General features: G+C 36.1%; 6 protein-coding genes and 1 pseudogene across 12 annotated transcripts; 3 read left to right on the forward strand and 4 right to left on the reverse strand.

Moving 5' to 3' along the window:
• Nucleotides 1-1,263: 1,263 nt before the first annotated feature.
• LOC127120943 (pentatricopeptide repeat-containing protein At3g22670, mitochondrial) lies at nt 1,264-3,247 on the reverse strand. Its single transcript, XM_051051564.1, has one exon. It carries the CDS (start codon nt 3,161-3,163, stop codon nt 1,394-1,396), a length of 1,770 nt encoding a protein of 589 aa, XP_050907521.1. The 5' UTR covers nt 3,164-3,247; the 3' UTR covers nt 1,264-1,393.
• A 9,780-nt stretch (nt 3,248-13,027) lies between these two features.
• LOC127123936 (uncharacterized) lies at nt 13,028-14,122 on the forward strand. The gene is made up of 3 exons (XM_051054112.1): nt 13,028-13,328; nt 13,600-13,616; nt 13,724-14,122. Exons 1-3 carry the CDS (start codon nt 13,028-13,030, stop codon nt 14,120-14,122), a joined length of 717 nt encoding a protein of 238 aa, XP_050910069.1.
• A 16,028-nt stretch (nt 14,123-30,150) lies between these two features.
• LOC127120944 (protein RDM1) lies at nt 30,151-32,761 on the forward strand. The gene is made up of 3 exons (XM_051051565.1): nt 30,151-30,403; nt 30,520-30,664; nt 32,166-32,761. The coding sequence occupies exons 2-3, from the start codon at nt 30,538-30,540 to the stop codon at nt 32,543-32,545; spliced, it is 507 nt and encodes a 168-aa protein (XP_050907522.1). The 5' UTR covers nt 30,151-30,403; nt 30,520-30,537; the 3' UTR covers nt 32,546-32,761.
• A 5,419-nt stretch (nt 32,762-38,180) lies between these two features.
• On the forward strand, nt 38,181-41,101 carry LOC127120946 (uncharacterized). 2 transcript variants are annotated; one of them, XM_051051568.1, is made up of 6 exons: nt 38,181-38,398; nt 39,339-39,370; nt 39,566-39,700; nt 39,799-39,990; nt 40,131-40,271; nt 40,531-41,101. In XM_051051568.1, the coding sequence occupies exons 3-6, from the start codon at nt 39,568-39,570 to the stop codon at nt 40,908-40,910; spliced, it is 846 nt and encodes a 281-aa protein (XP_050907525.1). In that variant the 5' UTR covers nt 38,181-38,398; nt 39,339-39,370; nt 39,566-39,567; the 3' UTR covers nt 40,911-41,101. The 2 variants fall into 2 exon arrangements, with proteins under 2 accessions (XP_050907525.1, XP_050907524.1); XM_051051567.1 differs by lacking the exon at nt 39,339-39,370 and having other exon boundaries at nt 38,183-38,398.
• Nucleotides 41,102-41,484: 383 nt separating this feature from the next.
• On the reverse strand, nt 41,485-43,088 carry LOC127120947 (pentatricopeptide repeat-containing protein At3g22690-like). Its single transcript, XM_051051569.1, has one exon. It carries the CDS (start codon nt 43,031-43,033, stop codon nt 42,548-42,550), a length of 486 nt encoding a protein of 161 aa, XP_050907526.1. The 5' UTR covers nt 43,034-43,088; the 3' UTR covers nt 41,485-42,547.
• Nucleotides 41,487-42,428, reverse strand: LOC127120945 (pentatricopeptide repeat-containing protein At3g22690-like; annotated as a pseudogene).
• Nucleotides 43,089-45,271: 2,183 nt separating the features above from the next.
• On the reverse strand, nt 45,272-49,237 carry LOC127120948 (serine/threonine-protein kinase STY13). 6 transcript variants are annotated; one of them, XM_051051573.1, is made up of 7 exons: nt 49,160-49,237; nt 47,986-48,330; nt 46,800-46,921; nt 46,462-46,670; nt 46,197-46,371; nt 45,735-45,869; nt 45,272-45,660 (listed from the first exon to the last, which is right to left on the reverse strand). In XM_051051573.1, the coding sequence occupies exons 2-7, from the start codon at nt 48,299-48,301 to the stop codon at nt 45,454-45,456; spliced, it is 1,164 nt and encodes a 387-aa protein (XP_050907530.1). In that variant the 5' UTR covers nt 48,302-48,330; nt 49,160-49,237; the 3' UTR covers nt 45,272-45,453. The 6 variants fall into 6 exon arrangements, with proteins under 6 accessions (XP_050907530.1, XP_050907532.1, XP_050907529.1 ...); XM_051051575.1 differs by lacking the exon at nt 49,160-49,237 and adding an exon at nt 49,120-49,147 and having other exon boundaries at nt 47,986-48,301; XM_051051572.1 differs by lacking the exon at nt 49,160-49,237 and adding an exon at nt 49,120-49,147.
• Between the last annotated feature and the right edge of the window lie 22,852 nt (nt 49,238-72,089).

Here is a 72,089-nt window from a genome sequence, read left to right on the forward strand (position 1 = left end):
CTTCTCTTATTAATGTTTAATGCAGGTAGGTGTTGGTATGTGCGTGACAGGGATATAGCCTAATTCTATGATTTTTGAGGTAGGTATTGATATGTGCATGACAGAGATATAGCCTAATTCTATGATTTTTGAGAATAAAAGAAACAAAATTCACTAGATGTGATAGACATCAAAAACTAGAGTAAAAGTATTAGTTTTTTTTAAAACATTAGTTTTTATCATCTTACTTTTGTGTCATCTACTTGCTTGAATGTTTATATGATTTCACTTTCCAAATAATTTATTTTAGTAAAGAATGATGTGAACACCAATAAGTTTCGTGCCTTTCGGTTTCTGAATATATGCAGATCAAGTTCTTCCTCCTCTGAATATATGCAGATCAAGTTCTTCCTCCACTTTACTTAGGTCTTCCTCCACGTTTCAGTATATGAGGTCATTTACATTGTGTATTGTGTATATCAAAAGTAAAGAAATTATAGGCAACGATGAAAATTGAGTTATTGTGTATATCAAAAGTAAAGAAATTATAGGCAATGATGAAAATTGAATTTTCTAGTGTTATCGTATAATTAATTTAAAAACTTAATAGTCTTTTACAATAATGATATCTTGATTAGCAACAACCTTTTGTAAATTTCATCATAAGTCAGAACATCTTAAAGTATAAAATAATCGACATCGAAGGAATTGTTACATGTTGTCGATCACCGTCTTTGTACATGCTAACAAACCAATAGTAGAGTGAGATTCTCAAATTTGTATTCAATTATGAAAGCTAGAAAAATTAGATTGTCGTCAAAATCAAAAGAAATAAAAATTAAACCAATCATAGAACCTCAAAAGCCAAATTTGATGTTATACCTCATGGTCACCGAACTAAAAACATCAATATTATAGCATGCACATTTTCGTTACCAGTGTCAAATCTCATTGATTAGGTGTGAAAGAAATTTTTAGAGTGTGAGGTGAGCTAATGAATGTGCACCACTTGTCAAGAAAAGATAGATTTGAAAGAGTTTTAATTACAACATTGATTATCAATCTGTCCAGCATGTAGTGTAAATAAATTCAGAGTGGAAGGGCAAAATAGTAAGAACATATAATAATATTATTATGGGTTGATACTTGATAGTAGATATCTAAAAAAATCAGTGGATCGTGCAATGCAAATTCCCACTTTTGAATAACATCTTGGTGGAAGGTTAATAAAAAGTTCCTCTATAGACTAAATTTTTAAACAATCCTTTCAAAAAAAACATAATGGAGTCAAAAGTCCAATGATCCATGATTTTCAAGTGCAACAATTACAGGCACACTTTGCATACTTTGAAATAAGGGTGTATCTAGTGACTAGTGTAAACTTAGTCTAGCCTTTCAACTATGGCTTCCAACACTAAATCTTTTGTTCCCCTGGAACACGTGCCATCAATTCCTCAATGTGTTCTTTCTCCTTCAACATGCTCTTGAACTCTAGCTTTCCAACCAATACCTTCACTGTGCTCTGCATTGGAGTTAATCCCTTCAATACCATCTCCTCAAAGAATCCACAAGCTTCCACAAGTTTTCCACTCTTACACAAACTAAGCACCAAAAGCGTGTAAGTCCCCAAATCAGGGCTTAAATCATTCTTAAACATGTGATCCAACAAAAACTTAAGCACCTTCATCCTCTTCTTCTTGCAACACATCTTCAGCAATGGATGATAAGTCTGAATATCCGGCTTGCACGATGATTCCTCCATTTCCTTAAGCAACCTAAGAGCAGTCTCTTCCTTTGAGTGCACACAAGCAGTAGTAATCATAGTATTGAATGTAACAACATCTCTTACAATACCTTGTTTAGGCATATCCTCAAACACATCACAAGCATCTTTTAACCTACCAGCTTTACCAAGAATGAAGATCAATGAGCTATAAAATGGCGTGTCGGCCACAATGCCATCGTTCTTCATTCTTTCATATGCCTCCAAAGCTTTGCTCAATTGGCCCGCCTTACCATAACCGAGCAACATAATAGTATAAGTCACAGCATTAGGAGAACAACCATTTTCCCTCATCTCCTCCAAAACTTGATCAACTTTGCGAAAATCCTTGTTGTGACAATAAGCTTCAATGAAATTATTATATGAGAAAACATCAGGTTCAAACCCATGTTCCTTTCTCTCCTCCATAACTTTCCGAGCATTCTCATATTTTCGAACTCTGCACCACCCATTTATCAAAATATTGAAAGAAGCAGAGCTCAATGGAATGGAATCCTTAAACTCAATAAGAACATTGTGAGCAAGTTCAACATTCTGTCCTTTCACCAAAGCATCCAAGAGCTTATTAAGTGCAATTCTATCCTTTTCGACGCCAAACTCGTTCATTCTGCGAAATGTTTCAACGGCATCTTCATGGTTTCGACTCTTGGAATACCTCCTCATTACCTTAGTCATTGTATCCAATGTCACATACCCTTCAATTTGTGACATTTCCTTCACTAACTCCCACATGAGATCAAACTCCTTGAATTTACCCAATATGTCAACCATGAAATTGTAGTGTTCAGGAGAATGCACATAAGGTGTTTGTGTTTTTGCCCATTTGAAAAACCCAAAAGCTGGAACCCAATCATTGTTAAACCTCTTCAAAATATGCGTAACTAAACTATTAGAAACCCGAAAACCATGAACATCGAGTGCCTGAGAAACTAACTCAGGGGAAGAGTAATGTTCTTTTAGAACATTGCTGATTGCTTCAACATATTCAAGGTCCGCGCTTTCCTCCAATGTTGGCTTCTCAAAGAGCTTGGGTTTGGTTTCAAGCATGCTGGAATCAACCCAATTAGCGAGAGAAGGGATGACGAAATCGTCGTCGGAATTTGAAGGAGTTGGGTTGTCGGAGAACATGACCCATGGTGGGAGTTCAGGTGATTGGGGCGAAAGTTGTGAGTTAACAATGGTGCAGAGAGGGTTGGTGGGAACGAAGAAACGCGATGGATTGGCACTGCGTGTGGTGGTGATTGTTGGAGAAAGGCGTTGAGTGAAGCGGTGGAGGATTCGGAACTTGGAGAGCATTTTGAGGGTACTATTGAGGACTGATACAGGTTTGATTTGTGGCCCAAACCTAAATTTCAAAATATATAAAGAGAAAATGGGATATACATTGGCCTTAGTATACATTGTCGATCAATAACCATGATATATTCCATCACATTACATTGTAATTTTTTAATTAACGATAAGATGTGGTAGATTGATGAATTCTTAGGAGACGACATTGTAAAATTGTTTTACACCCACGCTATATATCAATTAAATGGAATTAGATCATCTTTTGTTTTATATATTCTATCATCTCTCATGTAATTAATCTAATGGTTCAGAAATCATAAGAAATAATTAATTTAAAAAATACATTTAAAAAGAGAGAGAATATAGCAAGACTTTTAACTCAACAATTTTTTGTTTACCTCTTATGCTTCCATCATGATATAAATAGAATAACTACCGTGTATATATAAACCATACAAAATAAAAGAAGTATTGTGTATATATAAATATTAAATGTCAAATATAAGATGTAATCATGTCATAATCAATCCAAATGCAAATTATAATACAAAAATGTCAAAATATACAAAATAAAATCCCACTATTATATATATAACATGTCATGCCTTTGCTAATATGGATTATAGAGTTGACATTTGAGGGACACCTTCCAGAAACTCGCGCTAGTTATGACTCATATCTCAATAATCGCAATGTGGTGACATGCATGTAACACATCAACAACATGGTCTACCCTTGTTTGTTCCTCCTCTAAGATCTCTCGATGAGCTAACCTCGGGGATGTCTCTCTACAACTGTTGTCATGAAAGGATGTGACATTCTATAAAACTATTGGATATAGTCGTATACCATACTCCATGGGCGATGAGCTCACACACGTCGTACATCCTCTACCACCAGATGATCAAATTATGTAGCAATTATCTCATCAACATCTGTGTGGTGGACAGAGGTAGGAGCAACAACGATAGGGTCTATGAGTATACCTTTGATATAACTAACACATGACTCGCTTAAGTAATTGAGAGTACATAAGTCGAGACCCACAAGCCAACTATCTAGAGTATAATGTCATTACCTCTAAGGGTTGTGTCTAACGATGACAGTCGTACAACATCCAATTAATATCAAATGCCACGATGCGATCCAAACCTAACAAGCATTATAGTAATGACTATGATGTTGAGTAAGATGTTGAGACTTATATTTTGACATGATGAACTTAGTCTTCTTGGTAAGAGGAACAAACTTTGTTTTAGAGCTTAATGAACCATAGTTGAATTTAACTCTTTTCATGTCTCTGGTTGTCTTTCCTACCCCTAGAATTGCATTAAGGGTTTTAGAACATGAATTTAGCATGCGAGCAGATTTAGTCATACCTTCTACTTTGGAGTTTAAATTATCAACTTCTTTTAAGTCAGAGATTGTAGTTATGAGGTGCACTTTGTCTTGAAGCAAATCATTAATCTTCTCTTTTTGTTTTTCACTGGCTTTACATTCTCCATTTCATTTGAGATATAACATCTTGTAGGCTTCAACGAGTGCATCATCAAACATATCTTCATCACTTGTGTCACCATCATTGTGCATATTATATTTGGATATTATGTGGGTTGTAAAGGAAACCACACCGTTAGCTTGCTCACTTTCACTTTCTTCATCATACCCATCATCCGAAAAAGTGGTAGCATATCCTTTCTTTAGTTTCCTAAGAAAGATGGTGCATTTGGTCTGAATGTGCCTAAAACCTTCACATTCATGACATTGGATTCCATTGCCATTGTTTTGTTTGTCCCCATTTTTTTATTTGCAGTGAGGATTGAACCCTTTGGAGTTCTAAGGCAGATTGTCTTTGACATTGTTTATGACTTATTCCTAGATCTCATGTCAAGTCTCCTTTTGACCTTGCCAAACCTTTTGGCTAGAAGGGAAATAGATTAAGCTAGGATATCATTAGTGTCACCTTCTACTTAATCCTCATCTTCTTCAACATTAGCTTTGAATGCCGCACTTTTATTTTAGAACATCTTGTTACCATTAGTTATCATTAGTGTCACCTTTTACATAATCCTCATCTTCTTCAACATTAACATGATGTATCATAAATTAATAGAACATCTTGTTTCACATGTTACCTATAAAATATTGTCAATCACGTATAATAATACTATAAATCAAGTATTCTTAATCATCTGCTCATAATCATAGTCAACGATCCAAGCTACCTCAAATCTAAAGGGACTGATCTCTCTAGAAATAGGAAGGCATTCATACCTCAACAAAATTGGGTTAATGATCATAATAATTTATGTAGAGAATTTCAAGTTTCCACCCCTCAATCAAGCTTTTTAGCAATACTTCTTTGACATCTACAACTTATTTGCTAAATAAATTTTCCTCCCCTGACATCTAATTAATGTAGTTATAAACATCCATAACATATAATAACTTATCAATTTTTGTTTGCAAAAACATCTCACTCTTTGATTATTAGGGGAAATAGTTTCATTAAAAGCACCAACTAACATCCAAGAATGATGTTATTCAAAGTATAAAGATAGGCCTAAATATCAAACCTCATACTTGGATTAGAGATAACATAGATACCCGTGTAGGATCACTTACTTTGGCCCCAAAAAGTGATTATAGCGATATCATTATGATGCATACCTTACACTTGGACGATCAAATTATGACCATCTTGCATAAAGAACCAAATTCCACCAACATGACCCCGAACATCAACCACAACTACTTTAGAGTAACTCTGTTAAGTCCAAAACAACTTCGTCTTATAAAAATAAAACGAGCCTCCAAAAGAACAATGAAAGTGGGATGATTAATACTGATAATCTCTTTCAACCATCTTTAAGTCTTATAACTATTACCTCTCCTTACATTCTAAGAGATAAATGTAACTTCTTTAAAATGTATCGTAAGAACACACTCATGCAATAAGTAAAGGTTATAAAAAACTAAGCTCCCATAACTATTAAGTCTTATAACTATCTTTAAGTCTTATAACTATTACCTCTCCTTACATTCTAAGAGATAAATGTAACTTCTTTAAAATGTATCGTAAGAACACACTCATGCAATAAGTAAAGGTTATAAAAAACTAAGCTCCCATAGCCACATATTGAACCTTTTGAGTTATAGGAATAAAGTCAACTTCACCAAAACTACTGCCATCTTCTTGCTTTTCCATTTGCTTAGGCAAAGCAAATGTCAAATCAGCCACACACTCTTCTTAGTTGCTTGGGTCTAAAGACTACTAGACTTTGGAATTAAAATAATATGTTGGTATTTGTAAGGTCAGATGTTCGCCATATAGAAGATATTGTCTTCTCTTAGGATTTTGAAGAATCCTCGGGATGAGAGATTACTTTTGTGATATAGTAGTAACTTTGCTTGCCTCCTAATTTTTTTCCATTATTTAAAGTCATGTCATGCCTCATTTTAATTTTCTTTTTCCATATTTTTGGAGGGCTATCATCCCATCCTATATGTGATTTCTCGAGTCCAAATTTAAGTTGTTCCCACATTTTATTAATGGTCTCACTGTAAGCTTTAAGAGTCTTGTCGTTTCACCCTTAACTTATTTTCCCTGATATGATAAAAATATTCCTCTTTAAAGAGGGAATATTATTATTTTAGTTTTAGTTTTTTTTAATATCCAGGATCTTCTCCATCAATTTAGTAACCAAATTAACTGCATTGACTGCATTAATGCCAGTGGTTCAAATATGCTCGTGTTAAACCCTAGTTTACGGAAGCTATAAGGGTTTACGCATAAAATTTCTAGCTTGATGGCCATATCTACCACAAAAAGAGCATATAATATGGAGTATTTCATAAACAACCTTATACCAAAAACCATCCAACTAACCATTCCCTACCATGGGTTCATTAAAATCAGTTTCAACACATATACTATCAAACTTTTTCCCCATTCATGGTTCAAGGTTTCAATATCCATTTTAATGGGCTTTCCTACTTCAAAGGCCATACCAAGAAGAAAACTTTATCATAATAAATAGAGTTTAGATCACGAATAAGAATCCAAATAATGATTATTTTTATCTTTGCTTCAGGGAATATAAATTGTGAATTTCAATGGGACACCACTAGGTAATGATCTAAAATAATCTCGGGACCATATGATACCACACACTCTTTATAAGCTGCAATATCAATTTTTACCATAAATAACCCATTATCATTGCCACACATATCAAATCCTCCTGCAAGTTTTCAAGAAATTTGGAGTTTATCTTTCTTAATTTTATATCATAATTTTTTACCCAACAACTTCCCAATTACCAAATCCTTCCACATTGATCACATACCTTGAACCACACTCACATCAAAATACACCTTATAGAGTACCCAATTTCTTTGTCACGTTCAAACCGAACAATATTCTGAACACTAAAATCAACTTTTTTTCCTTATTATGGATACATCTTAACTTGCACCAATAAATTTATTACGAAGTAGACACATTAATCTTTTGTTTGATCATAACCTTCATATTTGTTAGATGATTTACATAAATTTTTATTAAGCCCACCATTCTCTATGTTAGAAAAAATCATATTCATTAGACTTCTTATAATGATCATTATAAGATTCTTTTTAATTAATCATAATACTTAATATTATTTAGTTATATGAAAATCATATTTGAAAGTGTACAAAATAAACAAATTTAGCACTGTTAATATAAAATTTTAAAGACAAACATGACTTAATTAATGTTGATTTGTATTAAGAAGAGAGAAAATAATATAAAAATTAATTCTCAAAGTATTACTATGAAAATTAATTAAACATGCGCTTTCTCCCTCTCTCATTCACCTCACTTCGAATGAAAGTGGAGAAATGATGTGTTTGACAATAACATTTGATTTGAAATGCACCTATTCGTGAAATAGAGCGATATCAAGTGAGCGAGTCATGGTTTTCAGTATTTGAGAACTTTGATGCTCACTCTCATTTCTCTCTCCATCACTTTCTGAGTTTCATCATTCAAAATCATAAATTCTCTCAATTTGTTAGTTCTTTTTTCCCAACTCATTTACTTAATCTAACATTGTTTTTAAAAATAAAATAAAATTACTGATATATGAATGAATCATAATTGATGCTTTTGCTTGCATGTGTGTTGACCAGGAAGAAGAAGTTGTTGCGATGAAGATACCATTTCCATAAAAGGAGGGTTAAGTTGATGTTGATGCAATGGACTCTTCTTCCCCCCATCATTTAACATTCAACTCCCCAATCTCTCCATAGACATTAAATCCTTAGGTATTATTCCTAACATCCTAATTAATGCATGAATTTCTCTTCTAATTCAATTTCAATAAAATTAAATGTTTGATAGTAATAACTTGCAATTATTTTTTCGACTCATTTATATGTTTTGCTTTCAATTAGATACTCATTTTGTTTGATTTTTTTATTGTTGGTGTTAGTACTTATAATCAAGGTTTTAAATGTAGATACATTCCACCCTTTAGACCATTTATATATTTTTCCTTTTTGTATTTATTACATGCTAAATAAGCATAGAATCTAATTTCACTTTTGCATAAAATGCATAGTGTACCATCTCATCTTCATCATCGATCATATCATCTGATGTAATTACACATTCTTGCAACATTGCAGACATGTATCTGGTTCTTTGAGGTCTGCTTGTGCTTGGTTGACCTCTGACTTCTTCTTGTTGAACTTCTCTTTCGACTTCACTTGCTGGTTCTTTACATAAGATTCTCATTGAATCCTTCTTTACACTTTTAGTCCAATCTCATTCCTTAAGATCATATATGATCACGTCCCTATTGATCACTACTTGCTTATTCACTGGGTTGAACAACTTATATCCTATAGTCGAATAATATCCTATTAGGATCATTTGACTCGACTTATCATCAAGTTTTTTTCTCAACTGGTCATGTATATGTGCTATAGATCCAAATACTTTAAGATGACTCAAGCTAGGCTTGACACCAGACCAATATTCTTCAGGCGTGATTCCTTTCAACCTTTTTGTCGGACATCTATTTAGTATGTATATTGCAATCGAAACAACTTCTCCCCATAGTTCTTTGGGTAGATGTTTGGCTTTCAACATACTTCTCACCATATTCATAATGGTTCTATTCTTTCTTTCTGTAGTTCCATTCCTTCTTTCTCACATAATATGTCAAAGTGTTTCGACACATATTCTCCACCACCATCAGTTCTCAGAATCTTGATCTTTCGACCACTTTTTCTTTTTACCATAAATTTAAACTTAGCAAATACCCCAGTCACTTCACTTTTCTTATTGATTAAGTAAGTTCATAATTTTCGACTGAAATCATCTATGAAGGTGGCAAAGTATCTGTTACCTCCAATTAAATCTACCTCGATAGGACCACATACATCTGAGTATATGATTTCAAGAATAGCCTTCTACTTGCTTCTTGCATCCTTGCAGAAGTAGTTCTTGTGCTGCTTCTCCTGCATACATTCCTCACACACTTCATTTGGAATGTCGATTTTGGGTAACCCTGAAACCATATTTCTTATTTTCATATCTCTGATGTCTTTGAAGTTGAGATGGTCAAGTCTATAATTCCATATACATGCTTCCCTGCTAGATGTTATTGCAAGGCACTTGTGTTATATCACATTAAGTTCAATCTTGAAAGTTCTATTCTGAGACATTGGAGCCTTTAAGATTAACCTTCCACCTGAGTCAAGAACTCTCATCATCTTGTCTTTGATCGACACTTTGTAGTTATGACGAACAACTGCCCTATGCTGAGCAAATTACTTTTCATGCTTGGTATATGCAATACATTAGAAATTACTGATCGCTTGCCATCTTTCCTCATAATCATAATATTACCAATACCTTCAACTGCTAGATTATTATCATTTGCAAATTTTACCATGTTCTTCATTGAGGGTTTTATGTTGACAAACCAATATTTCCTACCAGTCATGTGTGATGAACATCATGAGTCCAAGTACAATTGGTCTTGGAACCTTTCTTCATCTCTTGTTGTAACCATTAGCAACATTTCTTCTTATTCTTCATGCTTTGGAAACTTTGCATGATTTTCTTGATTCTTTTGTTTTTTAGGATACTCACTAGAGTAATGACCATACTTCTGATAATTGAAACATTGAATGCGACTTTTGCCAGGTTTTCGACCACCTCATTTTCCTTTACCAGCAGTATCACCTCTTCTTCTGTACATGATCATACAACTTATAACCAAACTCATCTTGCTCGTTGCTAATGAAGATACATTGTTTTGACTTTGCATCCAACTTGGATCTTTCATCCTTTGGAATATGCACAAAAGCCTTACAACCAAATACTTTCAAATGATCATACTTGACATTATTTCCAAACCAAATTTTATTTGGAACTTCATTGTTCAAAGCAATAGTAGGAGTGATATTAAGATCGTGTAAAGTGCCTCGCCCCAATAATGATTAGGCAACTTAGCTTTAGAGAGCATACACGTTACTCTCTCAATTAGTATTCGATTTATCCTCTCTGTTAAACCATTCAATTGAGGATTTTAGGAGGAGTCTTTTCATGTGCAATACCATGTTGCTTGAAATAGGAATTAAATGGTCAACAATACTCTCCATCATTGTCTTTACAAACACATTTCAGCCTCTCGCATGTCTGCCTCTCAACCAAAGCATGGAATTCTTTAAACTTTTCCAACACTTGGCCCAAAGTTATCAAAAGAGGTCGCTCCTGGCGCGATCCTGGGCGGTCTGGCCGGAGCGGCCCCTCTCTGGGCACATAATGTGGAGCATTTCCCAGGCTCAGATCGCGACCGATTTCGGCGAGATCCCGGGTCACGTCGCGCACCCGGGGCGGAGCGGGTCACCGCCGTTTGTTTGTTTTTTATTTTTTTTTACAAAATTACTATTTTACCCTTACATTTTAAAAGTTTTAAAAGTTTTTTTTATGTTTTTCTCTTCAACTTACCGTAGCATCTCCTGTTTGCCTTTGCCCTAGCTCCTCTTTTCCTTTCTTCACACATTTTCATCTCCCCACTCTCATCACTGCTCTCCTCCAACTCCGGCGGTCTCTCCGGCGCGCGCTATCTCTTTGGCGGTTTCTCCGACGCTCTTTACTCCAGCGGTCTCCCTCTCTCCTATTCTCCTCTGTTTTTCAAAATTATTTTAACTTTGTAAGTTTTTTTAATATATTTCTTATGTTTATTATATTTATATTTTGTTATGTTTATATGTTTATATTAATATTATGTTTATGTTTATTATGTTCATATTAACTTTGTTATTTTAAGTATGTTTATATTTATATTAACTTTGTTATGTTTATTTTAACTATGTTTATATTAACTTTTTTAGGTTCATATTAACTTTTTATTTATATTTATAATTTTATTTGATATGTTCATTTCATATTATGTTTATTTCCTATGTTATTTTATTTTTTATTTGTTATGTTTATTTCACCCTCTAATACTGAGAAATATATAAACAAACTTTATATGTTATGTTTATTTCATATTATGTTTATTTCCTATGTTTATTAACTTTGTTTCGGTTTATATTTATAATTTTATTTGTTATGTTTATTTTTATAAAAGGACCATGGCAACATCTTCCTCTACACTGAATTCTACTTCGGTTGCTTCATGTGGTCAAACCTTCAAACCAAGTGGTGTTAATATTGATATAGCATGGCAATATAATCATTGGAAGGATATAAATAACAAGAAGAAGGTGACATGTGATTTTTGTAATATGACTAGTAGTGGGGGAATTAGTAGAGCAAAAAGGCATCAATTAGGAATAAAAGGTGATGTAGTTGCTTGCTTGAAAATAATGGCGGAAGTTAAAGCAATATTACATGCCAACATGGTTGAGAAAGAGAGAATTAAAAGAGGAATAGAAGAAGTGTTGGTCCAGTTAGATGCGGATGACACAAATGAAATTAAGGAAATAAGTCGAATTCGAAGCGGGAAGAGGCTTGTTGAGACATCTTCAATGGCTGTCAAGAGGACTAAAGGACCATTGGATTTAGTCTTTAAGAAGACTAAGGACACAAGCCTCAATGATGCTTGTGATAAAGAAGTGAGGGCAATAATCGTGCAATATATTGCTCGCTTTGTTTATACATGTGGAATTGCTTTTAACGTAGCAAATGCAAAAGCCTTTAAGTTGATGTTGGAAGCCATGGTCCTCATTTGAAACCGCAAAGTTTTCATGAACTTAGGGTTCCACTCCTTCAAAAGGAGTTGGAATATACAAAAGATTTGTTGAAGAATCACAAGGTTTAAAAGAATAAATATGGATGTTCAATTATGTCAGATGGTTGGACAGATAGAAAAGGTAGAACCTTGATAAATTTCTTGGCCAATTGTCCGTCGGGAGCCATGTTTGTGAAAAGTGTCGATGCTTCTGACTATGCTAAGACGGGGGATAAACTAGTTGAGTTATTGGGCACTTTTGTTGAGGAAATGGGTGAACAAAATGTTGTTCAATTGATCACCGACAATGGAAGTAATTATGTAGCAGCGGGTAAAATATTAACTTTCAAAAGGACAAACATGTATTGGACTCCGTGTGCAGCCCACTGTATCGACCTTATGTTAGAAGACATAGGAAAAATTCCAAAGGTTGATAAGGTTATAAAAAATGGAGTTAATGTTGTGGGTTACATTTATAACCACACATTTGCTTTGAATCTAATGAGAAATATTGCCGACAATGTTAAATTGGTTAAAAATGGAGTGACAAGATTTGCTACATATTTCCTTACTCTATAAAGGTTGTAAGAGATAAAAAAATAAGCTTAGAGAGATGTTCACTTGTGATGAATGGGTGAGTTTCAAGTGTGCCAAGGATGCTAAAGGAAAAAGGGCAACTAGTATTGTACTTATGGCATAATTTTGGAGTATTGTTGTGTACACTCTTAAGGTCATGGCGCCTCTTGTAGACGTGCTAAGAATGGTTGATAACAAAAGAAAACCCGCAATGGGTTACATATATGTCGCAATGGTGGTAGCCAAAGAATCAATTGAAAAAGTTTTTAATTCAAATTCAAGCAAGTATAAAGCCGTATTTGTCATCATTGATAAAAGATGGGAGTGTCAACTTCATCATCCATTACATTCTGCAGGTTACTATCTCAATCCTGAATATTATTATGAGAAACCAGAAATTGAGAATGATCCTAAATTGGTGAGAGGCCTCCGTAAATTCATTGAGACACTTAGTGAAAGTGATTAAGTGGAAGACAAAATTTCAGTCCAATTGGCATAGTACAAGGGTGCTACAGGTCTCTTTGGTATAAGAGCGACAATTAGACAAAGGATGACATTAGCGCCAGGTAAGATGAAAGTTATTTTTTTTACAATTATTGGAATTTGACAATTAGATCTAGGTCGTCAATTATTGATTTTTTTACTTGCAGCTGAATGATGGAAGTCTTATGGAGCTAAAACTCATGATTTGCAATTATTGGTTGTTAAAGTGTTGAGTTTGGGTTGCAGTGCTTCCGGATGTGAGCGTAACTGAAGCATCTTTGAGCATGTAAGTATTAATTTTTTAATAGGATATTAAATTATCTTACATTCAAGTATTATTAAATTAATACTTCAAATTATTGTATTTTAGATTCATTCCAAGAAGCGAAATAAGTTGGAGCATCAAAGGTTGCAAAACTTGGTTTTCATAAAGTATAACCAAGCATTGGTTGAAAGATTTGAAATTCGGGACAAGATTGATCCTATGGAATTTGGTGAAATTAATTATCACACTCAATGGTTGGTGGAAGAGATGAGAGAGATGGGAGAAAATGGTGATCCTTTACAAGAATATTTGGTTCATGAAGATGATGATTTAACTTGGGCACAAGTTACCGAAGCAAGTGGGGTTAATGAGCCTGTAGTTTACACTAGGAGGTCAAAACTACTTGAAGGTGCAAGTACATCTAGGGCACAACAAGTGGTGGTAGAAGATGTTGAAGAAGATGATGAAGATGAAGAATTGGAGGAATATTTTGATGATATATGAAGAATACATTTTGATGATGATCTTTTGCATTTTAAGTTTGAATTTTCATATAATAGTTCTAAGTTTGAACTTTGAATTTTAAGATGTGATGTTGTGAATCTTCTATATGTTTGAATTTTAAGATTTTAAGCTTGAATTTTCATTAAGTATATGACATATTTTTTATAAATTATTATATAATTAAATGTACAAAAACTTATCCCGTTATCCGCTATCCCGCTATCCCGTTTTTTGGGTCAGCCGCTCCGCTCCGCTATCCGCTATTAATAACCCTGACTTAACATTTTGTCTTAAAGGCATAAAACCATAGTTTCCTGGAGAAATCATCAATAAAGGTAGCAAAATAAAAGTGCATCACTAAATTATTTTATCTTTAATGGACCACAAACATCAGAATATACCAATTGAAGCAACTTTAACTTCCTTGAGGAAGGATGTCTCTTGAAAGATACTATAGTCTGTTTACCAGCCATGCAATGAGAACACTTCTCCAAATCTACATTCTTTAATCAAGGAAGAACATCCTTTTTAGCCAAAATATTCAGCCCCTTTTCACTAATATGACTAAGTCTTCGGTGCCACAATGATGCTTCCATGTTGATAGCATTCACATTGTTCCTAGAAACCAAAGCTTTTGTCCAATACAATTTAGAAAGTGTCTCCCCCATAGCCACAACCAAGTTACCCTTGTTGAGTTTCCACTTTCCAGAACCAAAGTGATTATCATAACCATAATCATCTAGCATATGCATAGAGGTCAAATTAAATCGGACATCTGAAGCATGTTTGACACCTCTAAGCATGTTTGACACCTCTAAGCAACAATTGCATTCACATGTTGGTTTTCAAGAAAACACCACCTACACCAATTACCTTAGATACACCATCATTATCCATCTTCAACACTCCAAAATCACCAGAAGTATAAGATGTGAAGAAATTTTTCCTTGGTGTAACATGTAATGTAGCACCACAGTCAACTATTTACATGTTATTGTCTACAAGATTAACATATTCATGATCATGGAGAATAACAAGATCATCACTAGTAGCAGTAGTAGCACGACCGTCATCATGATCTTCATGGTCTCTTTGTTTAGACTTAACTTTCATGTCTTTGTTATCTCTTTTCCACTAATAGCAGTACTTCTGTACGTGTCCTGTTTTGTGACAATAATGACACTCCAGATTCTTGTATCGCGAATTGGACTTGTTTATGTTATTCTCTCTACCATCCTTCGATTCCTTTTTATGACTTCTCCCTATATTTTTAGTGATAAGTACCTCTAGTTGAGATGAAGAACCATTTGCCTTCCTTATCATCTCCTCATTAATAATACCACCCTTAGCCACTTCTAAAGAAACAACACCATTAGGAGCATAATTTGTGATAGAAACCTGAAACGTCTCCCAAGACTCTGGTAAAGATAGTAATAAAAATACTCCCAAAAGTTCATCATCAAATTTGATACTCATTCTTGACGTCTTATCAAGGAGCCCTTGAAATTCACCTAAGTGATCTGAAATAGAAGCCCCCTCCTATACTTCAAACTTATGAAGATATTCAACAAGAACAATTTATTATTCCCTAATTTAGAGGCATACAAAGACTCTATCTTCTCCCACAAAGTTTTTGCATATGTTTAATATGATTATAAACATTATCTTCTACATATTGTCGAATAAAACCACATACATGTTGATGCTCAGACTCCTATTCTTCACCAGACACAAAATCCGGCTTTGCGGAACTAAAAACTAGTAAATGTAATTTCTTCATAAATAGTAAGTCTTTCATCTCACCCTTACATAAAATGGTAATTAGAACCATTCAACAATACCATATTCATATTTGTATTTGACTCCATCATTCAAACAAGTAAAAAAACCCTTAACCAAGAGTTGTAATGCCACTCTGATAGGAAATTGAGACACAATAACATACCAATATACAACGGATATAAAATTCTCTAGACTTATAGGAACCTTAAGGATCAACAACAAATATAAGACGGCAAATCGAACAAATAAATACACAAAAGAATACCAATATTTTTAACATGGAAAACCCCTGAATATGAGAGTAAACACCACGAGTCGTCCAAACCAAAGAAATATATCAATTAAGGGTACAAGAGAGTCTTAAAGTGATTCATAAACTAGTATTAACAACCGCAAATCACAAAGAAAACTAGCTTACAAATAAGAACAAAAAAGCTTAAAATTTCCTAAATCTACAGCTTCAGTGTGAAGCAGTTAACTCTCACCTTAGACTTTGTTTGAAATTACGAATGGTCAAACATTATATAAATATGTTGCAAACCTGCCCTTCAAATTTGAGCTCGATCCGACGATTAACGAAATGGGGATCGTCAATTTAGTGAGACTGGTTGTAGAAAAAAAGGAATGAGTTTCTCTCCTCTTTTCTCTCTTTTTTGAATCCTTATTTTCTCTCTATCTCTCAATCCTAAATTTATCCTTTTCACTTAAATAAGTGAGACGAAATGGGTTAATCATATTTGGGTCTTTCTCCACATGGAAAGGGAGCCTAAACCCAATAAATCTCTCCCTCACAACTACGTGGAGGAAATCACCAAACCAACGATATCACAACAAGCTTCAAATTTCCCTATTGGTAATACTTTAGTCATCATATCAGAATGATTATCATTTGTATGAACTTTATCTAACTCCAACAACTTTGCATCCAAAATATCATGTATCAAATGATATCTCTCATCAATGTGTTTAGACCTATTATAAAAATTCTAATTCTCACGAAGATGAATAACATTTTTACTATAAACAAATAACACATATTTGTCTTGAACAAAACCAAACTCCTGCAAAAATTACTTCAACCTTAGTAACTCTTTGCGTGCTTAGGTGATTGAAATGAACTCATCCTTTTTAGTAGACAATGCTACACACTTTTGAAATATGGACTATCAAACCACAACTTCCCCTGCAAATTTAATCATGTAACTCAAAGTGAACTTTCTGGAATCAATGCCTCCATCCATATCATAGTTAGATTACCACATTATAGTAGGCTTATCTCCTTCAAAACAAAGCCTCGCATAAGTAGTATTGCGAAGATACCTTAAAATCCATTTTACAACATTCCAATGCTCTCCACCTATATTTGAAAAAAATCTACTGACTGTACCAACAATATGTGTTATATCTGGTTGTTGTACACATCATTGCATACATCAAACTACCCACAAGAGATGCATAAGGAACACATTTCATATCAAATGCTTCATTTTCACTTGAAGGACTTTGATTAGAAATCAATTTGAAATGATTAGCGAGAGGAGTGCTTATCATCTTAGAACTTTCCATTTTGAGTCTTTGCAGCACTCTTTCGATATAATGTTCTTGTGACATCCAAAGTTTCTTCTCTTTTCTGTCACACATGGTTCTAATGCCAAAAATCTGTTTAGTTGCTCCCATGTCTTTCATGGCGAATGACTATCCCAATTGCTTATTTAACATGTTAATGTTAGAAATACTTTTCCCTAATAAGAATATCATCAACATATAACAACATGATAATGAAGTCATCGTTAGAAAATTTTCTAACAAAGACACAATGATATGAAGTAGTCTTCCTATATCCTTGATCACTCATAACAAACTTAAACTTCTCGTACCACTGCCTTGGAGCTTTCTTCAACCCGTATAAGCTATTTCTCAATCTACACATATGATCTTCTTTACCTTTAACTTGAAAACTATCAGGTTGTTTCATGTAGATCTCTTCCTCCAAATCACCATGAAGGAAAACCGTTTTCACATTCATTTGCTCAACCTCTAAATCAAGAGTAGCAGTCAAACTCAACATGGTTCTAATTGATGAAATCTTTACAACATATGAGAAAATATAATTAAAATCAACACCATTTCTTTGACGGGAACCTTTCACCACTAATATGACTTTATATCTTGGAGACATAGGGTTGCTCTCATGTTTAACTCTATAAATCGATTTGTTTTGCAAAGCCATTTTGCTGTTAGGAAGCTTCACTAAATCATAAGTGTGATTATCATGCAACGATTTCATCTCATCATGCATTGCATACATCCACTTTTGATTTTCATCACTTTCCATGGCCTCTTGAAAACACTCGGGTTCACCCTCACCAGTCAAGGTTACATACTCATAAAAATTATACCTTGTAGAAGTGTCTCTGCCTGTTAGACCTCCTAAGTTGACCTTGAGATGATTCTGGAGCTTCACCAAGATTCTCATCCTGTGACATATCACTATCCCTTTCACCATCATTAGTAGGAATATTATCCTCATCTCCAAGTTATCGATCATCAACATAATCATATGGCTCATCATTGTGATCATCACCATAAATAACATCTAGATTATGACTAGGTAACTAAACTGGATCAACATTATACAAACCGGTATCTTTCTTAGGTGTAACCCTCTCTACCTTATCAATGTCTTTAATAGTTTGGTCTTTCATAAACACCACATCGCGACTTTGAATAAGCTTCTTTCCTACAAGATCATACAACCTGTAACCAAACTCATCTTGCCCATAGTCGATGAAGATACATTGTTTTTACTTTGCATCCAACTTAGATCTTTCATCCTTTAGAATATGCACAAAAGCCTTACAACCAAAGACTCTCAAATGATCATACTTGAAATTTTTTCCAAACCAAATTTTGTATGGAACTTCACTATTCAAAGCAACAATAGGAGTGAGATTAAGAATATGCACTTCCGTGTAAAGTGCCTTGCCCCAATAATGATTAGGCAACTTAGCTTCAGAGAGCATACACCTTAAGGTTTTGGATGAATACGTGATGTCTCTCTCACTTGTGTGTTGTTATTGACCCAATGTGGATGCTCCTCATGATGACCCAACAATGGTACCAAAGTCGATGGTTTAATTAAGGGATCGTCTCCTTGTATCGAAAGCCTTCCTAGTAATATTGTGGTCAGGTGGCGTGTTTTATAGTAGTACCCGTGTCATACGGTGAACTGGACTTTTGTGTTTTTGCTTTTAATCGTAATATCGCGGATAGCAAGAGTCGCCACCGACTTTTCTTTTATCCAATAAGGAAAGGTGGAAAAGAACAGGAAAGACCTTAATTAGATTTTAGGTTCGGGAGGTACATTATACAAAGGGAAGGTGTTAGCACCCTTTGTATCCATGGTTATCCATGGGCTCTTAATTGTTGGATCACTTAGGTTTGTCTGAAAAAATGTTTGTGAATGGTTTGAAAAATGTTTTGAAAAGAGAGTTTAACTTTGTAATGATTCTCGTATGAATGTATACAAAGTATTTATCTCGTTTAATTTTGAAAGCGGTTTAGAAAAAATATAACTTGGTAATGATTCTAGTATGAATGTATACCAAGTAGTTATTTTCTAGTAAATGTTTTGCAAAGTGTGATGTAGGAAAAATGTTCTAGGTTGTGAATCAGCAATTAAGAGTTATACCTACCCAAGGTCTTTATGGGTATTTCCTATCCTTAGGAGGGTAAAACTGTCCTTACTATTGAGAAGTAAGTAGTTTTATCCTTTGGATGTAAAAGGGTCATCGTAGGGTCATCGATTGGTCATTGAAGGCAACATTTGTAAGGATACCTTAGCATTCGAAGGGACGATCATCATTTAACCGTAGGCTACACCGAAGGGTTATCGAGGGACAAAATCATATATTCGAAGGCAACATCCGAGGGACTATGATTTATATGATGATTTAATCGAAGAGTCTTTGCTAAGTGTATCCCCACATTCGCGGGACATGACCGTAATACCGTAATATCGTAGGGTAACGAAGAGAGGTCCAAGATCACATATTCAAAGGCCATATTTTACAATCAATTAGGTAATTAGGATTAATCTCCACATTAATACATTAAAATCAATTAAGTAATTAGGTCCACATTAAAATCGATTAAGTAATCAGGATGAATCTCCACAAGGGTATCCCACAAATAAAGTGGAATACCTAGCCAGCTACCCTCTTCGGGAGTATGTGAGTCCTTACAATATTCAGCAAACAGGTCAGAATACCAAATCAGGGTGCAATCGAAGATTACACCGCAAAAGAAACACAGCAGTATGAATGTCAGGCAAAATAATGCATGATTAACATAGAACAGATCAGATAAGCATAGGACATAACAACCAAAACTTTAGCGACTGTCGCATTCGCCTCTGCCTCGCCTAGCGAAGGCTTAGCGAATGCTCGCTACATGCTCGCTTAGCGATGTGCTAGCGAGCGACTGCGGGTTTCGAATTTCAGAACAATACAATCTCAGCCTGCTGCACGCCCTATGGTATTCAATTACAGAAATAACATGGTCAAATATTCAGGATATTCAGGCATACTTAAACTCATATGTAAAATCTAATTACATATCCAAAAATTCAATCATGATGCATTATGTATTTAGAGATTACAGATTGGAAGCATAAAACAGTAGTGATGCGCAAACCTGTTTGCAATTGAATTGCAACGTTGAATTGGCAGATCACTTGTGGTATCGGATTGAGTTGGGCGGAGGTATCCTTTGTGCCGATGAGTTGCTTTCAGGGTTTCCTTTAGGGTTGCTCCGAATTCTCTTGGTTGACCTCCAAGGTTTGTTCGCCAGGGTTCCGATTCGTCTCTCTCTGTCCTCCGTTTTCGTCCCCCTCTTCCTGAATGAAGCTCTGCTATTTATAATGCTCTTTTTGTGACCTAATGGGCTCAGAATGAAGCCCAGAATTTTCTGATATCCGCAAGCTTCGCTAGGCGAGTGGCTTTAGCGAAGGGTTCACTAGGCAAAGGATTTGCTCGCCTAGCGAGCATGCCAGTTTGAGCCATTTTCTGGATTTGGCCACCTGTATGCTGGGTATTGGTTCCCTTAAGATCAATGTCTTGAATAATAAGTTGGAGTGCCTTGAAAAATGCCATGTAATATTAACGGGCAAATTTTGGGGTATGACAGCTGCCCCTGTTTAATATTCTTGAACCGAGAGAGTTAGAATGGTATGTACGCCATTCGTGGTCTGGAGGTGGAAGAATATTAAACACTAGAATGCCCCAAAAATTTGCACTTGTTAATCAGAAGTTATTCCTGATGGAGATGGGCTTAAAGATGCCATCCAGGAAGTTTTGATGATGAGAGCTTCAGAATGCGTCGTACATTAGACGATATCTGAAAACATGGACGTCATACCGGGTCATACGCTGGACAGTATAGTGAGTTATCCATTAGACTGTCGACTTCGCTGGGGAGTCAGAGTGTGTTATACGCTGCTGGGGATAAAGGATCAGAATGGATCATACGCTGGATCGTATCTGAATTGCAGAATGAGCCGTCCGTTAGGCGAGTGACTTCACTGGGGATGGAAGATTAGACCGGATCGTACGCTAGATCGTATCTGAGTAGCAGAATGAGCCGTCCGTTAGGCTGTATCTGGAGAAATAAAGGTCAGACCAGATCGTACGCTAGATCGTATCTGAGTAGCAGAATGAGCCGTCCGTTAGGCTGAATCTGATTATGAAAGGGGTAGTCGTACGCTAGACTACACGTCAGAATGTACCGCACGCTAGGTAGCATCTGAGGGGATAGACATCCAAATGGGTCGTACGCTAGACCGTCTCTGAGCAGAATGAGCCGTCCGTTAGGCTGAATCTGATTATGAAGGGGGGTAGTCGTAGCTAGACTACACGTCAGTAGGTAGCATCTAAGGGGATGAACATCCAAATGGGTCGTACGCTAGACCGTCTCTGAGCAGAATGAGCCGTCCGTTAGGCTGAATCTGATTATGAAAGGGGTAGTCGTACGCTAGACTACACGTCAGGATGTACCATATGCTAGGTAGCATCTGAGGAGATGAACATCCGAATGGGTCGTACACTAGACCGTCTCTGAGCAGCAGAATGAGCCGTCCGTTAGGCTGAATCTGATTATGAAAGGGGTAGTCGTACGCTAGACTACACTTCAGAAATGTACCGTACGCTAGGTAGAATCTGAGGACTTGAACATCCAAATGGGTCGTACGCTAGACCGTCTTGAAATCATATGTTGGGCTGAATCAGGATGAACCGTACGTTAGGCTATATCCGATGATATTTGTATATGTTGTATCCGCAATAAATGTCTGGGATGGGCTTAGAGATGCCATCATTAGGAGGATGTCAGCATGAATGTTGACATGGAGTATATCTGAAAGATGTATTTGAATCTTGAATGTAATCGATGAAGATATCCGTCCGAATGGATCTTTACTTTGACTGTATCAGGAGGATAATTAACCTGAAAAATTAAGTTAGCTTCATGCCATGTCATGATGCATGAGATATTTTATGCTTATGAAAGTAAATGCGAACAATGTATGCATGCGTATGCTGTGAAATGATGTAATGAATGAATTATGCGTCTGAAAAGTTTTTTTTTTGGCGACTCCCTGGGGAAAATAAATCCCCATCTTCTGGTTGGAGATGCTTGTATTGATGACCCTTTCTTGGCTGGGGGTATTTGATTTCTGTCTGATGATGGAAATATTCAACAGAGCCTGGCTGGGGATAGAAGAGATGACCAGTCCGTCTGGTGATGCCGACCTCTTCTGGGAAATAACTGGTTTTTTGCTGAGGAAAGGATTTGTAACCGGACTTGTTGGAAAGCATGGTTAGACCTTCTCCTCGATCCTGAAGTCTTTTAGTAATTGCTATTGCTATTTTATGCATGTATTTTTGATAAACATCGATGATATTCAAATGCATATATCAATTCAAATTAAATCAATGAACATTTATGCAAACAAAATAGAGAAAGTAAAACAAAAGCATCTTTTCGGAAATGAAATTGTATTGATTTTGAAAGAGGGCCTATGAACAGGCAATTTGTGTACAAGGAGACAGAAATCCTAGTAAGAGGAAATTGTCAAGGAAACAAAGAGAAAGCTATGCAGAAAAAGTCCCATCGATTTTAATTCCACTACTGTCATTATGTCTTCAAGCCTCTCATCTCCTGCTGTCGGATAAAAGTGATTAGCTTGTTCAGTCCTTTGAACTTGGATGAAGCTGACCGAGAACGGGACATAGTCATACGCTTTAATCCCTAATTTTTGCCTGGACCGCCTTTTCAGGTTTTCAGTCCACCAGGATACCCTTTTTTGCCCAAGCCGCCTTTTCAGGTTTTCAACTTGTCGGGTGTACATGCGCAGTATTTTTTTTAACTATGTCCGTGTTCACGGGATGCGGGGATTCTTCGTCATCCATTGTAGCAAGCATCGTGGCTCCACCAGAGAATACCTTCTTAACCACAAATGACCCTTCGTATGTGGGAGTCCATTTGCCTCTAGAATCACCTTGTGGTAGATACGCTTTATTACCAAGTCGCCACTTCGGAATTATGGTGTCCTTTTGAACTGCGTGCAGAGTTCAGTAATCATCTTGTTGTTCAAATTAGCACCATTATCAGTGATAGCTCTTTCAGGAGACAGCAGGTTTCTCAAATAGATATTTGATAGAATCCATCTTAGAAATCAATAAAGCGGTATGATTCAACATATACTGTCTTAGTCGGCGAGCAGCCCAAGCCAAAGCACAACAAGTTTTCTTGAGCTGTGAGTATCTTGTTTCACAGTCGGTACCTTTTTGCTAAGGTGGTATATTGCATGCTCTTTTCGACCAGACTCGTTATGTTGTCCCAGCACACACCCCATTGAATTTTCTAACACGGTCAAAGACATGATTAGAGGTCTTCCTTCAATTGGTGGCACCAGAATTGGAGGTTCTTGGAGATGCTCCTTGATTTTGTCTCAGTAATTTAAAAATGGATTTGCAAGTAGCGGTCAAATGGGAGCTAAATCGGGCGACGTGGTCCAGATTTACGATTTCGGTCGATGCCTCATGCGGCTGAATAGTCTTTTCTTCTTGCAGTAGTCTGGCAAGTTCTCCAGGTACTTCACAATCTTCCTCACTTCCATCCTCGGCTCGGTAGATCGGATTTTCAAAGTCATAATGAACAGTAGCAGAGTTATTACCAACAGGATCCAGAGTGGATATGGATCGGCAAATTGTTACGTGAGTGTGTGCGAGAATACATAGCTTTGTTTAAAAGATGACAGGAAAGATAAAGAGCGCAATATTTGAATGCAAAAAGTCCATTGATTCATTGAATGTGAATATGCTTATGAAAATGACAAAACCCTTGAAAAATTAGCCATTGTGCCCCGGGCATAGACACGAGGCTTTAAAATGCTAAAATAGCAATAATAATTACTCCTGACTAAAGGAAATCGGGATAGTGTCTTCAGCCTTCCAATTATTGAGTCTGTCACCAATTGTTGGGAAAATCCAGCTATCCAAGTCACAATCGCTATCGGCATCTTCTACGGCATTAACAGTCTTGTCATGATTAGGCAGAGGAGCAGTGATGACTTTAGGAGTCTCCGGAGGATCAAATTCAAATTCCCCAGCGTCGATCATATCTTGAATCTTGTCCTTCAACAACCAACAATCGTTTGTATCATGTCCGGGGCTATCGGAGTGATATGCACACCTGGCGTTGGGATTATAACTAGGAGAAGTAGTGTTGGGATTTGCAGGAGGATCTCTGAGGGTAATTAAATTTGCTTTTAGCACACCCTGCAGTGCTTGTGCTAAAGTCATATTGATCTTCGTAAACTGCCTTCTTCCCGGTCTAATGTTACTCACAGATTTCTTGTCTTTTTTCTTCTCGAGCAAGAGAGCCTTCAGTTCCTCCTGCCCCTTGGATAAGTTCAAGATCATCTCCTGGAGTTGAGCATTCTGAGCATGGAGATCTTTGACAGTTTGTTCGAGGTCCATTTTTCTGTTTGGAGGAAAACCGTGAGAACATTGATCCCTTTTGGAGTACCTGTTATGCAATGTTATGCTATGCAATGTATGAAATGTTTTCAATGTTTAAAGTCCTTGAAACGGTTAGTACAATGCCACGATGTTATGATGTTATGATGTTAAGTAAATAACAAGCACAAGCAAGTCACACAACCATCATTCCTAGGTTTTAAGGCTTGCATGAGTTCCATAGGTAAGTACCCTCCCCACTGAAGTTTGGTTGGTTCAACCTGTCCTAGAATAGTAATCGGGTTCTAGAAGGATCTCCAATCATTGACCTTCCTTTAAGTCCACTTCAGTGCAACACCAAGTGGTTGACCGAAGCTTCCCTAAAGTCCAATCTCAAAGAGTGTAGTATCGAGTCTCAACCAACCCCAGTCGGAACCGAAGTCAGTTATCTCACTACTTTCTAATGGCTAGGATGAGTCAATTAGGGTTCTAAAGGTCTGGTTAATGCTTTGATGACACCACGCAAACGCCAAATTTCTCCTCAAGTAAACATGAGGAACATCAGGACATCCAAAGTGTCGCATTAACCGTAGCTATCATTTTAACCATTCCAGTATACGCCGGATAGTCGCGATGATCTATTGCTACTTACCTAAGGTACACTAGATCCGGGTGTAGGATCTTTCACTCAAGTGTAGGATACCCAAGCAATCCCTTAAAAGTAAATCAGACAAATCAAATAGGTGATCTTGTTTTTTTAAGGCAACCTCTCTTTTTACGTCCCCAGCAGAGTCGCCAGTTCTGTCATACGGTGAACTGGACTTTTGTGTTTTTGCTTTTAATCGCAATGTCGCGGATAGCAAGAGTCGCCACCGACTTTTCTTTTATCCAATAAGGAAAGGTGGAAAAGAACAGGAAAGACCTTAATTAGATTTTAGGTTCGGGAGGTACATTATACAAAGGGAAGGTGTTAGCACCCTTTGTATCCATGGTTATCCATGGGCTCTTAATTGCTGGATCACTTAGGTTTGTCTGAAAAAATGTTTGTGAATGGTTTGAAAAATGTTTTGAAAAGAGAGTTTAACTTTGTAATTGTTCTGGACTGGGCCATGACCCTAGGCACGGCACGGCCCAATGCTCGCCAAGCCCACGTCCAAACGGCCATATCCACACGACCACGAGGACACGTCAGGGGGACGACCGTCCGCCCGACGAACGTCTCCCCGGCCCCTTAAATACGTGTCGGACAACGAGCGGGTCCTCCTCATATGATCTCCATCCACTCATCGTCGACCCACGTCGCGGACACCTAAGTTGTGTCGGGCAGAGCCATAACGGCATCTCACTCACCACGTCACCCAACTCCCCTATATTGTCTCCTTAGGGATAGGGGCAGTTGGACCAGGGGGCAGACCTTGGTCTAGGTCTTAACGCTTCTTACGCGTCCCCTGGCAGCTCCTCCTTGGGCCTAGCTAATCCAGCCCATTAGGAGCCTTGGCCCAGCGCTGGGGGCTCAATATAAATACCCCTTTCATGGCAAAGGGGCAGGTATTCTAACTCACACTCTGATAATCTCATTCTGTACCTTTTCTGACTTAAGCGTTGGAGCACCTTGCAGGTACACCCCCCTCTCATTTCATTCTCCGGCCCATTCACCAAGACCTTGGAAGGCCCTCCTGATCAGGTGAGATCAGTAATGATTCTCGTATGAATGTATACAAAGTATTTATCTCGTTTAATTTTGAAAGCGGTTTAGAAAAAATATAACTTGGTAATGATTCTAGTATGAATGTATACCAAGTAGTTATTTTCTAGTAAATGTTTTGCAAAGTGTGATGTAGGAAAAATGTTCTAGGTTGTGAATCAGCAATTAAGAGTTATACCTACCCAAGGTCTTTATGGGTATTTCCTATCCTTAGGAGGGTAAAATTGTCCTTACTATTGAGAAGTAAGTAGTTTTATCCTTTGGATGTAAAAGGGTCATCGTAGGGTCATCGATTGGTCATTGAAGGCAACATTTGTAAGGATACCTTAGCATTCGAAGGGACGATCATCATTTAACCGTAGGCTACACCGAAGGGTTATCGAGGGACAAAATCATATATTCGAAGGCAACATCCGAGGGACTATGATTTATATGATGATTTAATCGAAGGGTCTTTGCTAAGTGTATCCCCACATTCGCGGGACATGACCGTAATACCGTAATATCGTAGGGTAACGAAGAGAGGTCCAAGATCACATATTCAAAGGCCATATTTTACAATCAATTAGGTAATTAGGATTAATCTCCACATTAATACATTAAAATCAATTAAGTAATTAGGTCCACATTAAAATCGATTAAGTAATCAGGATGAATCTCCACAAGGGTATCCCACAAATAAAGTGGAATACCTAGCCAGCTACCCTCTTCGGGAGTATGTGAGTCCTTACAATATTCAGCAAACAGGTCAGAATACCAAATCAGGGTGCAATCGAAGATTACACCGCAAAAGAAACACAGCAGTATGAATGTCAGGCAAAATAACGCATGATTAACATAGAACAGATCAGATAAGCATAGGACATAACAACCAAAACTTTAGCGACTGTCGCATTCGCCTCTGCCTCGCCTAGCGAAGGCTTAGCGAATGCTCGCTACATGCTCGCTTAGCGATGTGCTAGCGAGCGACTGCGGGTTTCGAATTTCAGAATAATACAATCTCAGCCTGCTGCACGCCCTATGGCATTCAATTACAGAAATAACATGGTCAAATATTCAGGATATTCAGGCATACTTAAACTCATATGCAAAATCTAATTACATATCCAAAAATTCAATCATGATGCATTATGTATTTAGAGATTACAGATTGGAAGCATAAAACAGTAGTGATGCGCAAACCTGTTTGCAATTGAATTGCAACGTTGAATTGGCAGATCACTTGTGGTATCGGATTGAGTTGGGCGGAGGTATCCTTTGTGCCGATGAGTTGCTTTCAGGGTTTCCTTTAGGGTTGCTCCGAATTCTCTTGGTTGACCTCCAAGGTTTGTTCGCCAGGGTTCCGATTCGTCTCCCTCTGTCCTCCGTTTTCGTCCCCCTCTTCTTGAATGAAGCTCTGCTATTTATAATGCTCTTTTTGTGACCTAATGGGCTCAGAATGAAGCCCAGAATTTTCTGATATCCGCAAGCTTCGCTAGGCGAGTGGCTTTAGCGAAGGGTTCGCTAGGCGAAGGATTTGCTCGCCTAGCGAGCATGCCAGTTTGAGCCATTTTCTGGATTTGGCCACCTGTATGCTGGGTATTGGTTCCCTTAAGATCAATGTCTTGAAGAATAAGTTGGAGTGCCTTGAAAAATGCCATGTAATATTAACGGGCAAATTTTGGGGTATGACAACCCGCAATGGCGATACAAGTGTATGTGGATGAAAGAGCTTCCGCTTGAGAAAGAGCATAGTGGATGAACTCATACTTGAGGGGGAGATCATTTTGTACAAGTGTCAGTTGGAAGTCACACATTTCTTAAAAAAGTAGAGGTTGAGCACTTTATAAGTGAGGGGACTCATACATCTATTACCTTAAGGTTTTGGGTGAATATGCGGTGTCTCTCTCACTTGTGTGTTTCTCTTGACCCAATGTGGAGGCTTATCATGATGACCCAACAACTTTGGTATGAGGATCTTCTCCGGTTTGACAGATTTCCTTCTTGCTAGTTTCCTCTACCAATCGAATTGTTGTAGCTTCCGCTATCTTTATTGTCGAACCACTTCCCATTGCCTTTCATTTCTCTTGCTGATTGCGCCTGCAAAGCCACATCACTCTTCAACTTGCTTGCATCTCTTTCGACCATTCTTTGGTCACGAGATTCAAGAGCCCCTTGAAGCTCTTCCTTTGTAAGTGTTGACAAATTTTATGACTCTTCTATGACTACTACCATGTGGTCAAACTTTAGAGCCAATAACCTCAAGATTTTTGCGACAACTGATCTTGATGTCAACACTTCTCCACATACCATGATTTGATTCACCAGTTTCATAACTCCAGTGAAAAATCAATTATGCTTTCACTTTTTTCCATCTGAAGCAATTCATACGTTCTTTTGTGAGTTTGTAACCTCACATCTTTCACATTCTCAGTGCCTCAAAATGATTTGTCAAGAATTTCTCATGCTTCTTTTGCTAATTCAACATCATTGACCTTTTTGAAATTATCTGCATCAACATTGATGAATCATAAAGAGGGCTTTATAATCTTTCTTCTTCAATTCTTTCTGCGCAACCTTTTATTCACCTGTCGTGTTTGGTGCGAGCGGTGTCACTCCCTCCTTCATAAGATCCCAAAGATATTGATAGCAAAAAACAATCTTTATCTGCTCGTACCAATTCTAGTAGTTCTGATTCTTCATAATTGAGAGGCTCGCCGAAAAATACTCGTTCAGATGATTCATCAAGTTATGCTTCCCAAGAATCACATAGCTAGTGCTCTAGAAATCAGATGTTGGAAATTCGCTAAATTCCTAATGTGGAATTTCACAAAACCTATGAAAAATTTCGAACCAAATCTTGAAGAATAAGAATCAATTTTTTTAATTGATTACTTCTCTTGTTTTTCACTATTCACTCGAGTGAATCAACCAACATTTGTTGCAAGATTATTCTATTGCACGATGATTATTGAAGGAAGGAATGAAAATATGAAATTGGGTAAGAAAGTAAAAATTAGGATTTTAGAGAAAAGAGAATAAGAAGAATTTCGACAGAGTTTCTCTTTGCCTTCAAAGTGAAGTTTAATTTAACAACTTTATTTTGTGTTGTATTATAATCAATGACATGAGACCTCCTTATTTATAGGATGAGATTACTTGTACACCAAACAATCTCCAACTAACATAACTAACTCAGATAAACCATAACAATAAAGTTAAGTCTATAGTTTTGTCGACATTTCGACAACTATATAATTCGACACACATAACATTTCAACAACAACAAATTATATCAAAAATGTTACTCGAACACAAAGAATTATCTTTTCGATAAAACTCGTTGAATGAATCAAAGTAAAATTCTCTTTAATCAATCTTAATACTTAAAATTGTTTAATGATATAAAAATCATACTTGAGAGTGTGTAAAATAGACCGTCTAATATACCTCAAAATTTATCATTGTTAATTTCAAAATTTTAAGACATTCTTCGTGACTAAATTAATAACTATTGATTTGTATTAAGAAGAGAGAAAATACTATGAAAATGAATTAACGCTTTCTCCCTCTCTCATTCACCTCACTTCTCATGAAAGTGGCGAAACGATGCGTTTGAGTTATACTTTGGAAAAAGTGAGAATACCGTTGAGTTGGAATGCACCGATTCGTGAAATAGTGCGGTACTGAGTGAACGAGTCAGGGTTTTCAGTATTTGGAGAACTTCGACGCTCACTCTCATTTCTCTCTCCATCACTTTCTGAATTTCATCATTCCAAATCATAAATTCTTCAATTTGTTAGTCCTTTTTTCCCAACTCAGTTAGTTTTTATTTTTTATTTTTTTGAAAATTTAATTACTGATATATGAATGAATCATAACCTATGGTTTTGCTTGCATGTGTGTTGAATCAGGAAGAAGAAGTTGTTGCGATGAAGATACCATTTCCATCGGAGAAGGATCAAGTTGATGTTGATGCAATGGACTCTTGTTCCCCAAATTCCGTTCCATCATTTCACATTCAACTCCCCAATCTCTCCACAGACATCGACTCCTTAGGTATTATTCCTAACATCCTGATTAATGCATGAATTGCTAACTCCTTATACCATTTATATCTATTTTCCCTTTTTGTATTTCTTACATGCTAAAATAAGCATAGAATCCAAGGTATATTGATTTTCAGTTCTCTTTTATGGTAAGTTGTTACATTTCCCCTGGTCAGACCAGAGTAGTCAAAATCGTGCAACTTATTGAAATCTATCAACCCTAGAAAGCACAGCCACCTAATCTGCCGACTCCTTTATGTGATGCTGAACGGTAATTGCTAAATGGTCACAGAGTTGAACTATAACTTTGATAAATGGCCATATCTGAACAAATCAAGCGTCATTAGCACCGCTGATTCCTGTTCCTTCGCCATGACCTCTATTCTCAATGTCGAGATGAAGTTTGTAGTTTGTATGTGTAGGATAGATCTTCTTCACTTTCTCCAACAAAAAAGAAGAAAGAGAGGCTGTGTTGATTTTTCGGATGCAGATTCGGATCTGAGTAACCTGATATTGATGTTGTTGTTTGTTTACTTTGGCGACTGGTGGTGATGTTTCCTTCTTGATATCGCTGATGCGCCTTTAAGAGTTCACGTTCTACTCCCTGTTAGCTGGTAGAATATGAACTACGACCTTTGTTTGCTTTGTTTACAGCTGGCCTTACTTAAATAGGAGTTTCTGCCTCTAGCTAGCTTGCTTTGGGCAGAAAGACCACGGGAAAGAAAAGATAAGGGCAACTTAGTTCTCATCCGCCCTTGCCTGCGAGCCTAGGAACAGCTTCACCTTGCGTCTGCTAACCACTGCTGAAAAGCTAGTGACCGGTAATCCGATGCTACCACCAGACTAGCCGGTATTACTTTAATCATGGATATGCATCATCGTTGTCACTGGTAACAATGAATTATGCACTTCATTTTAACAATAAAGTGGATCAACACTTGCCAAACAAAAATAGTGGATTTACTTCAGTGTATAGAAAAAATAAACCAGACCTAAACCAACTGTGAAATGTTTGTCAAAATAAACTAGATTAACTCAAGTGGTCTTAAAAAACCAAACTTTAGTCTTTATATTTGATTTATTCATTTAGGTTTGGTTAGCCACACTATGAATACCCTTGATTGTGAGAGGCTAATTTTCTATATGATGCTTTTATGTTGTTTCAATGTCAATAACATTTTGCATCACCATGTTCAAAATATTTGCTTTAAGGATTACTTTAAGTGTATCAGCTGGGAGAAGACAATTTTTTTTATCATTTCTATTCAATTGAAATTTGGAAAACATTGCCATATTCTGAATTATTTGGTCATAATTCATCGCTGTTACCATTTCTATAAAACTTGAATTAGTTGTTACTTCTCAATACTGGGCTTCACCTTGATCTAGTCTGTTTCTTTGGTTTCTAGACAGCATGCGTGTGGTTTTCTTAATTTATTTTCCATTCTTAGTCTAATTGATGTTTTGTTTTTAAAATTCACTTATTTAAGAACTCATGCTTCTTTATACAGAGGTACTCACCAGACGGGCAGCAATGTATCAGGACTACATGAAGCAGATCCCAATCCCGAGTAATCGAGGTTCTGTCATTCCGTTTACATCATGGATGGGACTAGGGAAATCCATCAAGCAGCTATACGGGCAGCCTCTACATTACCTCACAAATGTGGCCCTTAAGCAATGGGACCAATTGAGAATTGGCAGTGAGGATGAATGGAAGCCCTTGGACGATATAGTTCATCCATGCAAAGCAGAAGCATCCGTCTGGCTCATGGAAGAAGTCCATCGACAAACCTCGTCACATTTTTATATTGCTAATCTCTGGAAGGAGGACCCAGTGTACAGTGGGTTTGTTGATTCAATTTTCCCAAAATTAGAGCACACATCTTGAATCCTCTACTCACTGTATTATGGTATTTTCCATTTTAATACACAGCTGCATCAAAATGTTTGTCTCTCAGGATACTGCTAATGATGTAAAGAGGATTAACTACCTTTAGTGTTTGGTAACTTTAGTATTAAGGATATACTGCAATTGTTTATTCAATAAATAAGAAATCCATACTGCACTCTCTCAATTTTAAAAACAAACGGGTTTTTAGGCGTTTGACTCGACTCCTTTCCAATTATTTCCCTCTTAACTAGGTCTTAAATATAATGAATATTTTTAAAAATCATTGATTGTTTATATAATTTAATCATCAACTTAATATCTCTTTTCTATTTTTAGAGTCTGAATTCAAGAAATGATGAGTCACTTGTTATTATGTAACCGCTATTTGATTATTTGGGTTATATTGTGTATCAATTTTTTTAGCATAAGAGAGAGAGGTCTGTGTCAAAGTTATTCTATATGAACTTGATTGATTATATAAGTTTATAGCTGATGATAATTTTATTTGTTCTCTTTTCAAAAAAAAGCCTCCATTTTAAAAAAAAAAATTGTGATGTATCCTAAATTAACAAAGTTAAAATTTGTGATGTATTCTAAATTAGAAATGTTTAAATTTGTGATGTATTCTAAATTAGCAAAAGTTAAAATTTGTGAACTACGAAAGTTAAGTAGAGTTTAGAGTTTCTTCCTCACTATATAAGTTAGGTGCATATAAATAGACATAAGTTAGGTATATATAAATAGATATGTTTGTAATTTAGTTTGTACAATCATAATTCAATATTATTAATCCTTATTTTCATTCTCTCTCATTCTTTCTCTCCTCACTAAAAGTGTCTCACGCATTAACAAATTGATATCTAGAGCTTCAATTAGATTCTTTGATCGTGTTTTCAAGAACAAAACGTCGGCGATCGTGTTTCCGGGACGTGGGTTGTTAATCAATCGCTACAAAGATGAATAATACAGATGGCATTTCAAATTCTCTTCCAATTCTTGACGGCAAGAAATGGATCTGATGGAGAAAATAGATGCAATCTATGTTTGACTTTCATGACACCCTAAAAGTGGTTATTAATGGCGTCTCTGAGCTTGCTAAGAATGCAACTGATGCTCAGATAGTTGCGAACAAGGAGACGATGAAGAAATATTACAAGGCTGCGTATTGCATTCAATCAACTGTAGATTCGGGGAATTTCGACAAAATCTCTCATGCTGAATCGACGAAGGAGGCATGAGATATTCTTGTCAAGTACTACGAAGGAGGTGAGAAAGTCAAATTCGTTAAATTGCAGACTTTGCGGCGACAGTATGAATTGCTGCAAATGGAAGAAGATGAAAAGATTGCAGGTTATGTGTCGAAGGTAGAGAATCTTGTCCATCTCATGAAGGATTGTGGTGAAACCCTAATTGATAAGATGATAGTTGAAAAGTTAACGCATATGTTGACCTCTCACTTTGATCACATTATCGTAGCTATTCAAGAATCCAACAATCTTGAAACCATGAAATTGGAAGATTTGGTTGGTTTGTTGGAGGCGCATGAAAATAGGATTGTTGAAAGGAAATGGGTTCAAGATTCAATACAAGCACTACAAGCTCAGGCATGAAAGAATTATGGTGGTTCCAATAAATTCAAAGGCAAAGGAGACAAGACTCAGAGCAAGAAGTCTTGGTCGAATCCTCAAAAGCATAAGATCGATGATAAAGCTTATGAATCCTCGAAAAGAGGATAAGGAAACTCCTATCAGAAAGACAAAGAGAAAAAGGTGCACAATGCTATAACAATGAAAAATTGGATCACTTGGCCAAGAATTGTTGGTACAATAAAGACAAGGAGAAATGAGTAAATCTTGCACACCAAGATTCAAATGATTATGAAAATGTGGTGGTTATGGCTGCAGTGCAGATGACCATGTCGACTCCAAGATCATGTTTCCTTGACTCGGGATGCTCGAATCACATGACTAGTCGAAAAGTGTGGTTAGCAGATTTCGACTCGTCGAAGAAGATCAAGGTCACACTTGCTGATAATAGCTCGTTGCAAACAAAAGGTACTAGCGACATAGTTATTCAAAGGAGAAATGGAGGAAAAACTATGATCAAAGATGTACTCTATGTACTTGGAATGAAGTGGAATCTGCTAAGTGTTGGACAATTGATCGAAAATGGTTTCTCAGTGATTATGAAAGATGGAGCCTTGAAACTGTTCGACACTCATAATAATTTGGTCTTGAAATCCCCTTTGTTGAAGAACAGGACATTTAAGACCATGATCAGTTCGACTGAGCTACAATGCCTCAAAACAGTTGTCAACTACAAGAATAATTGGTTGTGACATTTGAGGTTTGGCCACTTGAATTTTAGGTCACTCAATCAGCTAATCACTCAAGATATGGTAACTGATATACCAAGTCTAGAGATGCCCAACAAACTCTGTAAATATTGCTTAGTAGGGAAGCAATCCAAAAAGTCTTTCGTTTCAACTATGCCAATGAGATCCTCTTGCATACTAGAAGTAGTACATTCATATGTATGTGGCCCGTTTGAGGATCATACCATTAGTGAAACACATGTATTTTGTCTCATTTATCGATGAGTATAGTTGAAAGTTTTGGATCTATGTGATCAAGCGAAAGGACGAAGCATTTGCATTCTGTAAGAGATTCAAATACTTGTCGAAAACCAGAGTGAAAAGAAGATCAAGGTTCTGCGAACAGATGAAGGTGGCAAATATATATCAATGATGTGTGAAGAATTCTATGTAGAACATGGTATTGATCATGAGGAAACTACTCCTTACACGTCTTAACATATTGGAATAGCAGAAAGAAGAAATATGACCACATTGGACATGGCGAGATACATACTTAAGCAGAAGAATTTGCCAAAATCCTTATGAAGTGAAGTTGTTTCCACTGCTGTTTATATTCTGAACATGTGCCATACCAAGAAGTTGAAGAACAAGGTTCCTGAAGAAGTGTGCAGCAGAAAACGACCATCAATGAGTCATCTGAAGGTGTTTGGCTCTATTTGTTACAAGCATGTTCCTGATGCTAGAAAAAGGAAGTTTGATGATAAGAGTGAACCTATGATTCTGGTATGATATCATAAAATTGGTACATACAGACTATTCAATCCAACTAATCAGAAGATCGTGATGAGTCGAGATATTTTGATTGATGAAAATTATGCATGGGATTAGAATTATAGTGATGCAATTGATAAGCCATTGATGAGCTATGATTTCGAAAAAGTAAGTAATGATGTCAAAGTCAAAGATATTGTCGATAGTCTAGTCGAATTAGAAGGAGCTACTAACATGCCCGACATAATCGAAATCGAAGATGGTGTAGCTAGTACTAGTCAAAGACCTTAAAGAACTAGAGTTCTTCCAACAAGACTTCAAGACTATGAAGTGATTAGTGATGATGAAGTCACACCATATGGAGAACTAGTTCATTTCACCTTACTTGTAGGTGTTGAACCAATCAACTATAGCGAATCCTTAAACGATAAATAGTGGAAGTTAGCTATGGTCGAAGAGTTACAATCAATAAAAAGAAACAACACATGGGAGTTAGTCTAATTGCCAGCACATACAAAAGGTATCGAAGTGAAATGAGAGTTTAAGTTGAAGCACAATGTTGATGGGTCGATAGTAAGACATAAGGCGAGATTCGTAGCTTAAGGTTTTTTCCAGAGAGCATGAGTCGACTAATTTGAAGTATACGCACCAGTAGCTATATTGGAGATTGTTCGACTAGTAGTCTCCTTGACACGTAATCATGGTTGGTCGAAAGTTCACTTAGATGTGAAATCAACATTTTTGAATGGTCCCTTAGACAAAGAAGTCTATGTCATACAACCTCCTGAGTTTGTGATACAGGAGGAAGCAAGGAAAATGTATAAGTTGCACAAAGTGCTATATGGCCTCAAGCAGGCACCTAGGGCATGGAACAAGAAGATCGACGCATACTTAGTCGAACTGAGATTCGTCAAATGTAGGTCGGAGTATGGTGTATATGCACAGGTTGTGGCACACGATATAATAATCATCTGATTATATGTGGATTACTTGTTGGCAACTAGAAATAGCTTGAAGAACTTGTCGAAGTTCAAAGAGCTGATGATGAGGGAATTCGAAATGTCGGGTCTGGGAAACTTGTCTTATTTCCTAGGCATGTAATTTCAAATGTCGAAGCAAGGTATGGTGCTACATCAAAGAAAGTATGTCAAATAGATACTCAAGTGATTCAGGATGGATGATTCGACTTTTGCATTTTCGCCCGTCGAACCAAATTTGAAGTTGGAGAAGCATGGATAGGAAGACAAAGTCGATGCAACTTTGTTCAAACAATTTGCCGGATCTCTGAGATATGTGTGCAACAGTCGACCTGGTATATGTTTCTCAATCAGATTAGTGAGCAGATACATGAGTGAATCGACCTGGTATATGTTTTGTAATTCAGTTTGTACATAATTCAATAATATCAAATCTTACTTTCATTCTTTCTCTCCTCACTAAAAGTGTCTTAGGCACTAACAATTACTCTACAATAATTTTTGATATATTTAAATATACGGTATAAATTAGAATTGAAATATGATGTGATATAAATGACCCGTTTGTTTTAGCTATTTTTTAAAATGATTTTTATAGTCTGACATAATTTTGTGTAAAAAAATTTACAAATTAATTTTCATAAAAACTTCAAATGAAAATTTCGTTTAAATAGTTATTTTTAAAATGAGATTTTAGATATTTTTCATCATTTTATTAAAAAAAATGTAGATATACAAATTTTAAAAAATTATTTAATTTTGAAACTATTTCAAATAACTTTTCATAAAAATCATTTTTGAAATACAACTTTTTGAAAAAATTATAATTTTGATCATATTTTAATCTTTAATAATGTACGTTTATCTTATAGAACGTCAAAATTAATCATTCAATTAAAAAAAAAAGTTTATGATATTTTTATTTTTTTTATAGAATCCATTTTTAAAAATAAAAATAAAATTACTTTTTTAAAATTAACACTAACACATCCAAAATTAGATCATATATTATATAAATTAAAATTGAAATAGGATGCGATATAAAGTTAGATCATCTAAAATGTCAAGTTAAATTTTAAAGAGTAATGCTAACTTGTGCCCTAGGAACAAAAGATAAGAACTAAAGAAAATAATTTTGTATTGGAAATTGTGTATTAATTTTAATAAAAGTATAAAATTAATTTTATAATTGATTTTTTCAATACAAACTTTCTACAACTGAATGTCTTATCTTGTGCTCCAGGAGGACAAGTTAGGATTATCCAAATTTAAAACAACATAATCCTATTGATTTTTTACTTCGTTAATCAATTTTACACTATTAATACATCACAATCATCCATTTGTGTGTAAAATATCTTTAATAAATCAAATCAATGATTATAATGAACTGATAAGGTAAAATATCTTTACACTTTCAGACATTTCAATTAAATCCTTTAAATATATATTAAATAATTTATTCAAAGATATTAATATAAATTCCATTTAAGAGACTAATAAAAAGTTTTTAAAATTTCGATATTCCTGTCCAAAAAAAGCCCAACAATAAATTAAAAGTGAAAATTCGACTTTCCCTCAACTTATTGTGACTTGATGAACTTAAGATTTAGTCTCGCAAAGTCTAATTCGCCCTAACACTAAACCCATCTACATTGATTTAATTAACTTCATTTGGTGTTAATTACTTGTTTCGCTGCAGAGCAGAGAGGAGATTTTGTTCAAGTTTAGGGTTTCACATTTCAGATTATTTGGTTTTTCTTCTCTGAGCTTCAATCTTTTCAGGTTCTATTCATTCTCTTTCTTTTTCAATTCCTCTGTTTTTTCTTAGGTTCCATTTTAGTCATTGCTTTTAATTGATTTGTTTCATTTCATATTGAAATTATTAAATTAATACTGAAATCTGCATTCCATCAATGTCACCATCCAGTAAGGTATATTTCACAAATTGACTTGATTGCAATGTAATTAATTGTTGTGCTGATTATTTAGTAACTAGAATTCAGGATATTTCATTTTGAAATTCTCATCTTAGAAATGTGACTTGCTTGAATGATTTTGATCTTTGTACAGCTCATTTTCTTTAAACATTTAGGTTTTGTTTGAGAGTACGGAGGCGGAATGGGAAGGAGAAGGGAGGGTAGCCTCTCAAATTATGAATCATAGAAAATAGTGTAGCATAGCGGTTGATCCCAAAACGCTATAGCGGATAGAAGTATAACCGCTAAGCCGAAGTCTAGGAAAACAATTCGAAGAATGCACAAAATTAAACACATTCCTAACTAATTTTCAAAATTCATTGCGACTAATAATTCAAGCATAATCTATTGATGATTAGTTATGAATATGCCATACCGGTATAGTGTTTTGGGGGTCGGCTGCAATGCTACATTATCTGCTATTGACTACATAGGTTTCATCAGCCACAATAGACACTCCTTGTAACTAACTCATAACTGGTTGTAACTAACTAACTAATAGTTAGTTGTAACTAACTAATAATTAGTTAGACTCTTAGCTCTACTCAGAACAATCAAAATATATTGTTGCTTATGATAATATTCAGAAAATAGATTTCAGAGTCTCTCTATGAACACATTGCATAAATTCTATTAAGGATAATCATTACAATATCTCATATTGTGCTGATCTCTGTCATGTTATTGATATCTTCTATCTTTGATCCTTCTGAGCCGAACATGTGTATCGTGCTGTACTCCCACAGAAATTAAGGCCATGAAACTTGAACTTCTGTAGGTATACCTCCGATGTTTGTGATTTTTCATTTCTGTACATCTTTCTAGGGCTCAGTGTGTGATATTATTTTAATTCTTTTTGGAAGATCCACATGTTTCCCTCTGAAGCTGGTGAATATTTTTTCATGATTATCATGATATTTGTATCAGTTTTGCTCGTTTCGCGCTTTCTTATCGTTTTTTTGTGTGCGCGCAGCCATGGATAAAGAGATTTTGAAAAAACGTTCAGGAGAGGCGCGCTCAAAAAGAAAGTTGATTTTAAATCAAAGACGTCCTAGCAAAATCAGGAGCTTTACTGAAATTGAAATTCTGCATCATCATGCCAATGATGGTATTTGTAAACCTTACTATTAATCTGAGTTATAGTTTATAACCACTTAAGTTCTTCCACTTAGTTATATTTCTCACTATTTTCTCACTATTAATTAGAGATGACTAGACACTCGATGACAACACCCATGTCATATTATTGTAAGGAGCAAGAAACTTCATTTATCAATCGTAACACATCTGCTACAATGTTTGGACGATCTTTGAATTCGAGTAGACATATTATTGGAGAAAACCATCATGTCGGGGAACCAGAAATTCGTTCTACCACTCATCTTGAGGAAGTTGAAGGTAAAAAGATTGGTTACATACTAATAATTTATTTATTAACTTACCTGTGAAGGCGTGGATTCCTCCGACAGTGAGCAAGGGTTTGCAGTGTGGATATTGATTCAATGAGTTAATCTTAATTATGCATGTCTGTTGAGCAGGAAGAGGAGCGTGCTCTTCGACTGCAAAGAAGATGTCATTTCCATCAGTACCGAGTGATGGCTTTCTCACAAATCCTATTCCCAATCTTCCAACAGTTCACAGTCCGATCTCAATACCCTCAATAGATATCAACTCCCCAGGTATTCTGTTTTGCATCTGCTTTTTGAAATATCATGTCCTTAAATACTCCTGGCATTAAAAAAAGATCCATTCCTTTTGATTTTTTTTTCTATTTAAATATTTATGCTTAATTATCACTTAAATTAGTTTCCTATGCTAATAATTAATCATGTGATAATGAATGGTTGAGTCTATAGTTCTATTTTACGGCATACTATTACACTTTTCTACTGTCAGACCAATTATTTTTGAGTCATGCAAACTCATGCTTATATGCAGATGTAATCATCAGACGTGCAGCAATGTATCAGGATTACATGCAGCAGATCCCAATCCCGAGTAATCGAGGCTCTGTCATCCCATTTGCCTCATGGATGGGATTAGGCACATCCATTAAGAAGCTATATGGACAACCTCTTCACTACCTTACAAATACTATGCTTAAGCAATGGGACCAAATGAGAATTGGAAGCAATGATGAGTATATGCGCTTAGACGACATAATTCATCCATGCAAAGCTGAAGCCACTGTCTGGCTCATGGAACAAGTCCATCGGCAAGTCTCGTCGCATATTCATATTGCTAATCTCTGGAAGAAGGACTACATGCACAATGGTTATGTTGATTCCATTTGCCCAACTTTACAGCACACATCATGAACCTCATTATTTTCTGTTTTAGACTATTTTCCTTTTAAATACACGGCTGCATTTTAGTGTATGTCCCTCTGTTAATAATATTCCAGTCTTTAGTTACAATCCTGGATTGAAAATTTTGTATGACCTATCTCAAATACAGCATGTCGTGAATTTTGTTGAACAAAAATTATATACTGAACATGATTTAAACAGACAGGTTTTTAGTTGTTTCCTATGCTTTCCGAGATTACTGTCTCCCCCGTGCATTATTAATTAATGTATTGTTTGATTTTTCCCTTGAAGAGACATATGTTAAAAAAAAATGATTGGTACATTTAAAAAAGAAATTAAATTGCCAATAGTGAAGTTTATTTGTAAAGCAGAGGTCAAAAGTTCATCTTTGTAACTATATTATTACCAATAATCTCTACAAGAACAGAATCCTTTATTGGAAAAATGATACTGTACCTGTTATCATCCCTAACAGCTATTTCCCTACTGTATAGTTTTGACACTAATTTTGCAAATGAGTGACCAATTAGAATACATTCTTACAATTTTTTACTATCCTTATAGGTATTCCTTTACCGGTATTGATTAATCAATAAGCCATGACAAGTTTTTCACTATGTCTGCTGAGCAAATGCCTTTTCCCCTGTTCATCAATATCAAGACATTGGTTGTATCAGGAACATATCCCACCTGGCTTAGCGTGCAGTTTAGTTCCCTGAGTATTAATTCAATCACGGTGTGTGATTCGTCGCCAGAGGTGAATTCGCGAATCAATCTGAAAACTTCTATTGAGCTTGACCAAGGCACTTTTTGGAACCCTTTCTCCTTCATTTGCTCCCTCACTCTTGCTACATCCGTCCATTTTCCAGCTGGTGCATAGATATCGGATAGCAGCATTTGAGTCCCAACTCTATGAAGGGCCAGTTGAGTTATCTTTTTATCTGCATAATGCGCGCTAATCCCTTGGTTTTGCGTCTCCTTGAAAAAACCAATTGCCTCCTCAAAAATGTTTGCTTGAACCATGGCAGTGACACCAATCATAGTGTTCCAAGATACAAGATTACTCTGGCATCTCACCAAAGATTCTCAAAGCTAATTCCATGTCACCTGCTCTAACCAAACCTGAAATTAGAGAATTTCATGTCACCACTGTCTTGTTTGACATGCTGTCAAAAACTTTGCAAGCAGTTTTTCTTTTGCCACATTTCATGTACATGTCAATGATGGCATTGGAAATGTTGTCCCAACTCTCTAGTTCATTCCTGAAGATACAAGCATGAGACGACTTCCCAACAGAAAGATCACCCAACTGTCCGCAGGCTGCAACTGTAGATAACATGGTTACCTTATCTGGTTTTCAACCAAAACTACTAGCACTTCACCAGCCATCCCATGTTGCACATAATTCGACATGATAGTATTGTACACAACCAAATTCTTATCACTAAATTCATCAAAACTACCCTTTGCAGCACACATGTCTCCACAATTCAAATACATATCAAGCAGTGCATGCACCACGAGCATATTAGGTTTACAGAAAAGTTATTTTGACATCTAAAAACACGTCTCACACAGTATTTATATATACCGTTGTGGATTTTATAATAATTTTCTCTCACTTTCTCTCTCTCCTCTCAATACATTTAGCAGACATATTTTAGGCCATTTGTCATACGGTGTTCAAGTTTTGATGTCCAAGTGCTCTTAGGTTTAACCCCTAACTCAGTCATCAAACCGCACACTTTTTTACCCAATTCATGATCCTTCGACTTGGCACAAACAGATATAGCACAAACTATAATAACCGGATTTGGTTCAACACCTGCCTCAACCATCTCAAAGAATAGAAAAACAACCTCCTCAGTCATTTCCACCCCATTATAACCATTAATCAAACTACTCCAAGACACAACACTTCTCTCAAGCATTTTGTCAAACACATTTCGTCCTAAATCAACCTTTCTACATTCAGCATAAAAATGTATCAAAGAGTACGCAACAAATAAATATTTCTCCAAACTCATCTTAACAACCACCCCATCAACCTGAACACTCTTAGAAAGAACTACACTTTTAGAGGAAGCACTAAGCAAAAATGGGAAGATGAACTTTTCTGAAACAACACCCATCACTGCTACCACTACTACATGTGAAAGTAACCCCCGACCTCCCAAAAAGCTATGTTCTAATCTTTAAATTGGATCCATAGTAAAAAAAAAAGCACAAAAATACACGAGATTGTTTATCTCATCTTAAGCGGTGGAAAAAGACCATAAAAAATTCCAAAAATACATCTCAAAATTTAAAAGTTTATTTTCGGACGCACTATTTTCACAACAAAAGACGTTTTAAGTGAGTCTCATCTCTTTTTTTCTTCTTCCAAAAAACTTAGTCTAGAGATGCACTTCCGAATTCATCCTATACGCACCCATGCATTCATTCATAACTGAGACACATTCATTTTGAGATAAATTGATTCGGAGATCGTATTCAGACACAATACAAAAATGCATCTCCGTATGCATCCAAAAAAGTAAATTTTGACTTTGCTTTAGAGATACGATTATGTATTTGAAGATATATTATAGTTAAAATATCATCATAAATTTTATATAAATTAAATCACACTCTTATCAAATAATATGAAAATGCCATATATAAATGAATAAATTAGAAATTCATAATGAAGTCAAAATAAATTACAAAGGATAATAATGCTCCTAATGTAAATACTACATACTACTGCTATGTCGGACCCGAGATCCTCTGCTCCTACACTGTCTACCGTACTAAAGTGTTGTCCGTACCTCATCAAGGATGAAATCTACGAGCCTTTCGGAGAGACTCCTCCGTCTATACCCACCTGCGCAATATCCATGATACGTCGATATCTAGGCTACACATCAACATGATATGTCCTAACCTACTTTTCCTCTAGTACTTTATGATGAGCTGACCTAAATGGCATCCAGTGTCATATAAGGATGTGACACCCTGAAATACTATTGGATGTATCTATATGCAGCGCTCCAGCCGCTAAGAGCTAGGGTATCATGTGCCTCATTCGGTACCGGCCTTATTTATAAGCAAAAGTCTTGTAACTTTTTTGGCCTTAAATATAAGCAAATGTCAACAAATCTAGGTGCATTTAATGCATTTATTCCAAAAGTATCTCTGCATTAATTACTTAATATTGTTAGTAGAGGACAATTTAATTGATGGTATATTAGTAATTGTGTTGTCTCTCTCACATGAAATCAAGAAACTTAAATGCACTTAACTATATTTCTTAAGAAGCATAAAATTTGTCTTTTTTTGTTATAAATCAGGCCGGAGTAGTACCTAAAAGACTCTCTGGGAACAAACTGCATGTAGCTGAACTGACGCATGACGCGCTCAGGCAGATGTGAATACATCACACATGACCCGCAAACCAACCTTCCAGAGTAGAAGGCTATGTTGTTCAAAGAAAGCATTTGATGATGATCAATGCACGCTTGAAAGTGTATATCTTCTACTACCAAACAATCCAGATATTGTTGGGTGAGAATATGGATACAAAAAGGTTTAGAAGGGGAGGTTGAATAAACCCTTATTATCCTAAGACAATTTGAAAAATAATTTAGATCCTATAAACGAAATCAGAGATTTTAAGAAACGCGAGAGCAAAACATAAAAAACACAGCTTGGAAGCATTTCAATGAATCAAACCACATGAAATGATACATGAGATTACCACGATATTGATTTTTTCTAGTGCAAGTTACTTACAAGACAATCAAAGAAGAGATAAACTCTAATGAAAAAAATGATGATAGCAATGTTGTGAAAAAATCAAAGTAGTCTGTATTGCTTTAGATATCATGTCAAAATAGGCAGGAAGCATCATTAAAAGAAGAAAAAAAAGATATTTCATTAATAAAAAGAATTGAAAAATACAAGAGATGAGTCCTTATATAAGCCCAAAGAATTGACCGAGTTAAAAAGAAAAAAAAACTCTAACAAACTATTTTAAAACACACTAATAGAAAAACCTAAAATATAGGAACTAATAAAAAGAAACAGACTAATTATACATCAGAACAAAAAATTAAAATAATAATTCAATTTGCAACAATCAAACCGTTGTTATTAGATATTTTTTCTTTTGTGGGTATCAACCATAAAAGATGGTGTGTAGAAAACAACGAGTTCTTGATCCATTATTATACGACATAGTTTAGTGAGTTATAAAATATGTTAAAGTATATGTAGGTCCTAAACTAATAATCACCCCATGTTATATTAAATCCTTGATTCATCAAAATATCATTCCATACCAAATGATTAGACTTGTCTCAATCACACATTTTGATTCAAGAATAGAATAAGTCTATAACCCTTTTTCATGCATTCAAAAACCAATTTTCTTCCTTTCTGTTTACAACCATTCTTTCCGACTTTCAAAAGAATGTTAACTGTTAAAATACTGGCAAAACCATAAAATACCGATTTTCCCAGTTTTCTGTACTTCACATCATATCTATTGTCAAGGATTCTTGAAAATTAATTAAGGACCACGAGCCGGTGCGAAACAAAAGCAACCTGGACTCTGGTCGTCCGGTATCATTCCGCCACCTTTGCTTGTGTCCAGTGCTTCCAGCATTCTCACCACCTCGTGCATTTCCGGACGTTTGCTCGGATTCCCATCCCAGCACTTACGCATGATGCTCGCCAATGCACTTGGACAACACCTCGGAATGTCCGGTCGTAAATTCTGCATTATAACATAATCAATATGAAACTCATGCATCGTTCATCACATATGAACTCCAATGTTCGTAATCATACCTGACGGACGACAGCAGAAGACACGTCAGCAAAGCTAAGATCTGGATAGGGCATGTCACAGCAGTAAATTTCCCACAGGCAAATGCCAAAGCTATAGACATCACATGTCCTGTTGTAAGGTTTACCATCCAAAACCTACACATTGTGTAAACCAATATTTCAACCCAAAAAACTTCGAAGTTCCTATCTATTAAACCATGCGAGTAATTTTTAAGTTGCAACTAGTTGCGTATGTATACTTAAATATTGAAATCGCAAAAAACAATACTTATGACTGAATTGACTTATTTGGACTCATCTCCTAATATAACCACGTGTGAGATTGTTTATCTATAAGCACTTATATAATAAGTGTTTATGTTTATGCTATAGATGCTTAATTAAGTTGTTTATCTAAGCAGAGCCAATCTCATGGAAACAAGTAACATATCAGGTAATATTTTTCAATGAAGCATCAATTACCTCGGGAGCCATATATCCGAGGGTTCCAGTTTCACCGGTCATGTCACTTGGATTCATAGCTTCAACGCGAGCAACTCCAAAATCAGCTATCTTTAGATTCCGGCTACCATCTAGCAACATATTCTCCGTCTTAACATCACGATGAACAATCCTCTTCGAATGCAGATAGCTAAGACTGCATATTACGGAAAATAAATTAGCATTCTATACGTACTAGCATAGAATTTGCAGTTTCTTATTGTAGGGATCGAAAAATAGGACCTACCCTCTAGAGAGGTCCAAAGCAAGCTGAACCACAATCTTATACGCAAGTTTCTTCCGCCTATTTTTGATCAAGTATTGTTTCAGCGTTCCACCAGTGAGAAACTCGACGATAACACAACATGCCCTAGAAGGAAGGGTCTCTTGATTGTCGGTCGAAGAGTTTTTGGTAGGAATCTTAAGATTCGAAGTTCCCATTGAAGCTCCGACAAACTGTGTTGCAGAAATAAATACAAAACAGTCACTAATCCAAAAAGTTATTCATGATTCGTCGATACGAATATTGTATCATGTAGCAGTCATTAATTTCAACAAATGAGATTTAAAAGGCGAAGTCATTACCTTTGTGACATTTCGATGGTCAAGTTTGTGCCAGACGGCAACCTCCTGCCTAAAAGATGCGCGTAAAGCGGCAGTTTCAGCAGCGGTGGCAACACCATCATCACCCCAATCCAACACTTTCACTGTAAAGATCAAGATCACGATACAAAAGTTAGTTAAGAAAATGCATCTCGATACAAATGTCAGAGAAAGTATATCTTTATTCTGCACTGCTCTTACTGACTAGAAAGGATAACAGAGTTAGCATACTGCTATATTCCTCACAGACAGACGATTTTTCCTCTCTTCACAAATTTTCTTTTTGACTCAAAGGGTTATTTGTTTTTTAAATGAATCAATGTTAAGAGAATTGATTTGAAATGAATCAATGTTGAGAGAATTGATTCTAACCAAATCGAGGTTAAAGAAATGGAATTGGTTTGTGTAATGATATTTTAAAAGTGAGTTAGCAGAATTGAATTTGTTTAAAGGACACATTGACGCAAAAGCTAAAATTTGTCGCTTCCATAAAAATCGATACTACCCGTGTTTTGAACCGTTGTATGATAACAACATCGAGGCACCATGAAAAAATCTTTCCCAAACACGTGCTCTGATAAGTTCATGTTTCAAAAACATTTTGCAACCTTCAAAATCAATTCTGATTGAAGAAAATGTGGTTTTGTGTAAATGCGAATGTCTCATTCGATCACGACAAAATTTGTCGGAACAATTCAAACTCATCTAAAAGAGCGGCACTGCAAATCATTATTAATTTCAAACACTACTTCAATGATTATGTTCTCCAACTAACAACATCACAAACTCAAACAATCATTAAATAATAACATTATAACATGCCAAATATATCAGCGTGAAAACTAACTCGGACCGGACTCCCTGGGGTCAGGAGAATCGAATCTTACATTCGCGAAGTCAGTCAATAACAACCATTGCATGAAAATCGTACATACGCTTCATATTTCAACTCTAATAAACATGCTTTTATAACATAACTTGAAACACAAGCCGTACGATTTTCATCCAATAGCCGAGGTTTTTGACAAACCGCAGTAAATCCATTTCCCACCAGACTCACGAGCCGAATAAACCACGTAACATTTCAATATTAAAAAACATTGAATCATATCTTCAAATTCAAAACAACAAATTAAAAATCATAAACACAATGCAAAGAAATATATACCTGCAACATCTTGAGTATCATACGTGCCTCTATAGACAGTACCATAAGCACCATGAGCAACAATATATCGCAAATTCAATTTCGCCAATTCAATCTCCCATTCTTCTTTAGGCCTTTTCGGCTCATTAGTATTTCTCGACCAAACCCTGCTTAAGTGCTTTTCCAATTGAGCATCCAAATTCTTGAGATCAATCCTATCAGCTCTGAAAATCATATCTTTACTACTTTGATTTCCAGTACCCTTCATCTTCGAACCCTCCACACCTCCTTCTCCTTCCATCTCCTTCTTTGGTGTACTACTACCTTCAAAATCCATCTTCACCAATCACAGCTTCAAAATCAGATCTTTTCACACACAAAAAAAAAATCAGCAGCAAAATCATTATATAAAAAAACACCCCCAAAGCATGTTCTTTGATATATCCTTCCTAGAAAATTGACTTCAAATCACATGATTCAATTCAATTCAAACCCAGATTTTTTTCTCACCAACCATTTTGTTTAATTGACTATATGAATAATAAAAAGTAAAACTTTTTTCCCATTTCAAACTATTCCATGACGAATATGAATGAGGCAGAAAAATCAAATTTTTATAATGAGAAAAAAAAAGTATCTGCAAAGCACAAACCTTAAAAGATGCTAGCAACTATGAAACTGTCAGCAGAAGAATCAAAGGAACATGAAATAAATTTAAAAAAAAACAAAAAAACAAATCAGATTAAAAATTACGCTATGCTTGCTACATAATAGACGGAAAATTTGACTTTTTTTTGAGGCTATGGAGAAAAGAAAGGGTCGGTGCGTAAAGAGTGGGATTTGGATACCTTTTTAGCTTTTTTTAAGAATCAAAAGTTGTGGTTTTTGATACAAGAGACAAAATGGAGATTGAAGAAGTTGTCATCATCATCAAAGATTTTTTTGAGATGCTAACATCACATTTTGTTCATGTTGTAATATATGAAACTGGAATTGATAAAGAAGCGATTTTGAAGGATAAAATCACACAAAAACAAAACAAAACCAGCTTGTATAAAAACCCATATATGAAAAAACAACGATTATGATCACAGAAAAAAATGGGTGTTTTCCCCTAAAATGTTGCGTAAAACAGAGAAAGAGAGAGAGAGAGACCGTTTCAAAATAGATGAAACACAAACAAACCAGACATTACCTTTGTTTCGATTCTGATTATAATAGTTTAGTCAAAAATCAAAATAAAAATTCTGATTATAATTATAAAATTATGTTTATGTATGGAAATATGTATTTTTTATTTATTATTAAATTGTATTTTTTATTGTCTGTTGACTATAAGACAGGTGGTTTCTTTTCTGCGATACATCTGTACTAACAAGGACAAACCTAGGACATTGTTTTTGCTTACAATGTTGTTCTGTTTGGTCGCATAGAATTTATGTCGTTTTACTTAGTTTTATAATTACTATGTATATGTACCTAGAGAAAGAAAGTGTGACATATTTGTCAAAGTAATAGTATGACTTCAATTTTATTCTATTACCAGCAAAATACAATTTTATTAGAAGGGAAATTTTTAATATTATTTGATTTTATGATATAAAAAAGTTAATTTATTATTGGGTTGGATCTTTTACTTATTTCCTGTTGTTTCCGTCTTTTATTGGTACTAATAAATAAATATATTTTTTTAAGATGTATATTCAGTTGAATTTAATTGAATACGGGTATCTTTTCTTAATAAAACTATAATATTTAATGTTATGTCATATTTTAATATTATTTTATTTTAAATAATAATTGAATATTGAATTAATCGATGGAACGACTTACGTTCATTATATTGTCTGAATTTTTGTCTTCCGATTAAAATACTTTAAATAAATTTAAATAAAAGAATAGGTGACACACGTCTTAATATTCGTCAAATAAACAAGTGGGAGGCGTTCGCTTCACTACCGCGAATATTCGACTTCCGGAAACAATTTTCAAATATCAAATTGTTTCTCGAGCTATGAAAATAATTTGTCGCAATTACCTGATAAGGTCACACTCTATGAGTAGAGCGACCAATCCCCTAGGGCTCAATTTTGATTCCTCTTGACTTCATGTGGGCGTCTAACTTTCTTTCTCGAGCTTCATTCTATGGCTTAGATCGACAAAGTTAAATCCCTACATTCCTAGCGCATAAGCGTTGATTGTAGACATAATCACCCTCCTGAATATTAGTTTGTTAACATAACACCTTTTGGAGGTCTTCTGGTCTCCTTAAATCAATTCAACATGTGCATCTGATGACGTATATTTCATGCATAGATACAAGTTATATAAGGCGGCCTCCAAGAGGTTGAGGGGGGCCTACCTATGATCATATTATACAAGAAAGGGGTAAATATCACCGAATACATGACTTTGATCATCTTCGTGTTCTGATTCAGCCTAAACATCGTCTTAGGGGTAAGGTAACCCCTCACTTGCACCTGTTTGTCTCAGAAGCCAACTAGCAGCCCTAAAATGCCTGAAGATCATCCAGACTCAGTTAAAGCCTATCAAGTGCATCCCATTATAAAATATATGCAAAACTTCCCTAATTAACCAATACTCTTTTGATTTGAAAATCATCACGCCATGATGTTATCACCATGGGATCATTGTTGTGGGGATGGATACCCGTGTCGTCCTTGTCGGATAAAATCATCTCGGGTTTCAGAGCATTTCTTGGGCCAACTTTGGAATTGGGCCAAGAATATTACATAGTCATATCTTGTTGGGAATACCTTCTTCGGGATGAGCTGAACTCGCCGCCCGTGGAAAATTATCCTGCTATGTTGTTGAGAGTATGTCATACTATCTGAATTTCTTTTCTTCTGTCATGCTTCTTTCCCTTTCAAGATCGAGGGCTCTCTGGTGGCTCTCTCCTTTAAGATTTTCATCTGACTTGGAAGGAGCCTCCCCATACACACTTCTTCAAATGTACCTCTTAAATGAGCCACACAGTCTTCTATTTGATTTGGTAGCAATATTTTGTGTGGTTCCCCTTCACCTTGTGATACTTGAACTATCTGCTAGGATTAGGCCCCATGGTGTTAGATTTGGGGTCGGATGATGCGGGATGTCATGAGTGTGAATGACTTCCTACCATATCTTTTTGTGACGAGTGTTGAGTGGTGTGAAACTTTTGGTGGGTCTCCTATTGTGTTTAAAGGTTGTCTGATCTCTTATCGACAAAGTGTAGTTACTCATGTGCTACATTTGTGATGCGTTAGAAGCACTAAATGTGAGCTCCTTGGAATCCCTTACCTTTTTTTATATGTTAATATCCTTTCCTTTGATGTAGCATTTTTTCCTCACTATGATCACTGTCATGGGAACCTTTGGCCTTTGGAAGAGGGACTCATTGAAATGTCCAACCCATAGACATTTTGGAATGCTCCTACAAACATTTCTTCGTTCAGATGTATAACTTTGATGGTCGCTTCATTAAAGAGGGCGATATATTCCGTCAACGACCCAGAGAACCGCTGGAAGACATTTTAAAGGCTTATGGTTGACACTTTTTGGTGCTTTCTTGCAGATAACTAATGGGTTAATTTATTCATCGGGTCCTGGTAGTTAGTGACCGAGAGATAACATAAGTTCATGTACTATCTTAGTGCAACTTCCTTAAAAATGATAAAGAGTAACTTGCACTTTAAGGAATCACTAGCGCCAATGATATCCATCTAACTGTTGATGGATATGACATGATCCTCCGGGTCACTTCTTCCGTCAAACTTTATCACTGACGAGGGTTTGAAGTTTTCTGGGATGAGGGTGTCACATCTCAAAAAATACTATCCTTCGCAAAGTCGCGGAAAAATAGTTCGAACAGAGTCGCCACCGAACTTTATTTATTCCAAAAAAGGAAAGGAAAAATATTGATAAACCCTTAGAAAAAGAAGATGGTCGTCGCAACCAAATTTGGATTCGGGAGTCGATTATGCAAAGGGAAGGTATTAACACGTCTCACGTCCGTTGTACTCAACGAAACCTTTTAGTTAAACCTGAGATTGAATGTTACCCTATGTTATTTGTTTTCTTCGAGTGATAAAATGTTCAAAAGGAAAAGAAAAAGGACCCTAATAAGGTTTTTATTAGGGTGTTTGACAAGATTGTGGGTCTTGCTTCTACGTATCCTCAGGTACAATGAGGAACTCAAAGCTTCCTAGTTCGGGGCAAGATAAAAGATATTTTTGGGTTTTTGTTATAGGGCTTGACGAGACGATGATTCTCGCTCCTATGTATCCCTAGGTGCAACGGGGAACTCAAAGCTACGTAGTTCTTGGTAGCAAATGAGTTTGTGTTGATTATTTTTAGAGAACGAATGTTTAGGTCGCATTCTAACGATTAAATATTGACTTGCATGCTCACGATGGAGACTTAAGCGCTAGTTTGTATACACATTAGAAAGGACTAAACAATGACGTTTGTGAAAATGTTTCGATCGTACGAGGGCAATAAATATATAAGTTTGATATGTTTGGTGTTTTATTGGATGATGATTTCTCGAATGGTCGAGTAAGGAAACTCGTATCCAAACAATCGATGAGAGGAATTGAAGGCTCTAGACCATCTCCCTTTTCGTCCTTGATTGCAAAAGGGTTTGGATATTGTTAAGGTATTTTGATTGGACGATGAATACTCGAATGGTCAAGTAAGACAACTCGTATCCTAGTACTTGGGGAAGGGAATATAAGGCTCTAGACCACCTCCTTTTTTGTCCAAGTTACTATGAAAATGAGCTTGATTAGGTTTGATTATTAAAGTGGTTTGAGGTGAATCAGATTAGAATTTTTCCAACGGATGACGATTGCTCGAATGGTTGAGTAATGCAACTCATATCCAAACAATCGAGCAAAGGAATTGAAACCTCTAAAACATCTCCCTTTTCACCCTTTGAAATTGTGTTTAATCGTGATTAGGTGTTTTGATTTGATTTGGAGATAAGCTCACTCAACGTTGATCGAGGTTTTTATTTACGTGGAAGTTGATTAAAGTAAGTTTGATAAAAAAAACCGTTTGGCGTTGGACCAAGGGTTTTGTTCATTTGAGAATGTTTGAGAAGTTGGGATAGTGGAATAAGTCGATTAACATTTAATTAACAAAATCAATTGATTAAAATTTGATTAAATCACTTAATTAAGCTAATCAAAATTAATTATCAAAATTGTTTGATTAAAAATTAATATAATCAAACAATCAAGTTAATTAAAATTGATTGACAATATTTTTTAATTAAACAAAACATTAATTAATTAATTAATTAAATTAAAAAAGAAATAAACAACAAGATTGAGTTCAAAATGATCGAAGCGAGTTAACCACTGAATTAAACAGAACGTGCTCAAAATCGGTTTGTGTGTAACGACAACAAAAGCGGAATGTCGTATGCAAGGATATAATGCTGCAAAATCAAATCAATATTTTGAAATGAAACTTCGGAGGTATAACGATATATAATTGATGTCGAAATGACTAATTAAATTTAACTTATGCAATGCCAAGAAATAAACAAAAGACCCACAACAATAATTACAAAATTATATCAGTCCAAAATCAATATACAAACTGAATGCAACAATATTGAATATACAAACTGAATGCATCAATATTGAATGCAACAAAATCATATCGATCCAAGATTAATATATCAGTTTAATATTTTCAAAATCGATTGATGCAAAACTGAATCGAGCCTCAAATATACAAACTATACACAACCATTTTTCAATAAGCAATTCTCTAACAGATCAAAAGGAAAGTCCAGAGAAAAAAAACATAGCTTCTCATTCTTCATCAATCAAAATCAGAAAGAGAAGTTAAAATCCTTCATTTACTAAATCCTTAAATTAAGAAGTAGCAACTAATAGCAGCATATTCAACCTTGCATAAATATCGATATCACAACAATGCACATCGTAATCGAACCGCAACCGATAACTGAACTATACACATCAATGCAAACAAATAACCTACAAAAATAACACAAGTAATTACTAAAGTCTTAGCTTAACATAAACATTTGCCAACATTAAAACAAAAATTAGCAAAGCAAAACCGAAATCGATACAAACGAAAATCATAAGTGCAACATACATATTTAAACCATGAAGAGAATCAAGATGAAAATGCCGCAAGCAACAAGAATCACTTACACCTCTACGAAATTGAATCAGAAACAACAAGAAACATTAACATATCCATGAAATCGAATCACAAACCGCAAGAAACATTAACATTGCCATAAAATTGAATCAAAAGACAAACACAACACAATATAATACAGAGATAAAAAAAATTCATGTTGTTACCTTGACGTTGAAGGCTGCTACCATGAACGGTTTATCAGTGTGTAGTGAAGCCGAGTTAAGTCGTGCGTGAGAAGCCGCCTCTATTTGTGCTGTTAGACGGTGTGGCAGGTGATCGAGAGGGGGAGGGGAGGAGGGTGAATAGATCACCACAGAAAAATGACGGATTTTAAAACTTTTAATTGATTTTTAAAGGCTAGCGGAAAAGCGCAGTCCCAAATCGACTTCCGTCTATTCTGAACCGACTACTAGAAAATCGGACATGCGATAAACCGATGGATAACAGTATGCCGATAACAAATAAACACGCTTGGATAATCGTTTTAATGAAATTCACAAACAACACTATATTCCAATGAACAAAAACAAGCAAGACACTTTTATCAAGCAGTTGGTGTGCAATGTTTAATGATCCTTATTGTCAAAGTAATTTTCTCAAATCAAAACACTAAAATAGTTTTTCAATTATGCATAATTTTTTTGCCAATGTAGGATCATTTAATAGAAAAATTAACACCACAATTGAATAATAAACTTGCTGAAAAAGTAAAGAGATTAAAGATAGAAAACTGTACGTAGAGAGTTTGGTAAGGAAGTTCCCCACTATCGCCCTCGCGTGTCGGTACGTCTCCCCTCAATTTCGAAATCAAAACTGAGATCATATTTCTAATAATGTTGCAAATGTTTACAAGGTTACATCATAAATAACTAACATCAATCCCACTGATTATGTTGAGTTTGTCTTAACCCTGCTTGATCCAATCCGATCGAGTCTTGAACCTCAAAATCAACGATCAATCCTCCGCTCCACTACTTGTTTGCGAAATCTCCCAGATTTCCAAACCCCTTCGCTACGGATGGATTCGATCCACTTGAGTTTGATGAAAACCCCCAAGAAACGATCCTTTCTTGATGGAAAACCTTCTGGTTTTTCAGAGAAACCCCCTTTGTATCCCTTCAACCCAGCTTCGTTTACAAATCCTACAACTGAACATTATCTTAAAGATCTCTTGATGGGCCGTGTCAGGCATCATCCCCAACCGTGTCACCCATGCCAGGGGCGTGTCAGCTGTGACAGTAGGCTGACACGGCCACCCGTGTCAGCCCAAGCCCAAAATTTCCCTTTTTCTTGGGCTTTTGTTCGTCAGGCTTTTTCAGAGACATTTTTGGACCTGTCCAACTGCTGCTTGGAATTTTCACTATATAAGAGGACCTTCTGCCTAAGGAAAAATCATCTTGGAATACGGCAAAATACAGTGTTGTGAAGCAATCAAGTATTACAGAGAGCAAGGCATTCAGAGAGCTGAAGGTTTTCATGAGCGGGAGCGATTGAAGATCGAAGTCATCCAATTACTTGTAATGTATAATTTTTATCTTGCATTTGTTTAAAAAAATATGAGTAGCTAAACCCCCCAATGCTAGGGGGTGTCCCTGATTTAGAGTTGTAACGAATTTGAGTTTATATTTGCATTTATAATATTATTTTTACGGTAACCTTTTGATGTGTTTATTGATTTCTCTGTCGGACCAATCGAGATTGATTTGTGGTTATCAATTAGGCTGGACCACCATTGATAAGGTTTTCATAAGGTTACTCTACAGTAGATATCACCTAGGACTAGGGATACCCTGTATGAACTAGAGTATTCTTGATATTATAAAGCTTAACTTCACCTTAATTGGCTATGGAAATAGAAATTAGGGTAGATTGATTAAAGGTTTTCTCACCAAGGACTTGGGAGAAAATACCCTTAAGAACTGGTAGTAATTGATATTTGTTGATACAATAGTGACTCAGAGTTGTTACAGGGGTAAAGCATACACCTTCCCTAACATTGTTCATTTTTCCCTGTAAACCTTTATTTTCATCCTTGTTCGCTTTTACCTTTATTCTTATATTTTTACACCTAAAAACCAAATTAATATTTTTTGTTTAATTGAATGATAATTTAAACTCAATATTGACTTGCAGTCCTTGAGATCGACATTCGGGGAATTTCCCCATTATTACTATAAAAGGCAAAATAGTAGTACACTTGATATTTTCCCGATCAAGTTTTTATGGCCCGTGTCAGGTGACACGGGTGGCCGTGTCAGGCCTCCTTTGCTGGAGTTTTTCCATTCCTTTGCTTGCCGGATTCCGCACTGTCTCTCTCCGAGTTCCTCGGTTCTTCCACCTGGACCTGTTGGACAAAAACACAGACATCCTACGCGTAAAATCACAAAAATATAAAATAAAACTGACAATTAATAAAATTGCTTAAATAACTTACGGGAATGAAAATTAACTTTAAAGATACCATAATGCGTACACAGTGTCTCAAAATCCTTGGTTTCTTGTCGGATAAACAACGAAAATATAGTGAAAATGGTGACCGATCACAACCCAAAACTTAGCTCATTGCTTGTCCTCAAGTAATGTCCTATACGACAAGGTGTCACTTCCCAAAATTTGTATTCTTACCATGATACTGCTGAGATCTTTCGCCAATGCCTTCACTCTCCCTTGTATAGTTCCTGCTTTTCCTAATGAGTTTTCTGTTGCACTTTCTCATCGAGGTACCGCTTCACCTGGCAGCTTACATCACACTCTCACCAAGTCTCTCGGGGTTAAAGTGTTTTCACTCTCAATTCAGAATATGCAATATCAAATCATAAGTTTGAATAGTTTCTCCTTTCGTATCAACTGCACGCAACACACACTTTTTGAGGTCTTTCAGGTTGTAATGGGGCTTGGGTTATGGTGTGGTAAATACAAACAAAAAGGAAAACAAGTGGTTTTGGGTTCAGAGCCAATGTTAATATTCTTTTCACTATGTTTTATTCTTTTATTTTTCAATTGCTCAGTTTTTCTTTGGTATTCTTTTTTTTCTTCAACTGGGTGCTTTTCCTTCGGTGAATGCTTATTTTGAACCATCGACTACATTTCATTTTCTCAATTTTTTTACTAGCCTTGGTTTTTAATACTTATAGGGTTTGCCCCAAACTTAGAATTTAACACAACTTAATGACATCACATTGACTCCGAACAGGGTAAGGAAGTATTTTGGGTCGTGGGTTACATTTATGTGGTTAGACAAACAAAGGGTACATGCTCAAATGGGGTTAACAAGGGATAACATTAACGGGATGACTAGAAAGACTCAGGACTATAATCAAACAATGTACCTCAGTGTATGTATACATGCAGTGAAATTCCCAGAGAAGCTATGCAAAGTCAGAGTGATAAAGACATACCCGAATATCGCTCATGATGACAATTGTGTTTGGCTTTTTATGCACTCACCATGTTAGGTAAAGTTTGACAGCATCCGTAGTACTTCGAGTATGGTGCAGCTTCTTACTCAACTCGGAATGCACAGGGAACCTACGTTAGTTGAGTTTTAGAAATTACGTCCGATCTTTTCTTCAGCAGTATCGACTTTCTGAGAAGATCCTTCATAACAAGCAAGAGTAAGTGAAGTGATCATTTCATCCACTACCTCTATTGATCATTACCTGATCCCACTATAATACCAAGAACCTGAAATACATGCAACAGATGGTACCCAATAGTAAAAATAAACCAAAAAAATAAATGTAAGAAGCATAAGAAAACCTGCCCCACACTTGAACTAAACATTGACCCCAATGTTTTAGAATAATATAGAAGGAGGGTGACTCACGGTGCCCCACTGAGGGGGATGGGGCGGAAAGTGCAACATGCCCACATGAAATTCAAATTTTTCAACCTTTTCCATGTGAGTACCTTCGCCCTTTTATGCAAGGCATTGTGCAAACCTAAAATAACAAATAAACACAAACAATAATTAGAACTAGTAACGCATGGGTTGCCTCCCACGAAACGCTTCATTTAACGTCGCGTGGCTCGACAGTTCATTCCCCTTGTTACGGGGGGTACTTCAGCCTCCAAACTTTGTTGCACCTCTTGTCCAAAACTAGGAAGCTGTCTCTTTCATCCGTATGGATTCTTTTGTGCCACAAGTCCTTTCTAACCTTCATCTCCTTACCATGTTTTCGTTTTTTTTTCATTCTCTTGGTTTTTGGAATGGAGATGGAAGTCTTTCCATTCAGGGTGGATAATGGCAGTGATGAGATTCGAGAGGGCCTTCTTGCATCTTTATCTGATGTTGGCATGTTACTTTGCCTTCTCACCTCTGTCCTGATTAAGCCTACTTGATAGTGAGATTTTATATCTTCCTCTAGCTCCTGGTCTTCAATAGTATTCAATGTTATCTCTTTGTCGTGAGCTTTCAAGGTTAACGTGCACTGGTCCATGTCAAGATTGCATCGACTTGTCTGCATGAAAGGTCGACCCAGAATGATGGGTGCCTCATTATCTTCAGGTATGTCTAGGATTACAAAGTCAACAGGAAAAATCAAGTCCTCTATTGTTACCAGTACGTCTTCTGCTATACCATATGCATCCTTTCTTGAGTGATCCGCAAACTTCAGATTGGTCTTTATATCACTGACATTTTTAATACTCAACCTGTGATAGATTGATAGTGGCATCAGACTCACACTAGCTCCCGAATCTATTAGTACCTTTTTGAAGGTTCTTTCTTTAATTGTGTATGGTATTGTTACCGTTCCCGAATCATTTTGTTTCTTAGCAATTTTCTGCCCAGTGAATTTGCACTATACTTTTCCTTCCAGGCTACTTGTTCTTCTGTTGTTGGTTTCTTTTCAGCCATTACCTTTTCCATGAATTTCTTGTACATGTGCATTCTTTCGAGTGCTTCAAACAAAGACATATGACCCTTAACCTTTTTAAACATTGTCATGAATTCCTCCAAGTCTGACTCGCTTGGTTCCTTCTTTGTCACTCTCCGGGGGTATGGCAACTTAATCACCTGTTTAGTCTCCTTTGTAATTTCCTCTTCAGTCGGCTCGCCCAGTGATATAATTTTTTTCTTTTTAGCAGCCTTTTTCTTTTTCTTCGTGACAATACTAATATTCTCTTGACCTCTCGGATTCTGAACTGTTTCACTTGGTAAGGAACCCGGTGTTTGAGAACTTGCTAGTTCTTGTGCTATCTGCCCTAGCTGAACTTCAAGATTCTTTAGAGAGGCGATGGTGTTTTTTCTGATTGTTTCTCGTCTCTTCTTCAAATTGCCTATTTTGAGCTGCCATGTTTTCAATGGCAATCTCCCAGTCTGCTTTCCTTGGAGCTTGTTGTTGTTGATATTGAGTCTGATATTAACCTTGACCCTGTTGTGGAACATTCCCTTTCTGATCTTGCCAGGAGAAGTTTAGATGATTCTTCCAACCTGGATTGTAAGTGTTAGAATAGGGGTTATTCTGCTTTAAGAATTTTATCTCTTCAATTTGTTGAGGAGTTACAAAGTAATACACATTGTGGTAAGGTCCATTGCAGATTTCACAAGTGATGGTCTGAGAAGGTTGAATTTGAGCTACCTGTTGAGTACCTACATTCATCGCTTTCAATTTCTTCTCCACTTCAGCAACGACTGTATTTTCTAAACGAAACTTATTTGCTTCTACTTTCAGGTTAATGACTCCTTCAGGTTTGCTTGTACACCTATCATATAATTTCAGATGGTCATTTGCGGCTATCGCTTCAATGATCCTTTTAATACCGGTGGCTGTTGAGAAATTTGTTGAGCCACCGACTGTTGTATCAATTAACTATTTTGTCTTTATTTTCAGCCCATTCACAAACATCTGCATTTGTTCAGTCTGATCCATATTATGAGTTGGGCACGCTACCAAGACTCTTTTGAATCTTTTGTAAGTATCTCTCAAAGACTCACCATCTTTCTGTTTGAAGTTCAAGATTTCATACCTTTTTTTCAGAAATACTGATGCGGGAAAATACTCATTTCAGAAAGTTGTTTCCATCTCTTCCCATGATGTAATACTTCTAGCTGGAAGAGAGTAGAACCAATCTTCCGCCTCTTCAGATAAGGTGAATGGGAACATTCTTAACTTCTTTGCTTCATCAATATGACCATTAATTTTCAAAGTAGTGCTCATTGTCAGGAATCTCTGCAGGTGCTTGTTGGCATCTTCATTAACCTTTCTGGTGAAAGATTTTCTCTCGAGTTGATTGATTGTTCTAGGATGCAGTTGAAAGTTCGTCACATTCACCGGTTGATTGACAATGGTCAACCTACCACCTGGCACATTTGCACCTCCATAGTCACCTAGGAGTCTTTCCAGAGGTGGAAGCGGTAGAACTAAAGGAGTTTCTGCCATATTTTCTTTTTCTGAATCTGAGTGATCAAATGGAACTTCTTCCTTGGAATCCAATCTAGCATTTCTGCATCTCTGGTGAAGGGTTCTCTCGATTTCTTCGTCAAAAAGAAATTCTGCTGAGGGCTCTCCTCGAATACACAGATTAGTGAATTAAATTATATAAATGACAGAAAAATAATTTTATTGCATAGCAACAAGATTTTAATTGAACTAAAAATTAAACTCTATATTTTGATAGTCCCCAGCAACGACGCCAAAAACTTGATCGGAAAAATAGCAAGTATATTATTTTGCCTATTATAGTAATAACGGGTAAATTCCCTGAATGTCGATCTCAAGGACTACACGTTAATATCGAGTTCAAATTATCATTCAATTAAACAAAAAGTATGATTTGGGTTATTAGATTCAAAATTATAAAAATAAAGGCAAAGACAAATAAGGATGAAAATAAGGGTTTGCAGGGTAAGAGGAACAATGACAGGGAAGGTGTATGATTTATCCCTGTAACAACTCTGAGTCACTATTGCATCAACAAATATCAATTACTATCAGTTCTCAAGGGTATTTTCTCCCAAGTCCTTGGTGAGAAAACCTTTAGTCAATCTATCCTAATTTTTATGTCCATAGGCAATTAAGATGAAGTTAAGCTTTATTATATCAAGAACACTCTGGTTCATACAGGGTATCCCTAGTCCTAGGTGATATCTACTACAAAGTAACCTTATGAAACATTATCAATAACGGTACAACCTAATTGATAACCATAAAACAATCTCGATTTGTCCGAAAGAGAAAGCATTAAACACATCAAAAGGTTACCGTAAGAATAATATTATAAATGCAAAAGTATACTCAAATTCGTTACAATTCTAAATCAGGGACACCCCCTAGCATTGGGGGATTTAGCTACTCATATTGTTTAAAACAAATGCAAGATAAAAATTACACATTACAAGTAATTGGATGACTTTGATCTTCAATCTCTCCCGCTCATGAAAACCTTCAGCTCTCCAAACTCCTTGTTCTCTGTAATACTTGATTGCTTCATAATACTGTATTTTGCCATATTCCAAGATGATCTTTTCTTTGGTAGAAGGTTCTCTTATATAGTGAAAATTCCAAGTAATAGGTGGACATGTCCAAAAATCTCTCTGCAAGCCCGATGAACAAAAGCCCGATGAAAAGGGAAAGTTTTGGGCTTGGGCTGACACGGCCCGTGTCAGATGACATGGGTGGCCGTGTCAGCTCACTGCTTCACTTGACACGCCCATGGGAGCTCAACACGGCTAAGGAACATGCCTGACACGGGTCGTGTCAGCTGACACGGCCGACCGTGTCAGGCTACTATTTTAGCTTTCATCTTCCTTCTGCTTGACACGACCCGTGTCAGGTGACATAGGTGGCTGTGTCAGGCCTTCTTTGCCGGAGTTTTTCCATTCCTTTGCTTGCCAGAATTCTGTACTGTCTAGCTCAGAGTTCCTCGGTTCTTCCACCTAGACCTGTTGGACAAAAACACAGAAATCTTACGCGTAAAATTACGAAAATATAAAATAAAACTGACAATTAATAAAATTGCTTAAATAGGTTACGGGAATGAAAATTAACTTTAAACGTACCATAACGCGTACACAGTGTCTCAAAATCCTTGGTTTCTTGTCGGATAAATAACGAAAATATAGTGAAAATGGTGACCGATCAGCAATGCACAATGATTATTATGTTTCAATGTGATTTGATGTGAAAAGATGATTGAGAAGTTGATGAAGACAAAGTATCTTTCAAGTTTCTTGCTCACAAATTTTTTTCTCTCAAAACGTTTTCATGTGTTATGTAAATAGAATAATGTTTTACTACTTATAACAAAGTGAAAACAGAAAATAACCGAAAAAATTTAGTTGGATGAGTCGATACATGCGATGCATGAGTCGGTACATGTGTGTAAAAATTGACTCATGAGTCGATACATTAACTAATGGGTCGATACATAAGGTAACAAAAACGTTTTCCAGAATGAATGTATCATGATGTATCGATACATAAGGTATGGGTCGATCCATACCGGGATGAAAATCATTTTTTTTACAATTTTAATACAACATGAGTCGATACATGTTTGGTAGAAAACACCAAACAAAAAGATTGACAGGCGATGTATCGATACAACCATCGATGGGTCGATACATACTGAAGAAAAATTGATTTTTGAGAAAAACAATTACACATGTATCGATACATCACCATATGAGTCGATACAAAATGTCAAAATATGCAAAAATGATATTTTAATGAAGCAAAAATCTTCGCATTTGTTACTTTAATGATATGCCATGCTAGAGATCTTTTTGAAATAATTTCCAACTACATTTCTATCACAAACTTTGACATCACTCAAAAAACTCATAATATGGGATACCACTCACAAACTCCCCCTTTTTTATGATGGAAAATAATTACAATTCTTGTGATAGAAGGTAGATGAACGAGGTATGATCCCCCCGAGTTTATGCATAGGATATTGAGCATGCAATCTTTCTCCCCCTTTGTCAACATCAAAAGGAGACAAATCATTTTCTGTTAGTAGTGTCATTTATATTATCACAATATCAACGAGTAACGATATGAAGGCATACACAACATAATGGAAAATAAAAGGCATTCACAAAGAACAACCAATTGGAAGGCAAAAACACAAATTCAGTCACAAAGAGTGACTAAATAGGCATTATAGTAAACATGCTTAACATAAAACAAAATTACAAAACAAAAGTTGCTAAGAGGTGCGAGAATTAAACTACATCATACAACCAAAATAACATAAGTCAAACAACATAATAAGATGAAACTAAAACATGATATGTTATGCATGATATGGTATGTCATGGAAGACTTTGATTTTCATTGAATGACATATGTCCATCTTGTCCGAGCTCGAATTGACAACTTCCACCTTCCGGAGGCGGAGGTGGAGGTTGATTAAATCCACACATAAAGCCATGCTGCCTGAACCGTTGTTGCACATTCTCACTCTGAAAACGTTCCATGATACCCGATTGTTCCCGACAATCATCCATGAACCCCTTCATCTCATTGTAGAAGACATAATTCCAACTCATGAGATCCTCGTGCCAATTATGATGCTCCTCATGCATCTTGACATGTTCATCGTGCCAATGCTTTGTTGGTCATGCCACTGCTTTTCTTGGTTATGCCACCACCTAACTTCATCATGACGAGTCTGATTTTGAATTTCCAGATTGTTGGACATTTCTGTCAAGTAAGCTGGAGGACCCGAAGAAGTACCTGCGAAAGCACTAAGCGAAGTAGTAGGAATATAACTTGTGGGAGACAAACGATTTGTCACCCATTCTCCCCATCCTTGATTGTTGGCAGCTGCAACATCTTCAACTTCAGCCATGTCTTCATCAATAGAAGCAGTATCTTCATCGACCAAAATCTGATTAGTCGGGCCGTAAAAATTATAAACCCTTGTGTGAGATGACTTGGCTTTGAAATACAAACACTTTTGGTCTTTGTCCCAATGGTAGCCAATATGAGACATCGTTGCTTGATCAAATTCTTTATTCTGGGTGATTGGAGTCATAGGAACAATAGGAAATGACATGTTGAAATGCTTGATTATTTTCATAATCGGAGACGTATAGTTCAGTGCTGTATTCTTACCACACTCTTTCATTGAGGCCATTCGCCTCAGAAAGTAATTTGGCCAGTTAAGTAAGATGCCATTTTCAAGCACATGGATGAGATGCGCCTCAGTCGAGTCAATTCGAGAGTGACCACTAGAACATGGACGCAGAATATGGGATACAATCTAATGAAGTATCCTTAATACACTTTTAATCATACCGGTAGTAATCTGCTCAGTTGGCTCAATAGGCCTCTCATGTTCAAGATAGATTGTAGGTAAAACCTAGTAGAAAAAGATGGAGCACGCTTTTCATCATGAAATGACTGCAACACATATGACCTTAAATCGATACCAAAAACTGTCATCCAATTCCCCATATCAAACTTATATCGATTAGTGCCAAGACGAACTGTAAATGTACAACCTTTGAAACTTCCCAAACCAGCATAAAAGGCTCTAATGAAATCCTCATGATAATCATACTTACAAGTTAAAAAAGAGCCTAATCTTTGAGCATCAACTAAATCACATACCTCTGTTATATGACATGTACGAGCTTCCCGTATTTCAAAGACATGCAGTTTTATAACAATCAGAGTCTTGAAGAATTCATCGAAAACAGTTGAGCTTGAAGGATGTAAAATGGATATAGCACTAGATATCATTGGAGGAACGCCAGAAGTAGAACCGACTTCGATTGATTTTCTACCCCTTGGTTTGATCATCTTAGGAGGCATGATGATGATGAAGATGATGATAGTGATATGAAGAGAATTTGATGAATTTGGGTATGAGATGAGGAAATGTGAAAAGAAAATTAGGGTTGGCTGTTTTTGTGAAGAAAAAGAGAGAGATATGGAAGAAAGATAGTTTTAAGAAGTGTAAAGGGGCCAATGAGTCGACCCAAGTCAGTTTACATAAAAAAAATCGGGATGGGTCGATACATCGCAGAATGTATCGACACATGGAGCCAAAATTTCGTTTTTAAATATCGATCCAAAACACGGGTGTATCGATACATACTGAACTAAAATCTTCTAAAATTTAAAAAATTATTGCATGTATCGACACATGGTAATATGGGTCGATCCAAGTCAATTCAGTGAGTCTGTTTTGGCTTTTCAGACATTGTTGTATCGACCCAAAGAGGTATGTATTGATCCATTAGTAAAAAACTTAATTAAAAAAAAATCAGATATAAGCAGACTTGAGACACATTGATTTCCCTTTGATGGTTTAATTTTGGTAATGAAATGATATGAAATGCATATGCACATTTAAACACGTATTAAAGTTTCTATGATGACGAGAGACAAATGATATAAGTAGTGTATAGATAACATGTGAATGCATGAAATGCAACGTATGACATGTTTTATGATCGCATGAATATACAAGACGAAAGAATTATCAATGAGTCACTTTAACATATAGATTGAAAGACTTATTAACGCAATCAACGAAATTTTGGAAGTGAACACATATAAGATCATCACAACTTATCAAGCATATAACCATATCTCATAGAGGAACAACTTAAGTAAACACATAGGTAAAGTTTACAACGAGATATAAAAAGGAACGAAGTTACCTCGTTTGATGAACGGTGAAGATGCATATTCATAAGCTCTATACTTCTTGACATCTACACTCTTACCATGTTAATCTTTATCTAAGTTCCCGTTGGTAGGAATAGGGGTGTTGATGTACTTTGAGTCTTCCACTCCAAAGTGCTTTAGAAATTCTCTACGGTATTTTGTTTGACACACGACTGTGCCTTCGTCGAGTTGCTTAATTTGAAGACCGAGGAAGTAGTTTATCTCCCCTATTAAACTCGTCTTAAACTCACCCTGCATAACCTTAGAAAATTCTTTGACCAAGTGCATGTTAGTTGAACCAAAAAGAATATCATCTACATATAATTGAACTAAAAGAATATGCTTTCCCTGACGTTTAATGAAAAGAGTGGTATCCACTTTACCTCTTGAATATCCATGATCAACTAAAAATTTACTAAGTCTTTCATACCAAGCCCGGTGAGCCTATTTAAGACCATATAAAGCACATTTTAATTTGAAATCGTGATGTAGATATTCATCATTCTCAAAACCCCGGAGGTTGTGAGACGTATACCTCTTCATTTATGAAATCGTTAAGAAAGGCACTATTTACGTCCATTTGATCAAGCTTAAAATTCTTAGCACATGCATAAGCAAGCAAAAGGTGTATAGCCTCAAGGTGAGCGACCGGAGCATAAGTCTTCTCATAGTCTATGACCTCCTATTGGTTATACCCTTGAGTCACTAACCAGGCTTTATTTCGGGTTATCATTCTGTTTTCATCAAGTTTGTTCCTGAAAACCCACTTAGTACCAATGATACGATGGTCTCACGGATGAGGGACAAGTTCCCAAACGTCATTTCTTATAAATTGATTAAGCTCATCTTGCATGACCATTAGCCAAAATTCATCAATCAAGGCCTCTTTGGAATTTTTAGGTTCTACTTGAGAAACAAAAGCGAAATCATAACAAAAATCACTTAGCTTAGAACGAGTCGTCACTCCTTTGGTGATGTCTCCAAGTATATTGTCAATATGATGGTCTCTTGAGGATTTCCAAGCTGATGGAAGATCATTAACTTCAATCGGGCTTTCCTCTCCATCTTTTACATGACTAATATCTTCCTCTTTCTCAATGTCCACTGTTTTGAGCTGATCACTTCCCTTAACAACATCCTTGAGTATGTCTTCCAAAGATATACTTGCGTCATCAAAATAAGTACCTTTTTCAACATTTTTCGGACAAGACTCATCAAAAGAAACATGAACCGACTCCTCAACAGTAAGTAAACGTTTATTGTAAACTCTAAATTCTTTACTTGATTGAGAATATCCAAGAAAGATACCTTCATCCTCTTTTGCATCAAATTTCCCAAGATTTTCTTTACCATTATTTAAAACAAAACATTTACAACCAAAAACATGAAGATGTGACAAGTTAGATTTTCTCCCTTTCAAAAGCTTATAAGGGGTTTTATTTAAAATGGGGTGAATCAAAATTATGTTTAAAACATAACAAGTTATGCTAATAGCATCGGCCCAAAAGTATTTTGGTAGGCTGCCCTCATTGAGCATAGTTCTAGCCAACTCCTCTAAAACACGGTTTTTGTGCTCCACAATGCCATTCTGTTGTGGAGTACGAGGGGCTGAAAAATTATGCTCAATCCCATGCTTGTCACAATAATCAACAAAGAGGTGGTTTTGAAACTCCCCTCCATGATCGCTTCGGATTGTAACTATTTTTGAATTTATTTTATTTTGGGACAGTTTTGCAAAACGTTTAAAAGCGAAAAAAGTTTCTTCTTTGCTATGTAAGAATATAGTCCATGTAAATCTAGAATAGTCATCAACCAATACAAATCCATAGTAGTTACCACTTAAACTCTTTGTCCTAGAAGGGCCAAAGAGGTCCATATGGATAAGTTTGAGGGGTCGTGAAATAGAAATAACATTTTTAGATTTAAAGGAAACCCTCGTTTGCTTTCCCATTTGACATGCGTCACATATGTGATCTTTTGAAAATTTTATTTTTGGAAGACCGACTACTAAATATTTGGACACAACCTTATTAAGCAAATCGAAGTTAATATGCGCTAGGCGTCTATGCCGAATCCATGAATCATCATTCAAGGCGACTAGACACTTAAGACTTGTTAGCAATACCTCAATAAGATCAAGCATATAGACGTTGTTTTCTCTTACAACCTTAAACACAATATACTTTTTGTCATCATGATCAATTACACAACAAGTGTTTGTAAAAGTTACTTTGTAACCCTTGTCACATAATTGGCTAATACTCAAAAGATTGTGTTTAAGTCCCTCAATTAAATTCACATCAGAGATAGTAATGGTAGAGGGGTTATCTACACTACCTTTTCCGAGAATCACTCCTTTGTTATTGTCGCCATAAGTAACATAACCCTTCTTCTTAGCTTTAAAGTATATTAATAGAGATATGTCACCCGTCATGTGCCTTTAACACCCACTGTCAAGAAACCATCTTCTTTCCTGGGATGCAAGACACTCAACCTACAATATCAAAAGAGAGAGGTAGGTACCCAATTTTCATAGTGTCACTGTGTGTGAGTGGAAACAATGTTGCATTTCGCAATGGTATGACCCGAATGACAACAATAATGACATAATCCATGATGATGGATTCATTTACTTTTGCTCATTGGGATCCTTGGAATCTTCTCTACAAATGAATATTTTGCATAAGGTGGATTCAAATATTTCTTAAACAAATTAGGATCAACGACAAAAGTAACTTTTGGTTGTAGAGCTTTCTATAATTTTGCCTTAAGAGATTTAACCTCTCCTTGCCAAATATGACAAGCCCCGCAACTTTGAACACGAACTAATCCATCAATATCATTTGAATTTTCTATAATACTTTCTTTTAGAGCATCTAAGTCTTTTTCGGTTTTATAAACTTTACCCTCCAAAAATGAAAAGATTTGTTTATCGGAGGATAATCTCTTAAAAGCTGCTAATGCTTCGGTATGCAGTTTTTCAAAAGCAAATTTCAGTTCAGAAAAAGACATAGAAGAGAAATTATTATAGTAGGCATGTCTTACTTTCTTTTCTTTGTTGAGGCTCTTGTGGTAAGCCTTGTCTTTCATGTGAGTCATGAGACATAGTTTGGCCGCCTCATCATTATCACTTGAGCTTTCATCACTTGACGATTCACCATCGCTTTCCCAAGATATGTATTCCCTTCTTTGTTTGTTGTATTTCTTTGGTGGAGTTTTGCCCTTGTCCTTCTTTAAACGGTTAATGAGATGTGTGAATCTCTTTTGTATGTCGGAGATGAATTCTCCTTGTTTCATGCGAAAGGCTTCAAACTGTTGAGTAAGTATGTTTATGTGGGACTGTTTAACTTTGTTAGTTCCCTCATGGGCAACTTGTAATGCATCCCACACCTCCTTGGTAGTCGTACAATGGGATACCCTACAATACTCATCAACATCAAGTGCTAAAATTAAAATGTTTCGGGCTTTCCAATCGCACGCCCACTTCTTTTCATCGTCGGCAGTCCATTGTGCCTCTGGTGGTGGTACAATGTTTCCTTCTACGTTGGTCATAGTAATTTCAAAAGGACCGTCACTGATGGCAACCCATGCATTCCTTTCTATGGAATTTATGTGTACTGCATGCAGTCTTTCCAATACCCGTAATTTTCACCGTTGAAAACTGAAACTCTATTGTAAGCCCCATTTGGTTCAGAAACCATATCGTTACGAGAAGATACACAGCACTAGTGAACCAGCACTCTGATACCACTGGTTAGACAGTGTGGCACGTGATCGAGAGGGGGGGGGGGGGGGGGGTGAATAGATCACCACAGAAAAATCACGAATTTTAAAACTTTTAATTGATTTTTAAAGGCTAGCGAAAAAGCGTAGTCCCGAGTCGACTTCCGTTTATTCTGAACCGACTACTAAAAAACCGGACATGCGATAAACCGATGGATAACAGTATGCTGATAACAAATAAACACGTTTGGATAATCGTTTTAATGAAATTCAGAAACAACACTATATTCCAATGAACAAAAACAAGTAGGACACTTTTATCAAGCAGTTGGTGTGCAATGTTTAATGATCCTTATTGTCAATGAAGATGTCAAAGTAATTTTCTCAAATCAAAACACTAAAACAATTTTTCAATTATGCAGAATTTTTTTGCCAATGTAGGATCATTTAACAGAAAAATTAACACCACAATTGAATGATAAACTTGATAAAAAAGTAAAGAGATTAAGGATAGAAAATTGTTTGCAGAGAGTTTGGTAAGGAAATTCCCCACTATCGTCCTCGTGTGTGGGTACGTCTCCCCTCAATTTCGAAATCGAAACTGAGATCTTATTTCTAATAATGTTGCAAATATTTACAAGGTTACATCATAAATAACAAACACCAATCCCACCGATTATGTTGAATTTGTCTTAACCCCGCTTGATCTAATCCGATCAAGTCTTGAACCTCAAAATCAACGATCAATCCTTCGCTCCACTACTCGTTTGCGAAATCTCCCAGATTTCCAAACCCCTTCGCTACGGCTGAATTCAATCCACCTTGATGAAAACCCCCAAGAAATGATCCTTTATTGATGGGAAACCTTCCAGTTTTTCAGAGAAACCCCCTTTGTATCCCTTCAACCCAGCTTCGGTTACAAATCCTACAACTAAACGTTATCTCAAAGATCTCTTGATGCAACACACAATGATTATTATGTTTCAATGTGATTGAATATGAAAAGATGATTGAGAAGATGATAAAGACAAAGTATCTTTCAAGTTTCTTGCTCACAAAAAAAATTGCTCTCAAAACGTTTTCATGTGTTATGTAAATAGAATAATGTTTTACTAATTATAATAAAGTGAAAACATAAAATAACCGATTTTAGTTGGATGAGTCGATACATGCGATGCATGAGTCGGTACATGTGTGTAAAAATTGACTCATGAGTCGATACATTAACTAATGGGTCGATACATAAGGTAACAAAAACGTTTTCCAGAATGAATGTATCATGATGTATCGATACATAAGGTATGGGTCGATCCATACCGGGATGAAAATCATTTTTTTTACAATTTTAATACAGCATGAGTCGATACATGAGTAAATCGGTCGATACATGTTTGGTAGAAAACACCAAACAAAAAGATTGACAGGCGATGTATCGATACAACCATCGATGGGTCGATACATACTGAAGAAAAATTGATTTTTGAGAAAAACAATTACACATGTATCGATACATCACCATATGAGTCGATACAAAATGTCAAAATATGCAAAAATGATATTTTAATGAAGCAAAAATCTTCGCATTTGTTACTTTAATGATATGCCATGCTAGAGATCTTTTTGAAATAATTTCCAACTACATTTCTATCACAAACTTTGACATCACTCAAAAAACTCATAATATGGGATAACACTCACATGTGCAACCATTAGCTACCTATATTCTTTCCTTTCGAACAACAAGGTGAAAACATGGTGGTTTGGGGTCCCGAGCGGTTGGTTGTTGGCCGATGATGGTTGATGGAGCTATTGAAGGGTGTTGTTATTGTGTAGGTGGCAGATGCGTTATATTGATTGTTGTGGCTGCAAGTTTGGTATTTATTTTGATGTCCATGATGGTGAATGAATGAGTGAACTATGGTAGATTGGTGAAGAGGGAATGATACGGAGGGAGTCTCGTGGGTGTATGGAGATTGTTGAGGACATATAGGGGAACATATTTATGGTGGGTGGCGTGGTGATGAGGGCGGATAACGGTGGTACTCGTTTGAGTGAGTATGGTGAGGGACTTCAATATGGTGGAGGAGAGGTATTATGTAGGCGTGGTGGTCGACTTTCGAATTATAGTGAGGTGGAGGTTTAGGAGAAAAAAGAACATGATTAATGGGTTTTGGTATTTAATAAAGATGATAATAAGAGTTTTGTGAGAAATTTACTAAAAGAAGAACAAGTCTTTCCCCGTTTTCAATTTTTTCTTTTTTCTACTCATTCTAGAGGGGATTCACGCAAGTGGGGGAAGTTGAGTCCCTAGGTCGCGTGGCATACCATGAGTGGAAGATCTCTCACTACCTTCCCTTTTTTTTTCATCTTATTTTTTTTATTTTGATTGGTCAATAGAGATGGACATGTATAACAAATGTGGTCGATTGATTAATCCCGATTCGAAGGCCAAGATTAAATCAAAGAAACACAATTTGTTAACTAATTTAAAATGCCTAGAATGCCCCTTCTAGAAGCTTTAATTGATAAAACCAAATAAAATCAAATAAAATTCACATCTTTTAAAATAATCACAAAAAAATTAAA

Source organism: Lathyrus oleraceus, chromosome 2, assembly GCF_024323335.1.
Source record: "Lathyrus oleraceus cultivar Zhongwan6 chromosome 2, CAAS_Psat_ZW6_1.0, whole genome shotgun sequence".
NCBI classification, from domain to species: Eukaryota; Viridiplantae; Streptophyta; class Magnoliopsida; order Fabales; family Fabaceae; genus Lathyrus; species Lathyrus oleraceus.

What these genes read in the sequence shown, in the direction of transcription:
- LOC127120943 (XM_051051564.1), bottom strand. Translation starts at nt 3,163, where the DNA reads ATGTATACTAAGGCCAATGTATATCCCATTTTCTCTTTATATATTTTG.
- LOC127123936 (XM_051054112.1), top strand. Translation starts at nt 13,028, where the DNA reads ATGGCGCCTCTTGTAGACGTGCTAAGAATGGTTGATAACAAAAGAAAA.
- LOC127120944 (XM_051051565.1), top strand. Translation starts at nt 30,538, where the DNA reads ATGAAGATACCATTTCCATCGGAGAAGGATCAAGTTGATGTTGATGCA. An exon ending in CACAGACATCGACTCCTTAG is followed by an intron (nt 30,665 to 32,165) that starts GTATTATTCCTA and finishes TTCTTTATACAG; the next exon opens with AGGTACTCACCAGACGGGCA.
- LOC127120946 (XM_051051568.1), top strand. Translation starts at nt 39,568, where the DNA reads ATGGATAAAGAGATTTTGAAAAAACGTTCAGGAGAGGCGCGCTCAAAA. An exon ending in GCATCATCATGCCAATGATG is followed by an intron (nt 39,701 to 39,798) that starts GTATTTGTAAAC and finishes ACTATTAATTAG; the next exon opens with AGATGACTAGACACTCGATG. An exon ending in AATAGATATCAACTCCCCAG is followed by an intron (nt 40,272 to 40,530) that starts GTATTCTGTTTT and finishes GCTTATATGCAG; the next exon opens with ATGTAATCATCAGACGTGCA.
- LOC127120947 (XM_051051569.1), bottom strand. Translation starts at nt 43,033, where the DNA reads ATGGGTGTTGTTTCAGAAAAGTTCATCTTCCCATTTTTGCTTAGTGCT.
- LOC127120948 (XM_051051573.1), bottom strand. Translation starts at nt 48,301, where the DNA reads ATGGATTTTGAAGGTAGTAGTACACCAAAGAAGGAGATGGAAGGAGAA. An exon ending in ACCATCGAAATGTCACAAAG is followed by an intron (nt 46,671 to 46,799) that starts GTAATGACTTCG and finishes TCTGCAACACAG; the next exon opens with TTTGTCGGAGCTTCAATGGG. An exon ending in TCGGATATATGGCTCCCGAG is followed by an intron (nt 45,870 to 46,196) that starts GTAATTGATGCT and finishes CACAATGTGTAG; the next exon opens with GTTTTGGATGGTAAACCTTA.